This window comes from Copadichromis virginalis, linkage group LG18 (genome assembly GCF_057382275.1).
Source record: "Copadichromis virginalis isolate Kocher_CV1m ecotype Utaka linkage group LG18, C_Virginalis_male_GT1.1, whole genome shotgun sequence".
NCBI lineage: Eukaryota > Metazoa > Chordata > Actinopteri > Cichliformes > Cichlidae > Copadichromis > Copadichromis virginalis.
In genome coordinates this window covers 12657108-12721138 of record NC_140635.1, presented here as the reverse complement: position 1 = coordinate 12721138, position 64031 = coordinate 12657108, and the positions used below count along the sequence as shown (strand labels likewise).

At 39.7% G+C, this 64031-nt stretch overlaps 1 protein-coding gene and 1 pseudogene across 3 annotated transcripts; both read right to left on the bottom strand.

The window, feature by feature from the left end:
• Positions 1 to 37292: 37292 nt before the first annotated feature.
• On the bottom strand, positions 37293 to 46552 carry LOC146687399 (alpha-amylase-like). Of its 2 annotated transcripts, none has more exons than XM_085438912.1 (9): positions 46363 to 46552; positions 45758 to 45904; positions 45278 to 45475; positions 44117 to 44347; positions 42416 to 42549; positions 41399 to 41621; positions 41195 to 41316; positions 40938 to 41063; positions 37293 to 37548 (listed from the first exon to the last, which is right to left on the bottom strand). In XM_085438912.1, the coding sequence occupies exons 1-9, from the start codon at positions 46528 to 46530 to the stop codon at positions 37359 to 37361; spliced, it is 1539 nt and encodes a 512-aa protein (XP_085295038.1). In that variant the 5' UTR covers positions 46531 to 46552; the 3' UTR covers positions 37293 to 37358. The 2 variants fall into 2 exon arrangements, with proteins under 2 accessions (XP_085295038.1, XP_085295037.1); XM_085438911.1 differs by lacking the exon at positions 37293 to 37548 and adding an exon at positions 40156 to 40409.
• Positions 46553 to 53468: 6916 nt separating this feature from the next.
• LOC146687398 (alpha-amylase-like) lies at positions 53469 to 62281 on the bottom strand (annotated as a pseudogene). Its single transcript, XR_014916306.1, has 9 exons — positions 62114 to 62281; positions 61293 to 61439; positions 60787 to 60984; positions 57270 to 57500; positions 56684 to 56817; positions 54526 to 54749; positions 54318 to 54439; positions 54059 to 54184; positions 53469 to 53708 (listed from the first exon to the last, which is right to left on the bottom strand). The product of XR_014916306.1 is annotated as an alpha-amylase-like (transcript).
• Positions 62282 to 64031: the final 1750 nt, after the last annotated feature.

The window sequence follows — 64031 nt, the reverse complement described above, 5'->3', positions numbered from 1 at the left end:
GCAACATTTCAGGTTTGTCTTTCAAAATTTTCAAATTTATAACAACCATTTTTTTAACACTACAATGACTATTTTTATAAATGCATAAAGTGTAAGAAAATCTAATGGTTTTGTTATGTATAATAAATTCATGTTAAACTCTGCAGTGTGCACGTGACTCTCAATAATGCCTGTTGCATGACATTTGGAGGATACTGGGTTTCTTTCCCCACATGGCTCATGGGTTGCTTGTTATGTCTATGTGCACAATTATTGTGCATTGATTTGGAGTAATTTCACTGATTCTCATCATCTGATGGGAGTGCACCTACTAACAGTAGATTTACTTCATCAGCCTCTCTCTCTCTCATGTCATCAACAACCTCCCAGTGTAATTTTTTCCATGTGGCGTCAAAAATAATTCAGAAATAAATTATTTTTGAAATCTGAAACAAGGCCAACTGTCTCACTAAATAGTAAGCTTTAAGAGGCAGCAAGAGCTTAATAAAGGCTCTCTCTGTCTCTATCTTCTCCCTCCCCCTGAAGTCATCCTTGTTCCAGACAGGTTTTTATGACAGATGTATCGCCTGCAAAACTGGTCCGATCTGATCATGTAATAAGCCTCAGTAAAAAGGCTCAGTAAATGATGTATTTTGGCTTTGGTCCGATCAGTTTTATTGCATTTTTTTTTATCATATGAACCCACAGTTTCATTGCAACCCTGTTCTTGGCACTTAAGATAGAGAGTCCATAATAATATAATCCTGTGCATTGCTGACGCTATGTCACGAAATAATGTCACCCTGCATGCCATTAACTTGTGTTATCTCTGTCATAGTGTATTGTTCCTGTTTTGTTATTCTCCTATATTACTGAGGTGGAACCTTTTGGTTGCACCCTCTTTTGCCTTCAGAAATTTCTTAATTCTTAATTCAGCAAGGTGCTGGAAACATTTCTTATTCTTTTCTGGGCACAGTGACATTAATAGCATCCCTCAGTTGCTAAAGAGCTGTAGGTTGCACCTCCTTGATGTGAATATCCCTTTCTACGACATCTCAAAGGTGAATCGAGATCAAAAGCCATTTCAGTATACACTCAGCTTGTCATATTGAAGAAACCAGTTTGAGATTATCTGAGCTTTGTGACATGATGCTAAAGCAGCCATCAGAAGATGAGTACAGTTTGGACATAAACAGGTGGACATGATCAGCAACAGTGCTGGTAGGTAGGCTGTGGAATTTAAATGATGCCCATTTGGGAATCAAAGAGTCCCAAGAAAATGCTTTTGGCACCATTACACCACCAGTGTGAATTATGGATACAGTTAGTAATCTGTTCAAGCCAAATTCTGAGTGGATGTTGTGTATCTAGGCATATTCAGATGACTGTATCTTGCAAAAAAGTATTTGAAAAATGTTTAACTTTATATTACATGTTTACACAAACTGATATTTTTCTGCTTTTGCAAACATTCTTACATACACTGCATACATAACTTTTGGGTAAGTTTGGCCTCATCCTGTCAGTCCAGGAGCTTTTGCTGTGTGTGTCAAAGGAAGGTTTCTGCTGTAGACTTGAGGGATTCGCTAACTAACGCTGAACAGGTGGAGCGAGATGGTGACAGATAGAATGGGAGACAGACAGACGGACAAAACTGAAAAGAATGACAGATACAGAAAAAGAGAGACTGAGAGGCTTGGGAAGAGTGATGCGTACGTGTCTGATATAGAGGGGGTTTAAAGTGCCCCAGGCTAAACCATGTGTAAAGACGGCAGAGCCTGAGAACTCCCTGCTGCTGGGGAAACAAGACAAAACAACAAGCCCAAATGTATAAACTTTAACACCCTGTCCTTCCTTGTAAGTGTATGAGAAAGACCCAAACCCACTCTGACATTTCACTAACTCAGTGTGGGACAGAGCACTTTGAAATGATGGTTCACTTGCAGCTACTGTTGGATTGAGCTGCACTAGGTTAAACTAAAATATCCTTCTGAATTTTTATCGCAGTGATGTCCAAACACTCAAGGTCAGTGGACTCAGAGATTAGATTCACAATATTTATTTTTTTCCTCACTAGCAACCTACAGCTATATGCAGAGGGTTCCCTTTTATAGCTGAATTCGCAATTTGCCAGCAAAAATAAACGTCATTTGTACATGACCAACAGAGATTAGGCTTTTGGCATTTAAAAAACAAAACAAACAAGCAAAACTAATACTTCTTTAAATGCTCCTCTGAATAGTGATTGTCCAGAGTTTAGAAACTGAACCTGTCACTGCTTGCTTTGTATTCCTCAACACATGAAAGCAGTGTGCAGGACACTGCAATAAAAGAAATACTAGGTTTCAAGTGCAGCAGTGAAAATGTCAGTGTTTTTTCGTGTCCGTCTGATGTCCATCTGATGTCCATCTCACACAACAGACTTCCAATCTACTAAATCTGTCAATCCACACTGATTGCTCACCTACACCTGTGAATAACCCGCCCACATAGCACCCACATTTTGTGCGTAAATGTTTCAAGCCTATCCCTTTTTTAACACTATTTATATGTTGTCTAATTTTTAAAAGCTACTATTTGTAATCACTTTCTCTTGACATAACCTGAAATCTCTTTCTTGCATATTTTTTGTCTGATTTATGAACTGTTGCTGTCTAGTGGATTTCTCCTATTTTTCAGCTTCTCTTAGCTCCTCTGTATTGCAGACAGAAAGCTTATTTCAAGGACAAAGCTGGCAAATGGAGCTCGGGGTCATGTGGACTGAATGTGTCAAATACTTCAGCAGAGGTTACCCACAGCTCACATCTTACTTTCAAGAAACAGTTTGTATGAATAGTATACACATCAGCCAAGTCAGACTCCACAGTAGTAAAAAAAGAAAAGAAAAAGAAGATTAAAGTCAATTTTGAACAATAAACTCACCTTCCACCAGTACAGGAGTAGCAAAAATAATTAACTAAAGAGAAAAGTGTTGACCAATGTGCAGTTACTGGAGGTAAGCACACTTTTCTTTTAAGTTACGTAGCTTGTTTAGTTGTGCGCCAATATGAAACTAAATGTAGGTTTTCACCCTCAGCATAAGGGAACCATACACCATATAGCATCAAGGCAATGACAAAACCTCTTCCAAATCTAAGACAGAGCAGCGAGACAAGATACTTTGAAAGTCACAATACTAAGGGCATAGGAAATGACTTTAGCACAATTGTAGTCTGCTCAATGTTCAATTATTGCTGATGAAAGGGACATTTTGTGGAGCGGACATCAGAGAGTGGGATTAGTGAAAGTGATTTCCTTGTCCTGGGTTGTTTGACAAAGTCTGCCTGTAATCCTCTTGAAAACTTTGCCTGTCTTGGCTTTTCCTGACCGCTGGCTTTCCTCTCAGCTGAAGATGGCACACAGAAGAAAAAAGGACAAAAAAAAAAGATGTCTACTTATCAAGCAGGACCTGCAAAAATATTTAGCAGTAGAGTAACCTAAAATCTGAGTGTCATGAAAATAAAGAAAACATATGTTTTATTCCTCTTTGTCTGTATGCTATGCAAATAAAGAGGAATTTCATGGTACAAATGTTAATAAAGCAGTTTAAATACTAAACATGTCACAACTACAAAAAGGACATAAAAGATATTTTACAAATGAAAATTAAAGATTGACCTAAATTTCAAAGCTTTTAAAGAATTATTTCCTGGTTCACTGTTACCCACAACAGTCAGTGTGAAGATTAATCCTATTAAAGGATAAAAGCCTTGATTAATTTAGTGTAAAGGGAGCAAATAGTGCTTAAAAATGGAATAAAAGCATTATTTCCATAGCTGCTCATAACAAGCCCAAAGCCTTTGCTTAGACAGAAGGTGGCTGATTTTATACACAATTTGCAACAATGAGCAACAAGTTTTACCATCTACAATATGTGTGCATGTGCACTTGGTTATTTTCATTAAGGAGGCAGTGAAACAATGGCAGCTCTTCTATTGTACAGATGATCAGTATAATAATAAATTTGAATTTGGAATATGCTAAATATACTCAGTATTTTCCAGGATCATTTATACATTAAAAAATAGCAAGACTTTTCTGTAATTATTCCCATATTCAAATCCAATAAAGATTAAATTTATAATTCAAAAACAAGATTACCTGAAATTAGTTCAGTTCAGATTCAACTCTAGTTTCAATATGGCTGAAAAATTGTATTCAGTTTGTCTTTCTTTGTGACAATTTTTCATACAGTTCCAAGATCCAACCAAGTGGATCTAAAGACATGAGGATTTAATAAAACATACCAAGATTTGGCAGACAGTCACCATTTAAATAAGGCAGGATTATAAAGATGGAGCACGCTGGTAGCGGTGAGATCCTTGCTGCCTGAGGCTGTCATAGAAGAAAGATTTACCCCACAGAGGTCTTTCTGACAGGGAATGAAGAAAATAATACCTCCTTCACATTTCACATGTGCATGTATATTGCAAACCAAGAAATGGGGCATTCACTGGTTGCATGCAACATCTCCTCTCAGTGGAGAAAAAAGAATTTCTCTATATGAGAGTACAGCAGCAGATAAGGGCATGGTTATACTAGATATGTGTTGACTGAAGATAGCAATTGTTTACATGTTTAGCATATTGTATTTCTCCTAGATAGAATTTTCAGCTTTGCATATTTCTGTAAACATGAACATGACAAAAAGGAACAGACATCGTTCTAAATGTTGTAATGAATTAATGTGAATAATGAATCAATTTGTTTTCTTTGCACTCACCTTTTTTCACTCACTATGTGCTTAAACACCACTCTACATTTAATCATTAGTTATTTTTAATCTTTGGCTCTATTCCTATACTACCTCCCATCACCCACAACCTGTCCCACAATATGGCCATCCCCCCCAGCCTGTTTCTGTTGGAGGTTTCTTTCTGTTAAAAGGGAGTTTTTCCTCTCTACTGTTGCCAAATATTTGCTCGTACGGGGTTGTTTAATTATCGATTGGATTACTGTACGGTCTTGACTTTATAATATAAGGTACCTTGAGGCGACTGCTTTTGTGAATGATGCTATATAAAAAAACTGAATTGAATTAAATTTTAAAAAGAAAGAATTTAAAATAGAAACAGACTTTGAATTGCATTATCAGCAAGAACTGATCATTTCTTTTTTAAGTGGGGATCAATCAATTTGCGGTTCCACCAGCCAGCAACCTTACCTGGAGAGGCCAGTAAAAAAATTAATCTGACGGTTCCATTTTTAGGCCAGATCTAAATTGTTAAATTAGATTCTTGTTTGTGAAAAGACTTTGTTTAAATTTGTAAAAAAGGAGGAGTGGAGTTTTATTTTTTTTACACAGGAAGTTGAATGTCACATTGTGAAGGCTTAGTGTCATAGTCGTAGAAAGTTGAGTGTGATAATAGGTCATCAGATAATAGAGCTACATCCGTTATGTTATATATTCGTTTTTGGGTAATAAAGCTACTCTATTAGATTGACTAGATTAATTAAACTGAGCTAATGATTGTGATTTGGGTTCCAATAAACCCCTTTACAAAGTTATCCACACAAGCTTTTTTGGTAGAAAGCTCTCTGGTTTAAAGGAGACAAGGTTCTCTGAGAGAACGCCCTGAAGTCAAAATTCTTCAATGTGCATTAGGGGTACACCTGATCCTCTTGTGGTGTGAAATCAATATTACAGAAACAACCTCTTATTTTAAGCACCTGCATCTTTTTTCTTATCTTTCTCTCATTCTTTTTTTAAAAACTTTTTTTCTATTCATTTCATTCATTCTTACAGCTTCCACAGTCATGAGACCGAAATTTGGTAAAAGCTGCTGTTTTGAATACTCTGTACTAACTACCACAGCAGTGTTGCTTTAAATTAAGATTGTGGCTATGCAAAAGTAGTTATACTAAAAATGTGTTCAGGTTTAATCATTTAGAACACTTTAAATAACAATTTTAAGTGTGTGCTTAAAGAGCTTGTGGCCTTCATCAGGGGTCATCGACCCTGATGAAGGCCACAAGCCGAAACGCGTTGGTTAATTATTAAAGTTGTTCATCTTCCCTTAAGTGTTGCTGGAGTGCCTGCATTGTGAATTCTTTCATCCTCTCCATGCACCTTGGAAGTAGGTGAAGTTGTACCAGAAATTTTTGCCGTGAACACTTTAAATAAAAATGGTTAAGGCTTTTAAATATAAACAAATGCTACAAAGGCTATTACAGGAAAATGTGATGTTTGTAGCCCCGAGTATGTCAGGAACACAGTAAGCTGCACAATCAGCCAACATTTGCTTCTCTCAAAAACATCTTTCCTTGTCAATATTTAGCAGTGATAAAAGGGCCCAAGCAAGAAAAGGTAAGAATGAGCCACACATTTCAATGCCAAAGACCAGTATTAGATATCATGTAATTTGAGTCAAGTAGTAGACACAAGCACAAATGACAAAAAGGTTAAAGACAATGGCAGCACTCAGTGTTAGGAAGTTCAGTAGCTTGCTGTGTCACAAGAATTCTAGCAGAAATATATATTTGAAGTAAAAGCAGAAAGACGGGTCTACGACTTGCCCTCAGGGACTAAAGTTTGTAGGATCAAAGATCCACAATTCTTTACTCTATGACTTTTGTGTCAGCTTTCACTGTAGCTGGGGATTTTTAGATTGAGTTTCTGGGCTTTACCAGCGACACTGTTAGACACATAAGTTTACAGCTTTGATTTAAATTTGTGAATCATTTGCAGATATCTTAAACTTTTCTAGGAATAATATATGCATTGCTGTTAAGAATGCAGTTTGAGCAAATCAAGATTAAACCATTTGATCAGAAATCCAAAAAGGCAAAACCAGTCAAATCAGAAGAATTATTTTAAGGATCTGTCTGGAAAGGAAAGATCTGCACTGTATCTGTCCTTCAGAGGAAATGTATTTTGAGAATATTCATTAAAATGTCCAGATGATGTTTAGATCGCACCTGCAATGGTTAGGATGCGTTGTACAGTATGTGTCAAATTATTTGAGATGAAGGTGGATAACAGCTTTAATCTCCATAGTGGATTAAAATGCCAGGAACAGAGCCTGGGCAAATCCATAGCTCTCTATTCACCGAGGTGTGCTGGCCCCTGTGAATATGTATAATCTGTTTAGTATTCTTAGACAGATCCAGTGCATTTTCTTTAGATGCTCACCCCTTTCTCTCCATTTATTGAATCGTAATAGGATATTTAAATTTAAAGAATCATGTTGAAGAAATAATTCCATGTTGTCCCCATTAATCCACACACAAAAGGGATGAGCCCCGTGCTGAGGTCTACACTATACTGTTATCTGGGGGAAAAAGTAAATAAATAAATATTTGTTTTCTGTATTGCTATATCTGCATTTGATCATTATTGAACAACAGTGATTAACCTTATGAAATATGACATTTAGAGATCGGATAAAATAGACTTAATAACCAATTTTCTATCTATGCAAAAATATTCTTGCAGAAACAATAAAAAACAATCTGGCTGTTTTTATCTGTCTAGGGCATTTTCCTAGAAGATAGATGATTTATCCAGTCATTCAAGGTCGTCTACTTGGGCATGTCCACACGAACTCAATTTCGGTTGCTATTTTATGCTCACTTGCTGGAGTCGCCTTGACCACTTGCACATTACTGTTTCACCAATGGACTTGCACATGTGTCTTCCAAGCTGAACTGAATTTCAGGTGATGAGACCTTGGTCTCTTGCAATGACTGTCCTGTTTACAGTATTTTTCAGTTGCAGGCTCCACACTTAAGGCATAGCATCAGGTAAGGAGTAAAGCCATTCATTCATTCTTTTAACATTCATCAGGATGTGCATTATGTCTTCCCTATAGTTCAGGGCTGGGGAACCTGTCCTGCAGGTTTTAGATATCACCTAAATCCTGCAGATGATGTTTAATCAAATGATTAGTTCTTTACCAGGCCTCTGGAGAACTTCAAGACATGTTGAGGAGGTAATTTAGCTATTTAAATCAGCTGTCTTGGATCAAGGGCACATCTAAAACCTGCAGGACACCAGTTCTTGAGGCCTGGAGTTTCCAACCCCTCCTATAGTGAGACTGCAACTTGTCAACTTGGCTGTATTGTCCCGAGGTCTAAAGAAGAACATTCAGAGGAAATAAGCTGAACTGCTATGCATGCTGTCTTTTGCATGTCAGAGAGCAGTGATAATGTGACATTTTCTTGTCCACATAAATATACTCTTCATTCACCACCTAGAACACTTGTCAACACTTTTTCCACTTCCCAAAAATGAAAATCAAGTTAAAGAATTTCCATTTTGACACACTAGAGGAAAGCCAGTACTCATGGGAGAAGCATAGATGTAAAGGATTTTACAAAAGGATTCTAGAAGAAGAGGCCATTCTGAAAATGGTCCAGAGGCACACGAGCTGATAACACTGAACATGATATTAGGCAAATGATCTTTTCTGAGAACTTTTTCCTCACACCTTCCAAGAACATTTATTTCTGTTGGTCTGTTATCTTAACTCATCATCCTTAATTCTGTTTTTCTTCCAGACATCTGTTCATATGTCTGTGAATTGTTCACTGTTTGGAATTCTTCTTCCTCTCTCTATTACCAGCTGTATGGCTGCCTAACAGTCTAAGTACTGTTTTTCCTGCACCTGTTTTGTCTCCTCATCCTTCCTCAAAGTTTAATACTATGCATGACTTTTAAAAATGGAGCCAGAATGATGAACATAGAGCTGCCAGGTATTGACAGTTAACAATCTAGTAGAAACTATGCTTCAGTTACCTGCTAATGATGGCTAAAATCACATCAATATGCTATACTGTGGTTGATATAAAAACTTCAAGGATATATGAGATTCTTACTTTAAGAATATATTTAAAGAAAACATGTGGCGGTGCTAAGTGGAGTGTGGCTTGGACAAAAGTTGAAAGAGAACCTGGATGTGGGAAGAGTTTCTTAAGGCCATGGAGCAAGATTTTCTGTTGGTCTCTAAGTAGTTTGGAGAAACTGTCTGGTGCCTCAGGAGAGTAAAGCAGCTTCCAGCTCATGTTATATCTGGCTGGATTGGACTCCTGCTGAGTTCAACTAAGGATATAGTTTGACCGTGGAAGGAATTCTTTGAGGATCTGCTAACTCCAGTGACACACCTCCTATAGCAGAAACAGAGTGTGGCGATAAAGGGGATGACCCATTCATTACTTTGTGTGAGGTCACTGAGGTATTTAAACATTGGCCTCTACAACATCAAGTGGAGGTCGGGGCCAATGGGTTGGAAAGTCTGTCCATTAGTTAAACCTCAAAGGAACAAATTTTGACTAATCCTGGTCGTGGAAAAAATTCCTCTTTTCCCTCTAGAGGATATTTGAGGGTTCATGCAAGTTTGCCCAACAGTCTACATGTGTTTTGTATACATGGAAGGCTGCAGGGTGGCCTCTCAGGATGTCCTTTTGGGGGTGCTTTGGGACAATGGGGTATCTGGCACATTGTTGCGGGTTATCCAGTCCCCGACAGTGACAGTGGTCAGCAATACATTAGACTCCCTTTTTAGCATACAACAAGGAGGTCTTTTAAACCAGAAAATTATTTACTGTTTCACCTAGTTTAAAATTAACAGTGTATTTGCCACGTTACTCAGTAGCCTTATCAGTTGAGTCACTGTCAAGATGAAGAGGTCACCAATCTCAGCATGTTGTGCTCCAAATGTGTCATGACCAAAACATCAGGGAGACATCACATCCCTCTCCTTCACAGGAGTCCACAAAACTACAAGGAAGCTTTGTAAATTTATCAGCAAAGTAAGAAACAGAAACAGAATTTTTCACTGGGAGAATACATGATGATAAATGTATAAAAGATAAACTGTCTTTTGTGAAACAATCTAAAATGCTTGTGTGAAAAAAGAGAGTCTGTCTGTCAGCACTCCAACGTTACCCCTGTGTTTACTCTAACATTTGTGAAGAATAAAAAAAAAAAAAAAGAATATATTGAGGAGTAATCTTTGCAGCACAGCAATGCTTTATGTCTGCATCCTATATTGTATGATGCAAAGTAAATGCACATATCTATGTGACAATTATCATTTCCTGTGCCTTTTTTTTAAAATGATGGAAACATTGCAAAATAATATTAGAAACATAATATTTTAATTAGGTTTTGTTTGCAAATTCTAGTGAGCATCACTTGGTCCATATTGCTTGCAGTAAGTCAGACTTTTTTCCGGTTGGTATTGGACTCCAAGGGCTGCCTGAGTTTTGGTGGACAAAATTTCTTGGTGCAGTTAGGTGAGAGTCTGCACTTTGCTGGATTTGTTTCCTTTGCTTTTTGCAAAAGATGTGGTTCTGCTGGATTCATCAAGTGGTGGCCTCCAGTTTGCAGTGACATCGTTTTCTGTTAGTGTGAGAATGGAATGTGGGTATGGAAATTTGCACCTCTTGGTACAAAGCCATGATTCCCACCTTGAAAAGGAGTGAACCGTTCACTCAAAGACAAGGATGAGTTGCTGCCCTGAGTAGAGGAGTTGTTCATGAGTGAGGGTTGACTTAGGCATAACACTGACAGATAGACTGATGTAGGAGCAGCAATGACGTGAATGTTGCACCGATCTATTGTGGTGATGAGAATGCTGTGTGTAAAAGGGACGCTGTGAATGTTCCTACACTCACCAATGGTCATGAGCTTTGGGTAGTGACTGAAAGAATGAGACTGGCTGGGGGCCGAATATCTCTTGGCATGTTTGGAGATGTCTGGGTGTGCCTCTAGATGAGGTGACTGGGAAGAGGGAGGTAGGGCCCAAGTGAAACTTTTCTCAACTTCCAGGCAAGCGATTGAAGCACTTAATACATAATTAATTAATATATAACCTGGTAGTAAATACATTAGTGAGTTACCAAGGCAACCAGAGCTAGAAATGTCTGCAGGCAACCAGCTGTCATCTTCAAAGCAATGTAAAAATTTACTTTTCTTTTTCTTTTTCTAAGGAGTAGATTGGAGAGTGGGTCCGTGGCCTCAGGCTTTCCGTAAAAGTCACGGCATGCCACTGGTTTCATGTATTAAGATGAAACCAGTGGCAATTATTAAAACAATCATTTTAAAACATCAAACTCAATATATCCTTCTTTTAATGTATGTTCTCTTGTCATTAGTCCAACTTTGTTTTAGTGACTTTATTGCTAAAACAAATCTTATAATGACATACTGGTTTGTGATAGACTTCACAGAGAGGTTCAACATTTGGAGCCATATGCATGCATCTTCTGCTCATAATATTTAGCCAGGTTTGAAGGCAAATATGGCAAAATCTTTCTACAGCACTCCAGCTTCCAAACAACAGAAGGTAACTAGAAATGAGAACTGGTGCACTATTTGCAAGACTCTCAAAATCTTAATGGTGATTGACAGCCATAAACACCTACATACATAAAATGGAGTTCAAAGGGGTTCATTTGCATTCACAACAAGATGGTTTTTGACAATTTCCCAGCTGCTCACTGTAGGAAACTTTCTAGAGATAATGATCCTCACTGACAGATTTGGTGCAATCAAACTTGTTTCTACAGTTTCTTTTCATTGTGCACACTCCACCCTAACAAAGGTATTTCCAAAACAGGAAGTAAGAAGGTGTGCAACTAGGAGTTAACTGTTTGTGTCCAAGAGAAAGTTTAAAAAGAGGATAATCCTGGGTGTTCAGTCTGTAAAACTGCTGTATAGCTTCTAGAAAATGATGCATTCTGAAATATTTGGTGCAACTGATAACGCTATAGTATATGTTATTACTACAGCCTAATAAAGGTACCAGATCTGTAGGGTTCAACTTTATAGGATTATTTTTCCTTTAATTTGTCACCCATCTGTAGCTGTCAACAGGAGCTGGTATGTTTGAAGCTGTCCATGGAGAGAGAGAAACCAGGCAGGAAAAACAGAGACAGGCTGACAGATGGAATGAGAGATGCCAGTGATTCATACCATGTCAAAGAGCCTTGTGATGGTGGTGGAGGGGAAGGGGGGTGAGAACTTCAACCTCACCCCAGGAACAGTAGCATTGTTGTTCTCTTGATCATTATTCCGACCACATGTGGTCTGCATGTTGATGCCTTGCAGAGTTAATGTTTGAACTCGTGCACCTAACATCTCAATTTGTAACAACAATTGGTAATTGCATGAATTGCTCTGACTATATCTGATATTATCACAATCTGAAGCAAATACGTTTGAAAAAAGGAACTATACTCATGCTGAGATTATTTTGGCATTGTATTTAGAAATGCATTTAATGAGATTTAATAAATGGTCCAAGTACCATATATAGTATATAGTTATGCATAAAATACACAAACACACATATGTGTGTGTGTGTATGTGTGTATATATGTGTGTGTGTGTGTGTATATATATGTATGCTTTATTAATAATAATAATGGATTGCATTTACATAGCGCTTTACAATTCCACTATTCATTCACACACGCTGGTGGAGGCAAGCTACGGTTGTAGCCACAGCTGCCCTGGGGCAGACTGACAGAGGCGAGGTTGCCATATCGCGCCATTGCCCCCCAGTAGGTGAAGCGTCTTGCCCAAGGATACAATGGCCGAGACTGTCCGAGCCGGGGCTCGAACCGGCAACCTTCCGATTACAAGGCGAATTGCCAACTCTTGAGCCACAATCACCCCGTACAATTACTTACTATTATTTATATAGTAAGTAACTGCAAGCACCATCAAACCAGGTTAGCTGCTAAATCACTATGTGATATATTGTAAAGTTGATTTCATTAACATTGAAAATATGAATTATAATCTTCATACCTCAATTTAATTTTATTTTATTGAAAAAGACACAGATGTGAGGAAACTGTAGTGTTTAGCAAACATTACTCAAATGCCACTGCACAGGCCATTTGTTTTGGACTTTTTCATCCACTGATTAGTATGCATTTGTTGCACCAGTTACTATCTGCAGCAGTCAGACAGCTTACATGGGTCTGACTAAAACTGCAGTGGTCTTGTGCACCATATTGAAAGATCATGTCAACACATTGGTGTGCTGCACTAATGTGTTTTTCATAGTTTTATTGCTGACTTTTCAAAGCAAAGAAGAATACATTTCATCCAGCTTTGCCTTTTTAGTTATTGGTTAGGATTAGTTCATTCCTATTTTTAGTGCAATTTGTAGACAACAAGAAAAATATAGATTATTGCCTGTCTTGCCCTTTAAAAGTTGTGAAACCATAAACAACAGAAATTCAATAAATGTTGTCATTACTAGCACTGAGTAATCTCACAGTTCAGTTTTGTGGCTTAAGCAGAAAAGATCTGGCAACAATGTACTCCGGTAACTGATAACACTTCAAATTCCTTTCAAACTGTAATATTGCTGTGTAATTGCAGAATAAGTAGCTTCACACTCCAATCTAAATGAGTCTTCAGATCACAATCCTTTTCCAAACACAGCCAGGCCAATCGACAGCACAATTGATTTCCTGATTAATGTCCTGGCCCACCTACTAGCACTGCAGCCTAGAGACATAATTTTCTTGTGAGCATGATCAATAGCAGCATCAACATAAATAAATGCAGGAAGAAAAGAAATTTTCCTTAGTTGGGGCATTGAATCCAAAGAGTAATAGCATCTTTGACTGTTTTGCAGCAATCTAGAGCAATCTAAATTACAAATTGATACTTTATTAATGTTTAGCTACAAAGTACTTATTGGTAAAATACAAGAAACATGCAATTATAAGAAGAAAATATAAAGTATTAATTTATTTAACCAAAACAGTAAAAGACTATCAAGATTTGCCTTATAGTATTTTTTCTTAGAAAGCACTGTACTAATTTATAGAAATTCAACTTCACAGTCAGCTGAAAAGCAAAAAGAAGAACTGTAAGGTTGACTTGAGTGTAATAGTTGCCAGTGATGTTAGAACACTGAGGTAGAGGAATTTTCTCAGGACTGGACGGCTGACCTCTCACTAACTTGCTTTTAAATGATGAGCAGAGATAAAATATGTAGTAGGCAGTCATCTAATTTTAGCTTCTAGCTCGTTCATCATCACTTTCTAAGTTTTGTGCTTAAAAAAGGTCTTCTGGACACATCATCATATCCTGACAATATTACATAGCAACAGCTACAGTGTCAGACAGGATATGTGGTTATAGACTTTAAAGGTACATTTAGAAGAGCTGTTCTAGGGGTGGCAATGATATTAAGTGCACACACTCTCTCCAACATAGTGACAGGTCTAAAAATCTGTGTCCATCAGATATTAATGTCATGTTGTGAAACCAAAATAGTTTGACCAGAATTGCTCTAGTCTAACTGGTCAGAATACGGTGCATCTGGAAAGTATTCACAGTGCTTCACTTATTCTACATTTGAAATGTTACAGACTTATTTCAAAATGTATTAAATTCATATTTCAACTCAAAATTCTACACAGAGTTACATACTAACTTTTCTTTTTATTAAAAAATAAAAACAAAACTATAACATTCATATGTAAGTCTTTGGTACTCAAAATTGAGTTCAGTTGGTTCCTGTTTACATTGATCATCTGTTACATTTGATTGGAGTCCACCTGTGGTAAATTCAGTCAACTGGACATGATTTAATAATAATAATGGATTGCACTTATATAGCGCTTCTTCAGACCCTCAAAGCTTTACAATTCCACTATTCATTTACTCTCACATTCACACACTGGTGGAGGCAAGCTACAGACTGACAGAGGGGAGGCCGCTGTATCGTGCCACCAGTAGGCGGAAGGTCTTGCCCAAGGACACAATGCCCAAGACAGACAGAGCTGGGGATCGAACCGGCAACCTTCTGGTTACAAGATGAGCTTTCCAAACCCCTGAACCATGGTCACCCCATTTGGCTGTGGAAAGACACATACCTATCTACAGAAGGTGCCATAGTTGGCAGTGCATGTCCCCATTCAACCTGATGGAGTATAAAAGGTTCTGCAATGAAAAAGGGGAGAAACTGCCCAAAAAACAGGTTTGCCAAACTTGTAGCATCATACTCAAAAAGACTTGAGCTTGTAATTGCTGAAAAAGGTGCTTCAAGAAAGTATCGAGTATTTATTATTTTTTTAATACATTTGCAAGAATTTAAAGCAAAGACTTCTTTCATTTTTTCTTTGAAAGATTTTGTCATATGTTTAGGTTACAGGTAGGTAGCAGTGGCTTTTTATTTAACCTGAAAATATAATAGTGGGATCAATCACTTCATTTAATTAGCTCTTGACAAGAAAAATAATTAAATATATTCCATAAATGTCAAAGTACTCCAATTTTTCCAGCATTAAAATGTACACTAATATTAATCGCCACAATTCCTGGTGCTGCAAAGTGACCCTAAAAAAAACCTGTGAATTATTTGGTACACTGAGGACCAGCATTGGTTCCAGCCACTGATGACTTTGAAAGAATAATTAAAGTGTGGGCTAAGTGTTGCTTGGGGATATTTTACATTCAGTAGAAGGGATGGGACAGGGAAGCGGCCAGAGATATTGATTACTGCTGGGATTACAGCACCATGAGCATCGCTCTCAGTCCAACAATGTAATCATCAGCCTTCTACTTGTAATGCACAAGTCGCCTCTGCCTCACCAGGGGAAGGGAAGGAGAGAGGCAAAGGGAGCCATGCAAGTGGACAGAGAACAGATGGATAATGTTTCATCTGACATTGTCCTTCAACTCATGATGGATTTAAGGCTGAAAGTTTCAGTTTGGGTATTATTTTCAAGGCTTAAAGGAGCCGTCTCCTAGAATTTGCTTTGATTTCAGCACCTAATGTGTATTTACTGTTAAAAATATCTCTACAAAATAATTGTTTTTTATAACACCTGTTCTGCTAAATAAATTAGATCCATTTGGTAGAACAAGGCTGCACTCTTTCCACAGCTTATGTCGAGTTTAAGATTGTTTTCCCCTCTTCAGTGACTGTCACCATGGCTGCTAGCTCTAGATTGGATTCACAGATTGCACTGATGTAAGTTGGCAGATACTTTCCTCCTCTTGAAAGTTTAATCTTTAAATGCATGACAGTGCTGATGCAGCAGTTTCTTTTTGTTACTTTCAAATACTTTTCACTGTTGTCTAACTCAACACTATCTCATATCACATGATTATTTTATAGATAGATAGATAGATAGATAGATAGATAGATAGGGTTACATGGGGATTTCAGCTGAAAACAAGTATAATGCATTTTTTGAATATTTTATTTATTTACTTTTATTTCTGAGCAAGTACTTCTTAAGATTTTAAAACCTAAGCTTTTCTTTATGTACAGCCATAATTACAATAATACATAGATATTTAACATTACTGTGGATACCACACAATCAGCTATGTAATTGCTCTTTGTTTGACTACCTTTACATTGTGAAGTGGAAGTGCTCTTGAGACAGTCAAGGGCATTTCCTAGAGTTCTTTAAGACACCGTAGGCCCTAGGGCGTTCCTTGAAACAACTCCCCATCAGAGGCAGGACATCTAAAAAAAGCGGGCTAGGTGACATCATGCTGTTCCTGTCTTTTCAATGCAAAGTGTCACACTTGCTAACTGTCGGGCAAACTGCAACTTTTTGACATGTATTCTTAAATAAATGTTTAAGAATCTAAAGGTAGAGCTGCAGTGGAAGGCTGAACATGCTTTTTATTATAAATTCTTACCTGTGATTATATGATTTTTTTCTTATTTTTCTTTGCACTGATGAACTTTCTGTATCCCACATGACAGCAGAATCTTTTCATTGTAGCTATGTTAATTATTGTAAATGACAACAGCGTCTTTTTTAATAGGAAAAATAGATGTGTGTTGCATACTGGAAATAGAAAATGCAAATCTATAACTTTTAGTAATTTGTTCATGTTGTTTGAATGAAAGCATCAAGCAATAAGGACATTTAATATAGTATTTAATAATACTTTAATAACACTTAATGCACGTTAAATGGTAAGTTCCACCATATCTGAAGGTAACAACACTAACATAGTTTTTTATTTTTTTTTAATTTAATATACTGATAAGATCTACACAAGGAAGAACCAGTTGGTTAATGATCAACATAAAAAGACAGCAGTCCATACGTCCAGTACTCAACTGAGTCATACCTGATGTTGGTGATAGAGATTTGGATTTGACCCAACACCCCGATGGGGAAAAGAAGAGTTTGCCTCAAGGCAGTAGGGTATTAGGTAGATAAGCGTCCTCTATGTTGCTCACAGCTGAGTAAATGGGATGATCATAGCAAAGGATATTTAATACCAATAAGCTGTCTTTGCTTGAAGACAGATTGAAAAGGTGTTTTGAAGTGCCTGTAAAATGTAATGAATATGCAGAAACTGCTTCTCAAAAGTATGTCTCACTAACTCAAACAAAACATTTTTTGTAAACAAAAACAGAGCAAACAAATGCTTCTCAGTACGCAGCACTTAGTCTAGCTGAGGAAAAGTTGGAATATAAGCACCAGTAACTGTATTGGGTCAGTCCAGTCAGATGCCAGTCAGTGAGATTACAAAACTTGTTCAAATACCGCCTGGTCAAAAGGATAAACTGAAATCAAACGAAACTGAATTGCGACCTCACTTTCCACCCTTTGTGTGTTTGTGCTGGCAGCAGAAAACAAGGACAACTGGCACAGTATTGACAATCATCAAACACAGATGTTCAAACCCATGCAAAGGTATTGCTGCTTATTTGGTTGAGATCCAATGTGCTGAATTAGATAAGGAACAAAAAAACATGGAAACAATGTTTACCAGTCATATGGTCAGAACAACAGAGTGGAGATTTCAGCACGCTTTCAAGGAGTTTTTGGTTTTTCACTTGAAAAGCAGCCCAATGTTGACGATGTATGGAAGTATAATTTGGAATCAGTTATTATGACATATAATGAAATATAAAATGAAATTTTGTTGGTAGTGGTGAAACTGAGCATTTACTTCACCCTTGATATGCATTATGGAACATAGAGGCAGCAGCAGTTTGAATTCCTTTGTTTAGGGAAAAGAGCATCTGCAGTGCTTCTCTGAGGTGGCACTTGTCATTGAAAGAGAAGAGAGAGATAACCAGCGGGCCTGCAGATAAGTGAATCTAAAGACCTCAATAAAGCTCAAGCCAGGAGTGGAGGGCGACACAGACAGGTATTAGTCCATCCATCATTTTCTTCACTTGATCAGAGTACAAAAATATAACACTCTCATCTAATCTGCCTAGCTCTCTATCTTTGTCATTGGTGACTACAGATAGCCAACAGAGGCTAATCTCCAGATTATTGATGACTATAGGTTGTCAGTGATTTGGGTTTATAGCGAAGGTCTTACTCTCTCGTGTAAAAAGAGAAACCTTTTTTTTATTATTGCTATATTTTGTATTAAATATTACTTTATCACCTATTTATTTTACCTGTATTTTTAAGTCAATACTGCTTATTTGAGTTTCATTGCCAGATCTACTTACTGTAAGTTTTGCTTTCTTATTGAGTGTCATACAGGGGTAGTGTAACTGAAGACTTCATAAACTGGGACCCCAGGGTTGCAAGCTGCTGGAGGGGTGCAAGGTGCCCAGCATCCATTAGTGGCCAATCCAATTAAAGTTCAAAAAGTGTTCAAAGGCTCTTACCTTAACAAGCTGGTTGATAAATAAGAGTTTCAACATGTAATGGAGTTGAAAGAATTTTTGGGTGCATTTAACAATGTTTAAATATATTTTACCTAGAATGAGTACTTACAGTCAATATGATTTTCAATCAATGTGGTTTCAGTCACACATTTATGCAAACTAGTAAAATGTAGGACAAAACAAACAAACAAACAAACAAACAAACAAACAAACAAACAAACAAAAAGCATTTAGGCAAGAGATGAGCTACAAAAAAATACAGATTACTTCATAGTTGATAAATTGAAAAAAACAAACATAAAATAACAGCTAAACTCTTATAATGTGGCTAAAACCCATAACAAAATCATTCAAAGACAAAATTCCAGTGAATACATTATTGTAAATTGATGGTGTTAAAACTAGAAACCAGCACGACTTATCTTTACATCATGTGAAAGCATAATGTCACTAATGAGTACCCAGCTTTTGTAAGTCAAAGTGTGGCTGAAAATATTGTAATTATAAATGGAGTGCAAATAAATTAGTGAAAATGTCTGGCAAACATTATTACGATGGTGTTTAATAGCAGGTGAGGCAGACTTTTTCTTTGATCAAAGTTGCAGGGATGAAGGATGTGACAGGCAGGGAGCGCAGATGCTGTGTCAATATTGAAAAATAAATCTGATTTAGTATATTGTGTTATTCTGATAAAACCCTTTCAAAGTATACTGAAACATTTTGCCTTGATCAGGATGTTGTAAATGACAACAAAAACCTTCAGATTTAAACCTCATAGCTACTGACATATTTTCTTTAACTCTTAGATAATAGATGGGGGCAGGTCTCATTAAAATTACACCCAAAGGAAATAAAGCAATTTCATGTTTTGTTTTGTTTTTATTGATAAAAACACAGATGTTTGATACACTGGAAATGGATTTACATAAAGCACTTTTCTAGTCTTACTGACCATTTATTGCTTTAGACTGCATGTCACATTTACCTAAGTCTTCATACAACACTTTGAGATTCTAAACAAGACCTCTATAGATGTGTTTGCAATACTTGATATGCATTTCTGCGTACTTTCCAGTATGTTTCTACATCACTTCTAAGAGTACAAAACAAACCCTCATTTGTATTTGGTCTCTTCATTTAATTATTTCAACATTTAAAACTGTGTATGAAATAAACTGCTTAAATCCTCCAAATACTTTTCCATCCAAAGTGTGAACGTAAATGTTGATTTGCTGTAGACAGATCAATGGCAAGCTGACCTTTGTCATTTAGTGTCTTACTTTAAGGCAATTGCAAAAGATCCTGGTTGCTGCTGCCCTATTTGATTTTTTATTGTTGGCTTTGATGAGGCGTACTAAAACAGGTCATTTGTTTTATGTCCCTTTCTGTCCCATTTGCAGGGGTTTGATGTTGGCTTCACTAAAACTCAAGCCAGAGGTCGACATCAGTGAATTAATTGCAGGGTGCGAGAGATGCTATTCCTGGACAACATATTGATCTTGGTATGCTGAATATGCTAAACATTTGTCTAACAGAGGTGTTTTGAAATTGGTGACGGTAGCTCCCCAGAATACCAGGACTCGATCTGTGGGGGACAGCATTAAATTATACTTGTAATAAAGGATGCAGAATTTTTATAATCAAGCATTTAATCATTTGGTCCTTTACTTTTGTCACAAGCAATTACCATGTTAAATAAGTCCATGATTAAAATTTTTAATTCCCTTATTATTAATGTTTGCTTTTGTACTGAGCAGGTTTTAGAATGGCTTTTCTCCATTTCTCGCTGAGACATGTAATCTCCTCAGAGTGAATATATGTGTACACGCATCCTACACGCGCGCACACACACACACACACACACACACACACACACACACACACACACCATCACATCCTTTTTAAACATGAGATTCTTCTCCTTTTTTCTTTTTTTTTGACCTTGTAGATTTTTAGCAGCATAGAAAACTTTACTTAGCATTTTATGTTTTGTATAGCACATAACTTGTGGGTGAGAGGTATATGTACATAAATCCATCGAGCAAATGTTTGGCTCTTCCAAAAGCACCTGTTCCAGCTGTCAGTCCTGTTGTATCAGCAAAATGTATAAAAACTGACGTTAAAGAGTGTTAAACAGTGAATGGTTCCTTTTTTTTTTACACAACGAGCATTGTATTCTAGCAATATGGACTCTTTTCACTAGTCAGAAGCTCTGCAAGGTAGCTTTTCTACAATTGATGTTAGACTTGTTGCATGTTGATTTCAGTGTTGCCAACTCTGTAGCCAGAGATTTGTCTGAAATCAGAGTGAAAATGTTCCTCAAGATCCAGGAGTGTGAAATCAAATGTCTTTAATATCAATTAAGTTACCTCCAGTTTCATCTGAATCCTTTAAAGAAAGTGCTTCAGATTGGCCAATGTGGCTTTGAGATTAAGGTTAAATCCCCACCAATTTGTTTATCATTCTTTTTACAGCATATTAAAAGTGAATGAAAAGAACAACCAGTTTAAAAATAGACAAACAAATTGCAAAAGAAATTAAATTAACAGATAAAAAATTCAACAGGTAGCAAAACATCTCCTGGATTACAAGCTAGAATTTATGCCATGTCTACACTTTCAATTTTCTATGTGGGACTCTAATCTGGTGCTGTTGCCTCCCAGTGGCTGATATTGCTGTGGCCAGTGTATCAAGGTACAAGCTCCAGAGTGTGCTGTGAGCATAATAGGGAAACACAGAAGGTATCTAACAGTTTTGGCTGGGACTGAGATGACCTTGGGTAGATTTTTACTTCCAAAATTATATAAATAAATAAAAAAATTCACATTTTTGAAATTATTCAAATTCTTATTAAGAATATGCATCTTTATAAGAAATGAACTGGACTTTTAAAGCTTTATTGCCTAATTTTTATGAGCTTTTTTAGTAACATATAAAAGCCAGATAGGCAGGCGGTAGGAAAAACTTTTGTCAGAATCAGAGTTAAGATTAAATGACTATAGCTACTTCTTGAAGGAAGTGCACACCAGAAATGCGAGAAAAGGTTTTGTCATTTACTTTACAGTATTCACAAAGTCACATACATATTTAAGAAAGCCAATGAAAAGGATTTCAGCTTTACCCCTTTTGTAAAGCACAACTAAATATGCAATCAGAAACATATCCTGTTATCAAGAACATAGATGTCCTAACTACTGAGTCATTGTAGGTTATATGTTAGCTGATCGGAGCACTGAGATTAACAAAACATAAACACAACATTAAGCTACCCACTGCAGTATTAACTGTGTTAATGGTGAACAAAAAGAGAGGACAAATTCTACTGAAGAGAACAAAATAATTCAGGTAATCAAGATTTAGCGAATGGACCCTTCAGTCAACTCGATTTTCCTAAATGGGTCAGAATCAAAAATCTGCCAAAAAATGCACACTAACCACCCAGATCAGTGTGGCAGTACTTTGTCTACTAAGCCTTTGAGACGCATTTTTAGCTTTATAACTTTGAACTGTATCCAACTCAGAAATGTGCACAAATCGAGTGGAAATGGAAGCAAATTTGGAATAAATTGTAATGATCCCGTGTCAGTAGAAATATTGATAGGTATACCAAAATATTACTATTTATTTACTCAAATAAAACAATAATTTATTTAATTTGGCGGGACATAGCGGAAGTGCATTCTTCCTTTTTAATTAAAGTTCCAAAATTAAGTTGAATTTCAATGTCTAGAGTGACAGAAATCCATGCAGAATTGTAATTGCAGGATCTCTGTACTTTTATTTCTCTATCCTATCCCCCCCTCTCCTGTTTCATTATTCACTGTGCGTTCCAATGACTACACAATACAAACCGACCCGTCCCTCAACTAACATTATTGTCATGCAGCAGCTCCCAGTTCAGTCATATTCTCTCCTCACATCTCCAAACCAAAACCCCCTCAAAAAGCCTTATAAAAATCTGTGCCCCGGGAGAGAGCAAACTGCAGAATACCAAAGTGTGCCAGGTGCAGCATTTAAAAAAGCGTCACTCTGCTTAAACAGAGATGCATTATTTAAAAGACAACTGAGAGGCATAAATAGAGTAGATGCATGACAAGGCCCTACAATCTGTAGCCCCTAATAGGCCCCCAGTGGTCTTGGTGTGGTCTTCTTGTGTGAGATGAGTTGACTCGGTCCCCCTCTGGCTCAGGATAACATGCTGTTTGTCTTAGTTTGACCTTGAGCAGCTGTTTCTCAGTCAAACCACGATAATTTAGCCCAGTTGGACTGCTATGTGAAATCACAGAGAGTTTTGAATGACAGTAAAAGCTACAGCAGTTTTCTATTGTATTGTATTACTAAATGAGCTGAATGCCATGTTGCAGAGGAACTTTGTTCCTTTCCCTTCAAGACATCAAGGACAAGAAAACACACACACACACACACCTATATATATATATATATATATATATATATAGCAGTGTGTGTGTCTCAGTCTGTCTGTTTTTGTTTGCACCAATTATATGAATTATTCTTTTTTTATCCAACAAACATTCCTTCATTAACATATGCAGAATCGTTTAAACCTCCATTTAAACTGTTCAGCATCTCTTGTACTGTACCTCCCAACAGTTCCTGGCTGCCATCTCTTTATCATGTGACACAGACAATCCAACAGCAGCTATGCCAAGCTGCAAACACATGGCACAAATGAATTGCTCAGATTCTGCCATGTGGTAGGCAAATGCCTAACTAGATGCAACAGAAAAGAAAGCATAGGCTGAGTTACAGACACTGTGCACTGTGAGTCACAATCCACTTTGAACCATATCGAGTTTGGACAGAAAACCAAAATGACCAACAAACACATGCTAATAAATTAGGGGTTATACCTGATTAACTTTTTTTTGTTGTCGTTGTTGTTTATTGTGCAAAAGGGAAAATCTGGAAGTGCTAATTTTCAGGAGTTATGCCTAAATCAATTAGGTTAGTGGATTTGCTATAGTTGATGAAGCCAGTGCTGCATTTTAAGCACTGGAAGGCTTTTCTCTAACACTTAACTAAGGCCTTATACCTCTCTAGGCTCTAGTGAGCAATCTTCACAGATCGCTGGAGTGCAGGTGTGCCACAGAGACTCAAATCTCATTAAAACGTGCATTACCCCCTTCCTGTCTTCTTTTCTCCAATCCTACCCAACCCTGCTGTAACCATATGGACCCCATACTGACTCTCATTATACGACATGAAGTGAATTCATTCCCAGGAAGACAAGGAAGGGGCAGAAGTGTTTGTGTGGTTAGGGTGCCATGTTTATAATCTGATCCACATCTGCGGATGGAAAGGCTGTTATGCTGGCTCATTAATTCACGTCTAAAAAGAGGATGGTATTTCTTATTATAGGGAGGTGGAATGTGTGGAGGCACAGATTACCTTACACTAGAGCCACACAAAGTAACCGTTATTAGGTTATTCTATTGCGTTACAATATTCTGCACTGGGAGTTGTTAATGGTGGAAATTTCAGTACCACTTTCACTGTTGCCATGAATATCATGACTGAAAAAACAACAACATTTTGCTTGTGGTCTCAATTTAAACAAAGGAACTGAAAAAAAAAACTAGACAAAAAAGGACAAAAAACAAGCAAACCCATCAAGCATAAATTGCCTTAAATAATTTGGGAATTCAATTTGATTTTTCCCAGGCAAAATCATGCAAGAGTTCAAACTAATATTATGATCTATCTATCTATCTATCTATCTATCTATCTATCTATCTATCTATCTATCTATCTATCTATCTATCTATCTATCTATCTATCTATCTATCTATCTATCTATCTATCTATCTATCTATCTATCTATCTATCTATCTATCTATCTATCTATCTATCTATCTATCTATCTATCTATCTATAATAGAATCAACAGAATAGGTCCTCATCTTTAACATTTGGTAAATGTCTGGAAACTGAGAAGACAAGTTGCTGGACTTGCAAGAGAAATGTGGTGCTGAAAACAGGCCAAATGATTCTGAAGGTCACATCCATCCTACCTTTGTCAAGATCTTTGGACTTGATCCTTGCACACAGAGATTTCTTCAGATTCACTGAAGCCTTTGATTATGAGATATTTAAAGTCTTTGTATAGCTCCAGTCACTTTACCTTTTCTTGCCCAACTTCTTTGAGACCTCTCACTACTATCAAATTCAAAATGCCACTTTAAACATTTCATATGTTTACTATGTTCCATTGTTAATCAAATATGGGCTTTTGACAATTGCAAATCATTGCATTCTGTTTTACCCATATTTTATACAGCTTTCCAGCTTTTCTAGAACAGTGGTTGTAATCTAACAGTATATTTACATTTTTTACTTACATTCTTAAGTAAAACATATACTTGCAAGATGTGTGTAAACAAATTAAAGAAAGTCACTCGTGGACATATAGCACTCAGTCCACCCTCCTTTTAATCCATTATACACACTCAGAAGGGGTATATCGAAGCACTCTCAACCACCGTCATTAACCCCCTTTCCATCCGCTGACATAACAAAGTGAACAACCCCATAATCAGATGACAAGTGATGGAAAGAAATTAAGCAGGAGGAACAGGGAGGGTGGTGGAGAAGATTTCCTAAGCTTTCCTTAAAAGACAGCATGCAGGAAATTGGGGTGTCAGCTAGCTGTCAGGGTGCATTGGCCTAACAGGCGATGGTGTGCCGGGCAGCTGTCGTTGACATGTCAATCTTTCTCTCAACCAATCAATCTTTGACAGAAAGCAGAATAGTGGGGTAAAGAAGAAACTGCCAAAGCAATCTGCCACTGATCCAATTATGCACGTTTAAAATACTGTCAATTTCTAAAATAAACTTTATTTACATTTACTTTTAAAACACAAAGATAAGGCTTAGCTCTTGACACACAAGTGAAAAAAAAAAGTTGATCCTTTTCCTTCTTTTTTGTCTCACCTACCAACCCCTGTTGTCATCCAAGGTCGAGCAAGTGTTTGGGAATGTCTGTGTTGGTGCATCAGAGGAGAACTGCTGCATGTGTTCAGTGCCAGCTCTGTCTGGGTGACCACCAAGCTGCCCATCTCCCCCTACTGCTTCTGCTTCCCTCTGCCTGGGCATGTCAACTTTCTGGGGCAGAGCAGCCTGGCTCCCCAGGGAGGGGAGACACAGCAGACCAAAGGGGGTGGGGAGGGTGGTGGGAGTTGGTTAGGGCATAAATAAAATAACACTTGTGTTTCACCTTGACGAGGCCAGTTGCCTGTTGTTGTTTTCCGCTATGCAGATTTAAGTCCAAAAAAATGAATATCCAGAGGAAATGTGACACCCTCCCTTGGGCTTACATGTCTTCAAACCATGTTTTGGTCAATGTTTAGAAGTTTTGCATTGTGACTGACAAGTTATTAACTTCTAATTGGTAACATTTTTCACAGTTCACATGGAAGCTTGCTAATTGAATTTTCATGGCAATCACAGAGAGCAAAGGGGCATTCTTAGTGGAAGTGCCTGACTTTAATGTGCGTTTTCAAACTAATCGCCATGCAAATGTTAGCATAAACCTGATAGCATGTTCACTATCAATATGATAATTAGCACTAAACCGAAGTATCGCTGAGTCTAATAGAATGTTACTCTTTGCTGTTAAAGATAATTAAAGTTATTAGAATGAATTAAAATAGAGGCATTAATGTCAGTTCCACACCAATCTGCCAAAACATCTAAATAAAAATAAAAGTGTCAACCTCAGGTTTGTTCTCAATGCCAAAAACAGACTTTAAAGAATTATATATTTACACATAGGGGATCTGTGTGATATGTTGCAATTTGTACAGCAAGCTATAATAAAAAGTGTTATTTGCCTTATTTCCACTTTCAGTATTTGAAAAACACAGATGATTTGCATTCTCTAAATTATCAACATTCTTTGAGCTAGTTTTGACAGATGGCTCATGTTTTTTCAGATCATTAAACTTTTCTTTTTCAGTGAACATATGCGGTGGTGGTGCAGAAGCAGTTGTTGTAAGCTGATCGTTAAGCATGCCGAGTGTTAAATATTGATGTAGAAACTATAGAACTTGATAGAAACAGGTTAATCTTTTCCAAATTATTTTAACAGGAAACCACTTTAGTTTGTGGTTTTATGAATTAAACTGGTAGCACGGTGGCAGATCACTGGGCTGGCAGGGTCACATAACAGATTCTGGCAACTCCTGTCTAAACCAAATCATACAAGTTTAATGTTGTATGTTGCCAAGGGCTACCATGTATAATTAAGCTGTTTCTGTGTGTCCCCCACCCACTCCAAAAATATCCAGTACCTGGTAGACAGATTGGTATTTAGGATGATAGAGTGTTTTTCTGTAAAAGTGGAAATGTGTTCTGATAGGAGGCAAACAATAAAACAAACGTATTGGAATTTATGAAATAAACTAGTTTGTATGTGGTCAGATAACTGATTTTTAACATGTATATAGTGGTATTCAAAGCTTTAGGAATGTCTGCGCTCTTTAAGAAGTCATTGTCCCAGTATTACTCTGTGGTTAGTATGTCAGAGTAGCAGAGGCGACCTTGATGATTCTGCCACTCTGCAAAATCCAGTGATGATGGGGGCCATCCAGCACATCAATTATGTGAAGCATTTGTTGAGGTAATGTGCTGCACGCAAGGCAATGGGCGGGGGTGGACGAGACCTGCTGCACTATTCATGTCACCATCTGCTTCCTTTCACAAAGTCTTGCTCTACAGGTCTGTGGGCTCTAGAATCAGGCTTGGAGCCACTGCACAAACATGTGATTTAGACCAGCCAGTGCTGTTGCCCTCATTGTTTTGGTGTCAGCTATACTACTGCAATACAAACAGTCAGGAAGAACACCCGTGTGTGGGAATCTGCTGGAACAGGGAGAGAAAGGAGTTAACTTATGCAGCAGGAGACTTCCATAGAATTAACTATAAAGAAGGGCCAAAAGGGTCATAATGTAAGTTCCCAAAGCCAACACAAGAAATATGTATAGTACTGAAAAAGACCTGATTTCTTCTTGGAATTAATTGGCAATGACCAAATGTCTATTGTGTTAATTCAGTGTTAAACTTTAATATAAGTCATGTCTTATGGCAACATGACCAAATTTGTTGTGAAGATGATTAAGACCTGGCAATGGCTTAATTGAAAGCCTTAGTTTGCACTTCTCCGAGTATGTTTGTAAAGTAAATCCATGCTCTGATTAAACGTAATATCCACAATGAGTATCTATGAGCCAGAGCTATTTAATCTGATGGAGGCATCTTATCAGTATGCAAATTGAACAGCTCACTTTGCTCATTATATTAAATGAGCCATGACTGAATGAGTTTGTCTCAATTATTTCAAAGTTGTGCTGGGCGCCTGTTTCACGTAGTGGTATTTTAGCTTCATATTAGAGTTTCGGTCTAAAATTCAAGGCTAAATAGGGCTTGTCAGGCTCTACATTTGGGAAGCCTGGGGTACAGACCACACACACACATACACGCACCACACAGACTAAATATTGGCCACCCTGTGGGGTGTCAGCTATAAAAGATGACTTAGCTAGGCAATGATATCATTAAAGACTAAAGCAGAAAATGCATGAGGACACAAAAGGCCAACCTTCACATTGCTCTGTGTGCTGCTGCATAATCTGTTGGTGGGGGGTATGAATAAGCTCACTGCAAGGACGGCAGAGGTTTTGGAAAAGGGTAACTGTGACACACATCCATGTACTAATGGGTATTATAGATTTAAAGCAATAACTGGCAAGTGTTTTTGATTTCTTTGCACACAGAAAAACATTTGATCGATGCGATTTTATATGGTTAAATTATTAATGTATATTTGATGTAAAAACAATATAATATGCATAAATGTATAAATAAAGACCTGTCATATACAAGTACTGCATAGATATATTTAAGCATACTTCTTAAAAATAAGCAAGTTTAACTTTTATTGTAATTGTATGCTGATTACAGTTTTTATCATATGTGAATTATGGGCTAGAACACCTATAAGTCAGCAGTAATGTGTCAGTAATGACAACATGAAGCATTACTAATGAATGTATGCTTATTCAATTCATTTACTTGTTTCTTGATTCAAATTTGCATTTTTTAAGACAAATGTGGTAGACAAAAATCATTTTTGCATTTATAAGATAATAAAACTGTCATATCATTAAAAGGTGGTTTAAAATATATCGACTCGTCTTTCCCAGGAGTAAGACTGATATAAAACATACCTGCTGAGATGTTGAATGAATACAAAAAGGCACACTTGCATATGATAAATGTCGTGGTTTTTACCTATATACTATTGTATTATCAAATAATATGGCAAATTTGAATGTACACATTACCATTGTATGCTGATACTACGCAGAAATATGGAATGTCAGATATTAGCTGACTATAATGATCCAGCAGTGATCAGAATATGGTTGCCGATGATAGAAGTGCTTGAGATCATTAGCTTTCTACAGCTCTTAAACAGAGCGATTAGTGGAAAACACTGGTATTAATGTCACACCAATTCACATAATTGATCTCTTACATGAATTAATACTACAGAAGGAGTTATGCTGTTTTGTGTGTTTTAAGTTTGTATGAACAAATGAGCAATGCCATTATATACCACTCACTTCTTTTACTTGGCCATTGACAGTGTATATAATTCATGTTCAATTTATATGATCCATCATGGATATTTTTTTCCATCTTGAATAATTCTGCACTGAATTTCATGAAATTATGAGATAAATCGCACAGAGAGCAAAATGTCTCCTGGACCTTTTCAATCTTGTTTTGGAAAACTTTGTCTCATAGTTTTTGCTTCAACACTGCCCCCAAGTGATAGGAGACAGAATAGTATTAGGTACCAAACTGCTCAGAGAAGCCTTTGTTTTCTTTTCACAAGTGAAGAGTTTGCTATGGAAATAGAAAATTTCAACTGAGCACCTAAACCTAAGCAAAAGAGTAGAAACAGAGCATGCTATTCAAAATTCAAAATGTAGATTTTGCTTTTACTGATTTTAAAATTTACACTGTTGAAAGTCTGTTTCATTTTCTTTATTAGAGTAAAAGATGGACATCAACTACACTGTATTTAATGTTCTCAGAGAGACCTGCACACTGTAGATCCAAAACTCAGCTGCTTCATCTTTAAGTTGATGACTGCCTTTCTCCTTGGGTGATGTGACAGGCAGGTCTGGTGCACCATATGAAATATAAAACAGGATGGGGACACCGTTGACAGCCATGTCACAAAGTATCAGTGAGGATGACAGCACCAAAGACCCTGGTCTACTATGCTGACAGCTCTGCAGCTAATCGGAAGGTACAGGTCCTCGCAGCTGCCGGACCAAAAGATGGAGAGTGGGTCAATAATTTAACAGGTGCAATATGTTGAGGCTAGTCTACCGCTAAGGTCGCCATATCCTTCTCCTGCACTCACTGTCTCACTGACATTTTGGCACATTTTGTGAACAAAGATTCATCACCTGCCATGTAGAGCTTTACATTAAACAGCATGTCACAGGTTTAGAACTTGATTCTCATCAAGCAATTCTAGTACCCAGGGTCGTACTCCTACCTTAGCCTGTGGTTATGTGGAAATTTTATACGTTATAAAAATATAATTATTTATAACTTTTCTTTAGTACAGTAACCAGAAAATCAATATTAGCATGATTTTACAGGTACATGACAACTATTTGTAAATTTCAGTAAATATTTGATTAAAACAGCCAAATTCAAATAATGATATAGTTAGTGGTTGTTTGTAACAATAACCACTAGTTATTGGAGTTTAGAATCTGTTTATAAGAATATTTATTAAACATGTGGTGTTGCCACTGGAGGTGTACTCAAGATAATCTGATGCGGCTGTGGGGGTACATCAGTCAAAAGGGGATGGGAACTACTCCTTTGTTAGGCTGCAAACAATGTAATACTTTTAGATGTCAGGAAAATTAAGGTACGCAATATAATAATATATATTATAATATTTAACATACAAAATTTAAAAAGTGGTTTCACTGTCTATATATTGTAAAGTCATCACTCGTTTTATTTAAAATCTTCAAGAATTCTGCATTTTCTCTGCTCATGTGCTCTGTTGCCATAGCAACCAAGGTGAACCAAGTTTTCTGGCAGGTATCACTTTTGCTGACATTAAAGTGTCACTGGTTCATATCTTCTGACTGGAACAGTAACTCGACTGGAAAGATGGCAATGGGTTGAAAGTGAGGGGAACAAAAGAGGACATGAGATGGAGAAAATAAGAATGGTGGGCCAACTCACTGGCCCTCTAGGACCTGGAGCTGCCCTAATGAGAGATGCCACCAGTGTTCTGTATATACTTTCTGTCAGTGATTCCCGGAATACCGTTTACATGAGTTAAAATCATAGCTGGCGTAAAAAGGATATTTGGGCCAGGATTTGGAAGTTGTTGGCCTTCTGATAGGAGAGCTTTTGAATGATCACCTAATGTGTCACAAAGGAATCTGCTGTGATGGTAATGATACTGCAGCAACTTATCAGAGATGTGCGAAGTGCTGAAAGAGGAATGTATTTTTACAAATTGTGTTATTAAAGTGTTTATTCATCGTAAGGATTCAGACTGTTCCTGCAGTTTCCCACAAATTTTGTTGGTTTATTCCCTACACTCAGGTTGAGGGGTCATATGATGATGATGATGAAGCTTTGATTGCACAATTCCAAGAGATGATGCATAAAATAGATATCAGCTGTTAATAATTTCCCGATTGCATAGCTGTTGTGAGGGCTGTACTCGTACTTGTGGGGACTGTGAGTGCTGTTTGTATAGTCGCTCATAAAGATCATGCTGAACAGTAATAACTGTTCTCTCCTACCTGTCAGCACATTGTGTTTTTCCACCTATAGCTAAATAAAAAAAATACTTCAAGTAGGACACCTATTATTAACAGCTGATATCTGTCCAGGTGGAGGCTAACCATTGGTGGAAGAGGGAATGAGGCCAGCTACAAATTGGGACCTGACTGGGCCGGCAGCCCCTCCTACTACTTCCTGTTTCCAGTGAGCTGCGCGTTTGGGGCCCTTCGTGGCGTGTGACAGAGCTGGGCTGCAGTAAAAACAGTTTAGAGAGTCGTATCTGGACATGGTAGCTGTAGGGGTGGGAAGCCGTTTCTTTTTCAACCTTTTTCTCCTGTTTCGGGTAGGGAGACAGGTTAGAGGTTTGTATTTTCTTTTGGGGTTGATTCACTATAGGTAAGTTAGGTCTGATTCATTTCCAGTGTGTTTTGTTTGTTGTTTTGGCCATGCCCACCCTGACGCTCGCTACCTGTCAAGTTAATAAAACGACTAGTCATTGTAAAGCTGTGGCTGTGTGATTAACTTCTTTTTATTATTTTTCTTGTGTTGCACTCCAGCCCCCCCCCCCAGGCCGGTGTGTAACAGAGATATACCAGTTGTTGGATTTAGAGTGTCCCTTTCCCCGCACAAATAAACCAGTATATCCCCTTTGCATAAATTGCAAAGGGGATATACTAAGATTTGTGGCAGACAAGTTGAGTAAGAAGCCATGTCATTAGTGCTGTGACTGTTAGTTTATTTGGAACGGCCAGAATTACTAACAGTTTTAAGCACAATGCCAGAGCTTTGTGGTTCACTTCTACAGGAGCATTTTACTGACCTTATTAATCATCTGAAATATAAAGAACAAAGCACCAAATATTTCTGGCAGAATGAATGAATGCACCTCCATTACTGTTATCTATAAGCCAGTTGTTGATCAGGATTCCATCATGGTCCTGTCAGGGATGAGGGGGCGGGAGGATGATGGACAGAACTAGCACACCTAAATGTATAGTGAGGGTGCACTGGGAACCTGTGGCAACTTCCACCTCTGCCAGAGCTTCAACTGCATTCCAAGGGAGGTCCGAGAAATTTAGTCCAAGTGGACCATGTTCTGCACCTCCATCGATGAGACTGTTGCAAGGAGCTGTGGCTGCAAGGTTGTTGGTGCCTGTTGTGGCCAAAAATACAGAACCAGTTGCTAAAGACCAGAGGGAGTTGTCAGGAATCTTATCAGGCTTGGTTAGCCTGTGGGACTCAAGAGGCAGCTGACAGGTAAAGGCAGGGCAAGCACAATGTTGCTCTGGCAGTGGGTGAAGCATAAACACAGGTGTGGGAAGAGACCATGGAACAGGAATTTTGGTCAGCCTGAAAGTGGTTCTACCGAACTGTCAGACAACTTATGAGGGGGAAGAAGTATTCCACACACACTGTCTACAGCTGCGGTGGAACGCTGCTGACCTTGACTGAGGATACAGTAAGACGGTGGAACACTTTGAGGATCTCCTCAGTCCCATACTGAAACGTTCTATCATGGAAGCAAAGCAGAGCATGAGAAGGAAGGGGGATTACTCTCCCATCACTGGTTGCAAAGTCACTAATGTGGTTAAACAACTACACAGTGGCAGGGCCCCTAGGATGGATCAGATTTGCCTTGAGTTCCTGAAAGTTCTTAATCTTGTAGGGCTGTCCTGACTGACATGTCTCTGCAAAGTTGCATTGAGGTCTGGAGCACTGGCAGACTGGGGTGGTGGGGTGGTGGTGGTTTCCTTGTTTAAAAAGATTTAGGAGGAACAAAGCAGTTTTTAAGAGGAACAATGAAGTTTTTAAGAGGAGCAATGGAACACTGGACCAGCTCTTTATCCTCTCAAGGATATTCAAGGGTGCATGGGAGTTTGCCCAGCCAGTCTACATGTGTTTTGTGGACTTGGAGAAGGCATTCGACTGTGTCCCTCGGGGTGTCCTGTGGGAGGTGCTACTGGAGTATGGGGTGTCTGGCCCATTGCTACGGGCCATTCGATCCCTATACAACCGTTGCAAGAGCTTGGTTCGCATTGCCGGCAATAAGTCGGATTCGTTCCCGGTGGGTGATGGGCTCCGCCAGGGCTGCCCTTTGTCACCGATTCTGTTCATAATTTTTATGGACAGGATTTCTAGGCCGGAGGCAGCTGACGGGTATCGACAGGCCAAGCGGAATGCGGCTCGGGCAGTGGCTGAAGCAAAAACTCGGGTGTGGGATGAGTTCGGAGAGGCCATGGAAAAAGACTTTCGGACTGCCTCGGAGAGATTCTGGCAAACCGTCAGGCGTCTCAGGAGGGGAAAGCGGTGCTCTACCTGCACTGTGTATAGTGCTGGCGGAGCGCTGCTGACGTCGACTGAGAAAATTGTCAGGCGGTGGAAGGAATACTTCGAGGACCTCGTTAATCCCACTGACACGTCTTCCGAGGAGGAAGCAGAGTCTGGGGATGAGGGGAACGACCCGCCAATTTCTGGGGGTGAGGTCACTGAGGCAGTTAAACAACTCCTTGGTGGCAGAGCCCCTGGTGTTGATGAGGTCCGCCCCGAGTTCCTGAAGGCTCTGGACGTTGTAGGGTTGTCCTGGTTGACACGCCTCTGCAATGTTGCATGGAGATCAGGGGCAGTACCTGTGGACTGGCAGACCGGGGTGGTGGTCCCCATCTTTAAGAAGGGGGACCGGAGGGTGTGTTCCAACTACAGGGGGATCACATTCCTCAGCCTCCCTGGGAAAGTCTATGCCAGGGTGCTGGAAAGGAGAGTTCGTCCGCTAGTCGAACCTCGGATACAGGAGGAACAATGCGGTTTTCGTCCTGGTCGCGGAACACTGGACCAGCTCTTTATCCTCTCGAGGATACTTGAGGGTGCATGGGAGTTTGCCCAACCAGTCTACATGTGTTTTGTGGACTTGCAGAAGGCATTCGACCGTGTCCCTCGGAGTGTCCTGTGGGAGGTGTTGCGGGAGTATGGGGTGTCTGGCCCATTGCTACGGGCCATTCGATCCCTATACAACCGTTGCAAGAGCTTGGTTCGCATTGCCGGCAATAAGTCGGACTCGTTCCCGGTGGGTGATTGGCTCCGCCAGGGCTGCCCTTTGTCTCTGGTTCTGTTCATAATTTTTATGGACAGGATTTCTAGGCGCAGCCAACTGGCGGAGGGCTTTCGCTTTGGTGGCCTCAGAATCTCATCTCTGATTTTTGCAGATGATGTGGTTCTGTTGGCTTCATCGGGTGAAGGCCTCCAGCTCGCACTGGAACGGTTCGCAGCCGAGTGTGAAGCAGCGGGAATGAGGATCAGCACCTCCAAATCTGAGGCCATGGTTTCTCAGCTGGAAAAGGGTGGAGTGCCCACTCCGGGTCGGGGATGAGTTCCTGCCCCAAGTGGAGGAGTTCAAGTATCTCGGGGTCTTGTTCACGAGTGATGGGAGAAGGGAGCCGGAGATCGACAGACGGATTGGGGCTGCAGCTGCAGTAATGCAGACGCTGCACCGGTCCGTCGTGGTGAAGAGGGAGCTGAGTGTAAAAGCGAAGCTCTCAATTTACCGATCTATGTCCCTACCCTCACCTATGGCCACGAGCTGTGGATAGTGACCGAAAGAACGAGATCGCGGATACAAGCGGCGGAAATGAGCTTCCTCCGAAGGGTGGCTGGCCTCTCCCTTAGAGATAGGGTGAGAAGTTCAGCCATCCGGGAGGGGCTCAGAGTAGAGCCGCTGCTGCTCCACATTGAAAGGAGCCAGCCGAGGTGGTTCGGGCATCTGACAAGGATGCCCCCTGGGCGCCTCCTGGGTGAGGTGTTCCGGGCATGTCCCACCGGGAGGAGGCCCCGGGGCAGACCCAGGACACGCTGGAGAGATTATATCTCTCGGCTGACCTGGGAATGCCTTGGTGTTCCCCCGGATAAGCTGGAGGAGGTGGCTGGGGAGAGGGAGGTCTGGGCCTCTTTGCATAGGCTGCTGCCCCCGCGACCCGGCCTCGGATAAAGTGGATGAAGATGGATGGATGGATTTCTAGGCGGAGCCAAGTGGCAGAGGGCTTTCACTTCAGTGGCCTCAGAATCTCATCTCTGCTTTTCGCGGATGATGTGGTTCTGTTGGCTTCATCGGGTGAAGGCCTCCAGCTCGCACTGGAGTGGTTCGCAGCCGAGTGTGAAGCAGCGGGAATGAGGATTAGCACTTCCAAATCTGAGGCCATGGTTCTCAGCTGGAAAACGGTGGAGTGCCCACTCCGGGTTGGGGATGAGTTCCCGCCACAAGTGGAGGACTTCAAGTATCTCGGGGTCTTGTTCGCGAGTGATGGGAGAAGGGAGCTGCAGATTGACAGATGGATTGGTGTGGCGGCTGCAGTGATACGGACGCTGCACCGGTCCGTCGTGGTGAAGAGGGAGCTGAGTGTAAAAGCGAAGCTCTCAATTTACCAATCTATGTCCCTACCCTCACCTATGGCCACGAGCTGTGGATAGTGACCGAAAGAACGAGATCGCGGATACAAGCGGCGGAAATGAGCTTCCTCCGAAGGGTGGCTGGCCTCTCCCTTAGAGATAGGGTGAGAAGTTCAGCCATCCGGGAGGGGCTCAGAGTAGAGCTGCTGTTCCTCCACATTGAAAGGAGCCAGCTGAGGTGGTTCGAGTATCTGACAAGGATGCCTCCTGGGCGCCTCCTGGGTTGGTGTTCCGGGCATGTCCCACTGGGAGGAGGCCCCGGGGCAGACCCAGGACACGCTGGAGAGATTATATCTCTCGGCTGGCCTGGGAATGCCTTGGTGTTCCCCCGGATAAGCTGGAGGAGGTGGCTGGGGAGAGGGAGGTCTGGGCTTCTCTGCTTTGGCTGCTGCCCCCGCGACCCGGCCCCGGATAAAGCGGATGAAGATGGATGGATGGATGGATGGATGGGTGGCATCATAATGCCATAGTTGATGCCAATAAGATGGTTCCCATAATGAAACTAGCCTAGACTTTAAATTAAAGTCATCTGATCTTATCTTAAACTTATCTACAACAAGGTATAAGACCTGTTGTTGCAAATTCAATGCCAGGCCTGGAATGGGCCTAAAAAAAGTGGCCCTGGTATTGTTGATCCAGGTGACAAACCATGATTGTTGATCCAGGTGACAAACCGTGATTATTTAAAAACCAAACAAACAAACGGACAAAAAAAAGACAAAAATTATATTGACCCATCAGCCCAGATTACCAGTCCAACACTGGTTCATGCATTATCACCGTGGTATTTAAATCAGTTTTCTACTTAGAAAATAGGATGTTCTTATCACCTTATCTAAATAATTAGAACAATCTGACACTTAATTTAGGCACACCAGTAGAAACAACACATACTTGGTGAAAGACATTTTCTCATTGTTCCACTTTCTGAAGACAGTTCCCAGTTTGGGAACTATTCATTCTGATGATATTTCTACATCATTCGGAATGAAGCTGCTGAAAGAGAAGAGATCGTGTCTGAGACTGATTGATGTATCCCCTTTTTTAGGGTTTAACATTGTCTATGCTATTGTACTCAATGGATATAACCCCCCCCCCCCCCAATAATTATGAAATGTGAGTGAAGTACTGCAGCTCATCCCACCCACAAGGGAAAGGAAAAATAAAAATGTATCATTACTTTATCTTAGGACCACCATTATCATGAGATGTATTTATTTAAAACATTGTGACTAAATATTATGAGTGGGTAATGACTATTTATTACAAAAGAACATATTCTGTGTGTAGAGTACATTACACTTTAAGTTGCAAGTATTCAGATGACGTGTGAAGTGTATTTACATGTCAATCTATTATGTAAATATAAACAAAATATTATGTCAAAAATGACAAAGAACATTTTCAGTTTTTAAAATAAGCTTTATTTGAATTTTAAAGATTCATTTGAAGTCATATTTCCGGGATTTACAGCTTAGAGTTTGCATGGATAGCGATGAAGGGGTCCTCATCTTTGCCACTGATCGAGAAGGTGGCACGGCCATCACTACCAACACTGACCTGCTTCCCAGTGCATCTGCTTCCTTCCTTCTGACCAGAAATGACATCACAGTAGGTGCCACCAGGCAAGCCTGTGTTCAGGGTGACATTCAGGTCCCTGAAAGCGAAAATAAAGTCGTAAGAGTGCCATAATTAAACTTCATTGCCTTCTTGTATTTATTCTGCTTTCAAGACAAAAAAATAAAATAAAGCAATATAATACCACCTGGGCAAAGGAAGGCATTACATATCTGGTAAAAAAAAAAAAAAAGAAAGAAAAGAAAACATAAATAAAAAGGGATGCAGTTCATTTTTCTCATTCTCTGTTGAGAGAGTTTTACTGACTCAGCAGTCCAATCTGCTACCAAAATAATACAGTGCTGGTGTGGAGTAACAGCAAAAGTGTACTTTAAAGACATTTCATTTCCAGATGTCTTTTGTGGATAATATGATAATTCTATAGATCCTATAATAATAATTATATAATAACTAAAAATTATATAATAATACTTATTATTAATATTATTATTATTATTATTATTGTAGTAGTAGTGTAGTAGTTGTTGTAGTAGTTTTTATTTATTTTTATATATAATTAATAGTGCTCTTTATGAAACAGAGTTCCATTTCTAATAAAATAAATAAAGGCTTGAAAAACTACAGACATTTTTGAACTAAGCTTTTTTAAATTACACACACACAAACAAAGAGAACATAATCCTTACCAGTTCTCATTGTTAAAAACGATGAAACCATGGTTACCACGCCCAAAGGCAACCTGGTTGCCCTGGTTGTCCCACCAGTTGGAGTGAGGCTGTCCATTGACCACATTACGGAAAGTGACCATGTTACTAAATAGGAGAAAGGACAAATTACAATCATAATACATGATATCTACAGTTTTGATGGTCTAGCTGACAAAGCAGAACAATGTGAATTTGCATAAGGTCAGTGTGCTTTCTCCTGATTTCTGTGGACTTACGTGATCTGACGCCATCTATGCTCACAAACCCATCCATTCCCACAGGTCTGGTCAGAGTTGATAGTAACAGGCTTGGTTGACCCATCACCATTGCTGGGGGGTCCAATCCAGTCATTCTTATCCTATTATACAAGCATTAATGAACGCATTCAACAAAAAAGCATCTAATACACACTAGATATTGCATTATACTTGTGAACATACTTGTCCGTTTACAATGTTGCGGTCCCACCGATAGCTAGACATGACCCTGGTTACACCGTAAGGGTGGGCAAGCATGTAAGCAACAGCCATCTTGTAGAGCCTGGGGTCCCAGAATGTAAGGATGGATGCACCGCCAGCACCATGGCCTCTTTGGTTATCATGGTTGTCAGTGAAGACGAGAGCATTCCCGTTAGCCATGAAACCCCATCCTTCTCCCCAGTTCCTAAACACAGCAAAGAAAAAAAGAAATGTATTTTATTATATATATATTTTTAAATTATAGCTGATCATTACAAAGTCTTTGTTCAGACCAGTACTTAAGATAGAGTTTGCACTGGTTACTCTAACTACACTCCTGTAAAATTCTCATTCTCAAAAAGTCAACATATGATGGATGTGAAATTGACTTTGACAACCAATTTGTCGGACCCTGCACCTTTATAGTAGTTTTTATCTGTTTGTTTTTCCTTTACAAAGAGTATTGTTAACAATGACATATCTCTGTTACACACAAGTGTACACACAAATGTTCACACAGGTGTACAAACAGACACACACTGTCTTGGTTGGGTGCTGCCTCTAAACATATCATGCATTATTAGTTGTGATGCTGCTCAGTAGCATTCAACAACATGCGGTAGTTATAGCGTGTTGGTTGTTTCTGTGATTTCCTTACTGTGTTATTTTCTTCTTAAGCAGGTGGTTAAGCAGATTTCCAGTGTCTTTTCTCTCTTTATCTCTCTACCCCATTTCTCCTATATTTTTACTGTCTTCCCAACTTCTCTTTCTTTCTTCTTTCTCTTTCCCATCCTGCAATCCTGTCCATTTTGATTGTAATAACTAATAAACTACAACAATTAAGTACACCAGTATAGCATAAGGTCCACTCGGGAAAATAAATCTGCTCTTGGCTTTCAAACAACAATTATGAATGCTACAGTGCCGGACAGGACAGGCAAAAAGAAAAAGAAAAAGAAAAAAGATGAGTATTTTTGCTTTTGAACTGCAGAAATATATATGTTGAGCTGTACTGACTATATCTGCAAATGTACCACTAGAATACTAGGAATGTTTAGGTGATTCATGTTTCACTGTACTGTTAGGATACTATTAAGCAGCTAGCTAAGCGCTCTGTTGGTAGTTAACATGGAGCTCAGCATTGTGTCTGAGATTGATTGACTTATCCCCTTTTCAGGGTGTAACATTGTCTATGTTACTGTACTCAATGGATATAATTCCCCCCATAATAAATATGACACGTAAGTGAAGTACTGCAGCTCACCCTTTAATTCTTTTCTGAGCCCATCCCACCCACCAGGGAAAGAAACAATAAAAATGTGTCATTACTTTATTTTAGGACCACCATTACTATGAGATGTATTTTTTTAAATACATTGTGACTAAATATTATGAGTGGGTTTTCATTTCACACCCTGAAGAGTATTTATTATAAATGAACATATTCATGAACATATTTACATGTCAGTCTATTATTTGAATATAAACAAAAGTCAAAAGTCAAAAATGACAAAGAGCATCTTCAGTTTTTAAAATAAGCTTTATTTGAATTTTAAAAATTCATTTGAAGTCATATTTCCGGGATTTACAGCTTAGAATCTGCATGGATAGCGATGAAGGGGTCCTCATCTTGGCCACTGATTGAGAAGGTGGCACGGCCATCACCACCAACACTGACCTGCTTCCCAGTGCATCTGCTTCCTTCCTTCTGACCAGAAATGACATCACAGTAGGTGCCACCAGGCAAGCCTGTGTTCAGGGTGACATTCAGGTCCCTGAAAGCGAAAATAGAGGTCAACCCAGTGTTAAAGTCGTAAGAGTGCCACCATTAAACTCCATTGCTTTCTCATATTTATTCTGCTTTCAAGACAAAAAAACAAATATAAAGCTATATAATACCACTTGGGCAAAGGAAGGCATTACATATCTGGTAAAAAAGAAAAAAAAGAAAACATAAATATGCATAACATATGTGATGCAGCTCATTTTCTCATTCTCTGTTGAGAGAGTTTTACTGACTCAGCAGTCCAAAATAATACAGTGCTGGTTTGGAGTAACAGCAAAAGCAATAGACATTTCATTTCCAGATGTCTTTTGTGGATAATATGATAATTAAATAGATCCTATAATAATAATTATATAATAATTAATAATTATATAATAATACTTATTATTAATATTATTATTATTATTGTAGTAGTAGTGTAGTCTTGAAAAGGCTTGAAGGCTTAAAAACTACAGACATTTTTGAACTAAGCTTTTTTAAATTACACACACACAAACAAAGAGAACATAATCCTTACCAGTTCTCATTGTTAAAAACGATGAAACCACGGTTACCACGCCCAAAGGCAACCTGGTTGCCCTGGTTGTCCCACCAGTTGGAGTGAGGCTGTCCATTGACCACATTACGGAAAGTGACCATGTTACTAAATAGGAGAAAGGACAAATTACAATCATAATACATGATATCTACAGTTTTGATGGTCTAGCTGACAAAGCAGAACAATGTGAATTTGCATAAGGTCAGTGTGCTTTCTCCTGATTTCTGTGGACTTACGTGATCTGACGCCATCTATGCTCACAAACCCATCCATTCCCACAGGTCTGGTCAGAGTTGATAGTAACAGGCTTGGTTGACCCATCACCATTGCTGGGGGGTCCAATCCAGTCATTCTTATCCTATTATACAAGCATTAATGAACGCATTCAACAAAAAAGCATCTAATACACACTAGATATTGCATTATACTTGTGAACATACTTGTCCGTTTACAATGTTGCGGTCCCACCGATAGCTAGACATGACCCTGGTTACACCGTAAGGGTGGGCAAGCATGTAAGCAACAGCCATCTTGTAGAGCCTGGGGTCCCAGAATGTAAGGATGGATGCACCGCCAGCACCATGGCCTCTTTGGTTATCATGGTTGTCAGTGAAGACGAGAGCATTCCCGTTAGCCATGAAACCCCATCCTTCTCCCCAGTTCCTAAATACAGCAAAGAAAAAAGAAATGTATTTTTATTATAGTTGATCTTTACTAAGTCTGTGTTCAGACCAGTACTTAAGATAGAGTTTGCACTGGTTGCTCTAACCACACTTAAGCCTAATTTTTGCAGTGCTATTGCAAAGCAATGTGGTATCTTGATAATTTGCTACATTCGATTAGGAGCAGCCATGGAGGATCAAACAACAAAAGAAGTGAAAAAGACATGCCAAGCATTCTAATCTGATAAGAAGAAAAGAATTCAACTAGGAATTACATAGATCATTGTCCAATGGACTTGTGTACTTCAGAAAGAAAAAGACATGGGGAAAAGTAATCAAGGTAAAGCAAAAAATAAAATAAAAGTGGTGTTGGGGTGAGTGCCAATGATTAATATAACAAGTATTTATTGATATTTATGGCCATGATTCACTACATGACTTCACTGGGTTCATCGGCAAGCCAGCCAGCTGATGGGTTATGGTCTGACATTAACTGAGAGTCCATTAATACTTGAAATGGATGTATCCTGCACATGGTAAAGCAAAATTTCCCTCCTGTAAAATTCTGCTCCTCAAAAAGTCAACATATGATGGATGTGCATTTGACTTTAACTTAACTTAAAATGCAACCAAATTGGCTGGCCCCTGCACATTTATAGTAGTTTCTATGAGTTTGTTTTTCCTTTACAAAGAGCATTGTTAACAATGACATATCTCTGTTATATCTTTAAAGAAATCTTTTTTATTAAATTGTGTAATATTTTCCTTAGCTATACCAGTAGAAGCAACACATACTTAGTGTAGGAAAGCTTCTGGTTGTTCCACTTTCTGAAGACCTCTCCCAGTTTGGCACCATATTTAAACTCAGTCACTCTTCCAAGGCTGACATATTCATTGGATGAAATAGCCTCACCTCCCAGATCAATAACCTAGAGCGAAAAGAAAAAACTGATACTATAGTCTGAAAAGTGAGAAGGGTTTAATAAGTAGTACTAAATTATCTAATGATGTTATTGCAAGAACTGTATATGTTTCAAACCGTCACATATTTTAGTAAAGAAAAAAGAAAGAAAGAACAATGCCAGATGATGGCATCTATTTGTACAGATTCTTATTTTGTGCAGTGCTGCTGCAGTTTAGGCAGACTCACCTGAGTGGCATCCCCAATTACCCCTCACCGGTTTAAAGTGTGGGCTAACTCCTGCATTATTGTTGTAGTTGGTATGTGTTCAGCTGGCAACTGGAAAGCTGCAGCTGTGTGTGTTTGCAACAGCCAGCAGCAACTTGAGTGTTAATATCGAGATGCTGAAAAGCATGTGAACATCATCGGGTCTGCATTGGTTATGTTACAGTGGTGCCAAAACCCAGGACTGGGCCAGCAAGGGAAGAAGCTGCCCAAATGGCAGCCGAGCTGGTGGCCACGCAATGGGGGCAGACGGCGGTGGGAAGAACTGCAGGACCAGGTGTTGGTCCCTGGTCAACACCGCCGCCAGCCCTATCCACGACCCGTGACGGCATGGGAACGGAGGTCCGGACTGTTCCAGCGCCCGTTCAGGCCCCCAGGGTGAGGCCAGCCAGGACACAGCCTGCCTCCGCACCCGTCACCATTCCTTGGGAGAGAGCGGCAGGTGCCTTGCTGTGGCCTGCACCTGTTCCTGCTCCCCGGAAGAGAGCCACCGAGCAACCACCGGCTCACGCACCTGGAGGTGCGCGAGGGTCCTGCTATGCCTGTGATCATCTGTGCTGGCTGGTCCACACCAGAGGCCAGCACACTGGCTGGACCTGTCCTATCTCCACTAGAGGCGAGCGCGTGGTTAGGTCCCGCGTGTATTCCGCCTGTCGAGCTGCCAGTGAGCCTTGGCTCGTAGCTGCCGCCACTTGCCATATGGGTGGTCCCCAGACCATCTCCAGGGCCATCGCTGGACATACGAGCGCAGCCCTCAGACCCACCTTGTCACCTCTCCCACTGAATACGCGGGCGGCCAATTGAATGGACACCTCCCTGTCGCTGGGGCAGGGGCAGCGGTCCAGGCTGATTCCCCCTCCCACTCACAGGGGTCTGCGGTGCCACTGCAGGGGAGGTGGATGCACCTGATCATGCCTTGCTGGCTTAAAGTGTGGGCTAACTCCTGCGTTATTGCTGTTGTTGGTATGTGTTTGGCTGGCAACTGGAAAGCTGCCATCACCAGTGTGAATGGGTGGACGACTGAATGCAGTGTAAAGCGCTTTGGGGTCCATAAGGACTAAGTAAAGCGCTATACAAATACAGGCCATTTACCATGTTACAGTGCTATTCTGGTCTCTGCAAAAACAATAATTACATTAATGTTTCCTGTCCTGCAAGATAAAATATGAACCAAGATCTGTTCTACATTTCAGTCACATATAAAGGACATGTAAACTCTAAGACTTATCAAATCCTACGATTTCATGAAAACTGAAAAACATGCTTAAGTATTTATTTATTTCACCAAAATGTTTTTTTTTTAAACTTACCTCCTGATAGATGAAAGGTCTGGAGCCACTGGGGAACCACTGGGTGTTAAGGTTTTTCAGACGACCATAGACAACGCTCAGATCACCAGGCCACATGTGTTTGCAGGCATCCATTCTGAATCCAGCCACGCCTATGTCAATAAGCTTGTTCATGTACTCGGCCACTTTACCCCTAACGTATTCTTTCTCCAGGGAAAGATCCAGCAAATTATCCAGACGGCAGTCACGTACCTGTAACAGTTAATATTTTATTCAGCATTTGGACCCAAGAAGAAATTTTACCAGTGGAACTTGGTGCACTGGTGGCATCCAATCTTGGTACCACGCTGGATTCACTGAGCTCCAGAATGCAACCATTCTGCATGACTATGTGCCTGATTTTAAATACCTGTGGCCACGGAAGTGATAGGAACATCTGAATTTAATGATTTGGATCCGTGAGTAAATTAAGTAAGAGTTACTTTTGGCAGTATAGTGCATATCATATGTGATGGATGACAAGGAATAAAAGGTGTTTTGTAAAAAAAACAAAAAACAAAACAAAACCTATAGATCTCAGATCACCAGTGTAATCTGTAAAAGAAATAAATGATCTTTTAATAGAAAGAATGACTGGAAATACATTTTGTCACAACAACTGATCTCAAATTATGCAGAAAAAATTATATCACCAAAAAGAATTATATTGTTTGTTGCCAAATAGCTCCTCATATCACTCACCTTGTGGGGTTTTTGAAGACCCCCCAAAAAATAAAAATAAAAATAATAATAAAAACAAAAACAAACAGCAACAAAAGTAGTAAACCATTTTAATATTTATTAAACTACTGACCTAAAAATGTTCCAGTTGTATCGATCTTCACACTACACTTATCATGTACAAAACAAGTAATAATCTAATTCAAAACTGTATTCAGAGGTTGTTTGGAAATAGAAAGAAAAGTTTCTTTGCTTAGTGAAATGTCGTTTTAAAAGCAATGTGTTGAACTCTACACCCTTTCTGTACATTACCACCCCCCACTACCATACCACCGAAAAAATAACAGAAAGAAGTAATGATTAACTCAGACAGTTGGTAAAAGATTAAACTTTTGGATAAGTATTGATGGATATCCTCTACTAAAAAAATGTCTCACATTGTTTCTTGATAACATTTCTTACCTGATATTTGTCACCATAGTTCTCAATATTGCCACTCGAAGTCTTGCATTTTTGGTCATTGAAGTCCAAGGAGGAATAAGGAACACTGGGGAAGTCTCTTTTCCCAGCATCAAACCAGCTTCCACATGAAGAGTGGGTTCCCGTTCCACTGAAGGTTTTACACATGTGGTTGATAAGGGTGTCTACGTAGATGTTAACCTGTTGGGATTTAATAATTGGTGAGGATGCAGTTCACCACATCAAAATTTGTGTCCAATAACTTAGCAGTTTCCTTGACTTTTCTTGCATAATACGTTCAAATACAGTCAGTCTTGTAAATTGTCAATCTTTATTATTTTGTTATTAATTGCCAGTCAGTGTTTTTACAATATTCATTTTCCAACTTGTTGTTTTATATAATCATACACATTTACAATGTGCAATCAAATGCAGATAGGTCTTTCATGCTTATGACTCGGTCACAACTGTAATTTAGTTTACCCCAACTTTGTTGCATCTGGTGATCATGTCTCTCAGTTCTGCCTCACTGCCAGATCTTGAGCAGAGCTTGTAGCTAACTGGCTGGTATCGCTGCCACCAGGGCCTCCATGGATCGCTCACTAGAACGTGCTCATGTGGAGGAGAGATCTGAGCAATAGATCAGCACAAACATAATACAGTCTGAATGATAATTCTATTAATTAATTATGGTGATAGAAGATTGTTACTAAAATTGTCACTAAAGACGTTATACTGATACTAGTATAAGTGGAAAAATCCGTTGATATAACATAAACTGTTACACAACAGAAAAATACATTTGACTTGCCATGTTCAAACAGATTTGATTTTAAGGAACTTAGTAAGTTTAAATTCTACTGGTTGGATAATTCTAGTATGTGGTAGTTATCACTTTGTTCACTGTTTCATTGTCAATTCTTTCATCTTTCGTAATCTTTATAGTTGCATCTGTAGTAATTTTGCAACCATTTCCTGCATCTTGTCCAAAGGGGTGGACTCTTTTGAAAATAAGTTTAAAAATAATAATAATATACATTTTTGAAAATAAAACACCTTTCATTTAGTTATATATCAGCTATACATACCTGAACTCCACCAAAACCTTTGGGACCCAAGAAGCGTTCACACTCTTGAGCAATGTCAGCCCAACGCCACTCAAACAGGTGGACAATGGAAGTCCTTCCATGCTTAAAGTTTGGGTTGTGCTGGGCAAGGCTGAGCCCAAAGAGAGCTACCAGGATGAACAACTTCATGCTTTCAGTGGACAAAAAAAACAAAACAGTGTCACACTGTGTCACAGTGTATTAACTGTATTTATACCCGCCCAGGCCAATGAGAGACTGGTAAATCAACATGGAAACGAAACAGGTGCATTTTTATCACAATTCCCTGGTTCCATTTTAATCAGCTGAATGGAAGAAGATGTGACACAATTCTGTGACTGGAACGACAAAAATATAAGGGGCACATAGTACCCAAAAGGTTATTCAAACAAGGGCCATGAAGATACCTTGATATTCTCACACTGCTTTTGTGTAGCTTGTTTTTGTTTAGTTTTTCTTTAATTGTGTGTTTTTAGTGTGTGACGATGGGAGTTATTTGTTAACTCCCAAGTAAACACACTGAACACCACTTATTTTATTTGAAAATCTAAAATATGGAAACGTAAACATGTAGGTAATTACATAATGGTATGACCGTCCTTGACAGGTGGATAGAGCAGTGTTTCCCAACCTTCCCAGCCATGGCACATATTTCCAATTTGGAGAAATCACCCACAAGATTTCCACACCACAAAAAAAAAAAAAAAAAGTCACGAAAAGCATATTGATAATTTTTTCCTGTGCTCTAGGTATAGCGGAAATAGTTCAGTTTGTCCCCAGTATACGTTTTTTGCTTTCTTCTGACCACTACTCATGCTCGGGCCCTCATCTGGGTCGGAATTTTCTCCAGGACCCAGGTCAGACTATTTCATTTCAAATATTTGTCTATTGCAAATAATCTTTGTCGGCGCAGCTGATCATTTCTCATGGCACACCTATGTGCCGCGGCACAGTGGTTGGGAAACACCGGGCCAGAGAGATATTACAGTAGCTGTACAGCTACTGCAGTGCACTCAAATAACCTAACACATTAATTAGCTACAAAACCTATTAACATAACAGGGTATGCAGCTGTGTCCAAAAGAAAAATAATAGAGACACTCCATTTCCTATGAATTGATTTTGTATGCATTTTTTCAGACTGGAACCACAGAAATATAATGTGCACACAGTATTCCAAAGACTACTCCAAAGAACTTGGGAGTCTCAGACTGCTTATGTGTATCTTGATTTTCTTTTGTTTTTCTTTATTAAGTGTTTCTAGTGTGTGATTATTGCTTTTTGAAAATAAGTGTTTATTTTTTTCTTTTTGAAAAATAAACACACTGAACAGTATTTATTTTAAGCAAAAATGTGCATAATTACATAATAGCATGATAGTCTTTGACAGTTGTGTACAGAACTATTTACGGTTTTTACTATTCAGGCAAACAATTAAATAACATGTTATCCGGTTATTTAGCTGTGTACAGGAAAATATTAGCAACACTCCTTTTTGTATGAATTTATTTCGACAATGTGACAACATTATATTTACATTGGGGGGGTTTTTAATCACACTTTTATACATATTTTTGAATTTGAATTTGTTTGTACTTTACAAATAATTTAGCAGTCCATTTTCCTGCTCTCGTGACATTTAACCTGTCTTTTTGTTCAAAAATGTCTTTTACTCTATTGGTCCCTATGCAATTAATTAAATTATTGGTTTACTAGTGTCTAGTCTAGGGACTTGAGGCACAATTTGCCCAAATGCGATTTGTCCAGCCAAATCGGGCTGGACATGTGCTGCAGCGATTGTGAAGTGGAGACTGCAGCTGCCGAGAGTCCACTACTGCTGAACCTTTGAATGGCCGAAAAAACGGATCTTCCGATGTTTTCAGCTAAACTGCTGGACGTGCTGATAGGCAAGAAGTGAAGCAGCTCATGGCGGTGACCATCAGGTCAATTGCCCATCAGGGGAGAGCAGACACAATCTGACCACTACTGGCACACTTTTTGCACTGTAAGTTAGTGATGTGCGGATTCCTCTGATACCAGTCATTTATGTTCTAGAATCAATTCTCATATTAAAATATCGATATTTTACTAATTTAGGATAAATTTGTAGTTTATCATTAACAGGAACACAGTGGAAAGACACTATATCATTCGGATTGTCTACATTGGAAGGAACTACTTCCTCTTCCGCCTTTCATAGCGATGTGCAAAATACGGCTGTATAAATGTGTGGCATCCCCTGGCGTACGCACTAGTGATGGTAAATTTGATTCTTTTTACTGAATCGAGTTTTAATGAGTCACTCACCAAAGTGAATCGAGTTTTTTGAGTCATTTGATTCACTGAGTCAGTCGACCAGAGAGTGCAAAAAATGTACATTTTCACTCAAACTTAATTTGTTTCTCTTTTCATGTAAATCCTACTGCTAAGATGAATGATTCTAAAAGAAAACAACTATTTTATAGAGCAAAAAAGAGCAAAAACATTTCTAAAATTAAGCAATTTCCTATCAAAATTGCTTAATAAACATTTATTTTATTTTATTTTATTTTATTAGTATTTTCCTTAAATGTGTTAAATATATATTTTCTCATCTAAATGTCCACTGAGCTGTGAGCCAGGGGGCGGTAATGCGCCTTAACATTGGTTGCCAACCAAGAAGAAGAAGCTGTGAGCCAGGAGGGAGGGGGTGAGTGATTCGTTCGCTCTACGATTCAGCACAGGAGGGAGGGGGTTAGTGAGTGAGTGATTCGTTCGCTCTATGATTCAGCACAAGAGGGAGGGGGTGAGCGAGTCCTGAGTGATTCGCTTACGCTTCAGTACAGGAGGGAAGGGGTTAGTAAGTCCTGAGTGATTCGTTCGCTCTATGATTCAGCACAGGAGGTAGGGGGTTAGTGAGTCCTGAGTGATTCACATAGGCTTACGATTCTGCACAGGAAGGAGGGGGTTAGTGAGTGATTCGTTCCTCTATGATTCAGCACAGGAGGGAGGGGGGTGAGCTAGTCCTGAGTGATTCGCTTACGATTTAGCACAGGAAGGAAGGGGGTGAGTAGCAAATGTGCTGTTAGCATGTTAGCAGAGCGATGCTACTGTGAACCGAGGAGCTATTTTCTTGATGTGAGCTTCTACTCAGGGGTTTTTCTTCCAGTTCAGAGCAGAATTTTTTTTTGTTATGATACTGGATGTTGTGTTTTTCTCCACAATTTTAATTATAAGCTAGATACATTGCTGCTAACAGCAACAGGGATGAGTCAGTGAGTCAGTTGGGCTTGTGAATCATGATTCACGAGTCAGTAAAGTGATTCTCGAGTATTGAACGATTCGTTCATGATTTACGCATGACTAGTGCGCACTCAAAACAATGGCTGAGCTCAAGTGGAGTTGTCACTACCCGATCCGTACCGGAAACCCGATCGGTACCCCGCATGCGCGAAAGGTCTCTACTTCCGGTCGTAGCGTTTTACGATAGTTATGGGTCAGAGTATCTGTTAAGATGTTAAGAATAACAAGTATATCTTAAAATGTTTGCAATAATGAAGCATTTCAGTACAATGTAGACAAAAACGAAAAATAAAAAGAAAGTTACGGATCAGGACTCTCCGATCCTTACTGCGCATGTGTAAAGTCTGACCGTACAAATCGGGTCTACCCGATCCGTACCGCGCATGTGCAGATGTTTTTTTTTCTTCTTCTGTTCGTTTAATGGCAGTTTACTCCCCAGTGTACGAGGATACCGCCACCTGCTGACCGAGCGAATAAACCCTATTGTAAACTGAATTAGAGTCATTACAAACGTGTGTTAAATTCGATTTAGCGATAGTCGAGTGTGTTTATGCTTGTCTGTGAGGAGAGGATTGTTGGAATAGTGATGATGATGTGCGCTATCACTGTCAATTGTCAGTAAACACTTCATCTGGCTGATGAATCTACACGTGAGATATTACAAAGTCTGCATTATTAACTCTGTAATTAGGCGCCATTCTTCTTATTTTACGGCGCTGTTGCTCAATCGGGGGACGCTCTCTGTTGAGTAGAAAAGCATGAATTTCTTTGTATACGGATTATCCATTGTTTAAATGTCCCGGGCAGTCGAAAAGGAGGCAGAGCTGTTGAGAAATGCTAGGAGCTAACCGGGCGCTAACCGTATCAGTCAAATATATTGAATGTCGCAATGTTGGCAAAGAGAGGAAGTGACGTAAGATTTGCGCATGCGGGGTACCGATCGGGTTTCCGGTACAGATCGGGTAGTGACAGGAGTCATGTGCGGACGTATTTTACCTCCACAAACAGCCGAAGAGTGGTTTGCAATACATGTGGCAAGAAGGTGAGATTGTTGTGGCAGCTCCACTAACCTCATCAAAAACCTCAGAGTAAATCATATCACAGAATATGACAAGCGTATATTGAGGCGAACTGAAAAGGAGGAGTGGACAGGGATAGGTGCTGCTAGGGTGAGACAGACCCTTTAGTGCTGCAGCTCAGCAAGGTGTTCAAATAGCGCACAACTTCAGTTATTTATTTCTATATGATGAATTCTGCATTATTAAGTGATAAGAACAAGTAATCTGATGTAGGGCTGCCACGATTTGTCGACTAGTCACGATTACGTCGACTATCAAAATCGTCGACGACTGATTTAATAGTCGACGCGTCGTTTGAAGCTTTGTAAGATCCCAAAAGACGCAGGAATAAGTAGCAGGATTTAAGAGTGTAATAACGGACTGAAACAGAAGATGGCAGCACTGCATGTACAAGGATGCCAGCTGCCGTTAAACCCCGAAGAAGAAGTAGTAGCTCCGTCCCAGAATTCATAGCTCAGCTTAGTTTCCAACAATGGCGGCAGCTAGTTAGTTTTAATATTACTCTTATTATTCTTTCTGGGTCACAAAATAAACGTTTAACATATTTTCAGGCGAGAATGTAGCTGTGTAAACCTCAAATATCGGCTCAGTTTATCAGGACACCACATAGCGCTCCGACATTTTCGGAGACGTCTGTTACCCACTAGCTCGATAGCTAGCCGGGGGCTAGGTCACTAGCGCGGTGAGAACACCGGACTCCCGGCAAATTGTTTTCAAACCCACCGCCGTCTTTCGCTACTCAGGTTAAATATATGAGTCACTTAGATAAATTAAAAATGTTGTTGTTGTCACGGTCTGGGGGGCAGACCGTGGGGGATGTTGGAGAAAGGACCCAAACGCTGGACTTAATGAAATGAACAGTGGGTTTATTTACAGTGAGGTAAATGTACACCACACATTGAATCTCCAAAAGTGCTCCCTCGACTCACGTGACGTGTCTTCTCCCAAGTGCTGGTATCCTGTGCTCTCTGCCCCTGTGCCTTCACACACCCCGTGTGTCTTGCAGTCCTGTGTTCCACTCTCCTGAGGAAAAAACACAGACACAGCCGTTATGGCACCAACTCCAGCAGGCATACACTGACCAGCACTACAAACACTGACATGGAGTCTAACTCAACGATCCTGCGCCGGAGGAAGCTCCATCGCTCTGTTAAGTAGCTCCCCCGACGATCCTGATCAGAAGCAGGTGTGTGGTAAGCTAGGCGTGACCAGCAGCTGGCAGGGCCACACCCATCAGGCCTGCAGGTGGCTGTCCTTCATCCTCCAGCCTCACACACATACACACACCAGCATTGAACACAAGAACACAGTGCAGCAAACATACATCCAATACACTAATAACAATAAAGGTCCACACTGTTCACGAACCCCGAGTCCCCGGAACCGGGTCCGTGACAGTTGTTTGGCTTTTTTTTTTTTGTATTTTATTTGTTCCTGAGTAAATCGGTTTGTCTGAGATTAAAGTTATAGTTTTTACACAGCTGAATAAACGTCAAGCAGACAGATGATTATCAGAAGTGTGAGATGCTGGAGAATATACTCCGTTGTCCTGTTATATTTTAGATAGCAAGGAGTTTATTAAACTTCACCGAAACAATCTGCAAATTTCATTAAAATTGAATAAACTATCATCTTGTCTTTATTTTTAGTTAGCACCTTAAAAGCTTAAAGCTGTAAGCTAATGATAGTTATATAAGAGCAGATGCTGCTGGTGCAATAAGCTGTAGTTTTACGTCCAGTGGATGATGATCTGATTAGTCGACTAATCGCATAAATAATCGGTGACTAGTCGACTATCAAAATAATCGTTTGTGGCAGCCCTAATCTGATGTCAGTAATTATTATGATGCTATAATTTGAGATACAATAAAAGATACAATAAATAAAATAAGTTTTTGTACCAAGTATCGGTATCGGATCAGTATCATCAATACCACCCTGAATTTTACTTGGTGTCGGATCGGAAAGGAAATCAGTGGTATCGCACATCACTACTGGAGGTTTTCGTAAAGCTTTTATTTTGGTATTTCCGTTGATCCATACAATAAATTTATATTTTGTTTCCTGTAACACTTAGATTTAACATTTAGATTTAGATTTAAATATAATACTTAGATTTAACATTTAGATTTAATATTTAAAATTTAGATTTAATATTTAACATTTAGATTTAACATTTAAAATTGTGTTTTAAATATGAAAAGTTACAAATATTTTACTAAATGTGAAAAAAAAAAGACTCGAAAAAACATGTTTTCGTAAGGTTTTGAGCTAAATGTGGAAAAATGTTGTCGTTAATTTCAGCATGTTTCACTTTACAAATGGCGCCCCATACTATCTTGTGTCTGTATCGTTCTGTTCTGTTTGGTGTTCCACTGGGTTGTTTTTTTTATCTTGTTTTTTTTTGGGGGGGGGCACTGATTCGTATGCCACCTCAGCACCTCCTGGGTGAAGTGTACTGGGCATGTCGTATCAGAAGGAGGCCCTAGTTTCTCTCTAGTTTATTTATCAGTCAGATAATTTGTCAGTGAATGCAGCTGTGTCGAGCTTCATTACTCGATGTACATTCAAATACACAATGCCACGTTATATATTATGCAAACTTGGTCACACATAAGTTTTTCCAGTATTTGATAATGTATTCAAACTGTTGTGTGTGCTTATTTCATTTAAATAAATATGTTAAAAATGACAAAAAAAACCTCTTCTCTTTCAACAGTATGCTTTATTTGAATTTGAAATATTTATTTGAAAGATGCATTTATTTTATTATGGATTTAAAGTTTAGAATCAGCATGTATAGCAATGAAGGGGTTCTCATCTTTGTTACTGATCGAAAAGTGGGCACGGCCATCACTACCAACAGTAACCTGCTTCCCAGTACATTTGCTTCCTTCCTTTTGACCAGAAATTACATCACAGTAGGTGCCACCAGACATGCCTGTGTTCAGGGTGACATTCAGGTCCCTGAAATGGAAAATAAAGGCCAGCTTAATTTTAAAGCCACAACAGTGCCACAATTAAACTGTAATGCTTGGTTGGGAGTAACACCAAAAATTAAATTTAGTGTAATTTTCTGTATTAATAGTGTAATTTCCTGTACACAACTGATACTGCTCTTTCCAGAACTACAAAAAAAATTGGAAGCTTTTTTGTAGTTCTGGAATACATTTAATGTCAAAATTGTAAATGTTATTGGTGAATGATGTTCATATTAGCTATATTTTGATGTGCTCTCAAATAGTCTGCTTTTTTGTGAAACTGTACAGTTTTAGGAAACAGTCACACACAAAGTCTTTGGAGAAAAACATCCTTACCAGTCCTCATTGTTAAAAACGATGAAACCACGATTACCACGCCCAAAGGCAACCTGGTTGCCCTGGTTGTCCCACCAGTTTGAGTGAGGCTGTCCATTGACCACATTACGGAAAATGACCATGTTACTAGAAAGAAGACAGGACAAAATGTTATCATGTGATGCCTATAGATTGTTATAGTCCAGATGACAAAGAAGAACTGGATTTTGTTTTGCATGATGTCAGATGCTTGCTTTCTCTTAATTTCTGAGTGACTTACGTGATCTGACGCCATCTATGCTCACAAACCCATCCATTCCCACAGGTCTGATCAGGATTGATAAGAACAGGCTTGGTTGATCCATCACCATTGCTGGGGGGTCCAATCCAGTAATTCTGATCCTGTGCCACATGGATGGATATATTCAACAAAAAACGGTCTGATACATACTAAGCATTGCATTTTTTTCCATTAAGAGTGAACATACTTTTCCATTTACAAAGTTGCGGTCCCACCGATAGCTAGACATTGACCCTAGTTACACCGTAAGGGTGGGCAAGCATGAAACCAACAGCCATCTTGTAGAGCCTGGGGTCCCAGAAGGTAAGGATGGATGCACCGCCAGCACCACTACCTCTCTGATTATCATGATTGTCAGTGAAAACGACAGCATTACCGTTAGCCATGAAACCCCATCCTTCTCCCCAGTTCCTAAATATATCAAAACAAATTAGAAATTGATTTCATTATTACAGCAAATTTACAGCGAATGCGCACCTGCGGACCACTTATGTGCAGCCCTGGTTATTTAGCTCGTCATATTGCAGCCACAGAAATTATTTTGTCCATGAAACCATAAAGCTGCACTTTCTTTTTGCCTTATAGTCTGATTTGTCATAACTTCTCCGTTTTGTGGTAAGCTTTTCTTTGGCTGTCACTTCTTCACCCTGACCTGTCTTATTTGGCTCAGCAGAACTAAAATATATATCTGTCTGTGAAGGTTCTCAGTCATCCAGGTCATCGTAGTCAAATATATATCCTGCTGCTTTTACACACGCACTCACATAAGCTCAGCTGTTCTCTGCGCGATCAACCTCTCACATGTTTAGGCTTGCTGCGGGAGATTTCACTTGTCATGTTTGCATAGTAAGCTAACAATTAATAAGACGAAGTCAGAGGAATTGGTGCGCAAATTATCCTCACTCACAGATCAGTGCTGTCCCTCTCTATACACAGTTCGCGCGATTTCAAAGTGAAAGCAAAAAAACAAGCGCAAATTCAAACGCGATTTCAATATGTCACATATTGACAGTGGCTCACCGATGCCAATGACATAATTACCCAGCTACATTTCTGAAAGAATGCAAAAGCATTGACATATATTTTTCCTTCCTACAATAGCCCAACGGGCAGGGCAGAGATAGATTTTGGTAGCCCGACTGAAAAAATCGCTAGCCCCGGGACGTCGGGCTAGTGATATTGCGAGCCCTGTATCTGATTGAGGAATCACTCATCTTTGGAAAAGAGAGTTTATTACAGAGAAATGTCTCTTTCCAAAATAAAAGCTATACTATCCGCTTCTTCTGGGCTATATTCTCAGCAGCATATTAAACATATAAGGAGAATCATGTGCTAACAGCTGTCTAAATGACTCGGCTAAAGTTAGTAGCATGCCTGCTTGTTTTTTTTTTCTGCTTCCACTTGTCTTTGCACTACGATGATGTCGGCGTAAATGTGCAGTCATATTCGTTGTGTTCCCACTAGTGCTTTCAGGTTAATCTCGTTGAAATGACCTTAAAGCCACAACGCAGCAAATCTCCGTTAACGAGCTACCGCCGATCGCCCCGTGCATGGGGCTAGACGGCCAACACGTTAACGAGCTAACTGCGCTAACACACTAGTTCCCACCCATGTAATTGAGCATTGCATGGCACATCCAACATACTGTTTTACTTTAGTCCATGACTCGCTTACCTTCAGGGTCATACGTCACATGAAAACCAAAATAATTCCAAACGCCAGATCTGAATGAGGGTGGGGGAAGTCCATGTTGCAAGGAGAGCTTAACTTCTGTCTCGCTAGCTTGCCCTGCACTCTTCCTTCTGACGATGCTGTCTGTGTTGAGCGCTCAGTGAATCTGCATTCGACTACTCTGCCTAGGCTGCACTGTCGAGCCTAGGCGGAGTAGTCATGACGCGCTTACCTTACCTTCAGGGTCATGCGTCACATGAAAACCAAAATAGTTCCAAAGGCCAGATCTGAATGAGGGTGGGGGAGGTTCAATTTGCCATGTTGCAAGGAGAGCTTAACTTCTGTCTCGCTAGCTTGCCCTGCGCTCAGTGAATCTGCGTTCGACTACTCCGCCTAGGCTGCACTGTCGAGCCCAGATCCACTGAGCGCTCAACACAGACAGCATCGTCAGAAGGAAAGTTGATAAAATAAATTAAAAATGTTGTATTGTTTGATACATATGCGTACTGAACCGAAAGCACTGTATCGAACGGTTCAATATCGATATGAGTATTGTTGCACTCCTAATATATATATATATATATATATATATATATACATATACACACACACACATATACATACACACATGTGTAATACTTCATTTAGTGTCATGAGGGGAAAACGACACATACTTGGTATAACAAAGCTTCTCATTGTTCCACTTTCTAAATATGTTTCCCAGTTTGGCACCATATTTAAACTCAGTCACTCTTCCAAGGCGGACATACTCATTAGCTGTTATAGGCTCACCGCCCAGATCAATAACCTAGAGGGAAAAGAGGAAAATGTATACCATAGAAATCTGATTCAGTTCAAAATTCATATCATTTAAAGTTTTTAACTAGCAACGGTGTAAATAAATGAAATCTCTACACTATTTGTAGCATGAAGTAACATGCATATGCTGTTCAGCTTTTAGTAGGAAAGAAAGACATGATATTTATAGTGTGCATCTGTAACTGCAGCTTACTTTTCAGTTCATCTCAGTTCAATTGAATTATATTTATACAGCACCAAATCGAAACAACAGTTACCTCAAGACATTTTATATTGTTAGGTAACGACCCTACAATAATACAAAGAAAACAAGCTTGAACATTTTATACTATTAACTATTTTTCTTTTTCTTGCTAAATAGTAATGTTCATGTATTTTGCAAGAATGTTTGCCATCCTGTCTGATGGCTGCCCTAGATACAGTTTGTCCAGAAAAACTCACCTCCTGATAGATGAAAGGTCTGGAGCCACCGGGGAACCACTGGGTGTTAAGGTTGTTCAGACGACCATAGACAACGCTCAGATCACCAGGCCACATGTGTTTGCAGCCATCCACTCTGAATCCAGCCACACCCATGTTAATCAGCTTGTTCGTGTACTTGGCCACTTTGCCCCTAACATAGTCTTTCTCCAGGGCAAGATCCAGCATACCCACCAGACGGCAGTCACGTACCTAGAACAGTCAATATTTATTCAGATTGTGGAGCTAAGAAGCAACTATAGTATGCATGGAGATATTATCCACACAAATTTGCACTGCTTTCTATTTCAAGGTGCTAATGAAAATGAAATACTGTTGAAAAGCTGAAGAATAAAATTGTTGACACTGGACTGCATGGAATCTATGTATAATTAGGTTGATAATTTGATAAAAAAAAAGTAAAAGGAATACAAATTACTGAGTGACTATGAGTATGGCTTCAGAGTAAAAAAGATCCATTTCAGCAGCAGTTAGATAAGTTGAAGGAGAAACATGAAAAGCAACGAACAACATGTTATATGCCGTGGTTGATTATAGTAGACTGTGATAAGATAAGATAAGATAGAACTTTATTAATCCCTCGGGTGGGTTCCTCTGGGAAATTCGATTTCCAAAAAAGCACAGCACCGACAGAAGTTACAGTTACAGAATGTTATATATATATATATGCACACACACACATACACACACATATATAAATACAGAGACAAATATAAATAAAATATACAAAGGGGATAAATAGAATAAATAGGAATAAAAAATAAAAATACAAGTGAATTGCACATTTCAAGTATTGAGTCTATTGCACTGTTGACTATTTACAAAAAGTATTGCACAAGGTATTGTACAGTGAGGTGAAGAGGCACTACAGCTTAGTTGTTCCCCCCTCCTTTGTCCTCCTGTTTCCCCTCCCTCTCCCCTCCAGAGAGGAGTTAAACAGTTTGATGGCGTGTGGGACAAAGGAGTTTTTAAGTCTGTTAGTTCTTGTCTTGGGGAGAAGCAACCTGTCACTGAACAGACTCTTCTGGTTGTTTATGGCTGTGTGCAGAGGATGCCCAGCATTGTTCATAATGTCCAGCAGTTTCTTTAATGTCCTTTTCTCTGCCACTGTCACCAGAGTGTCCAGCTTCATGCCGACCACAGAGCTAGCCTTCCTGATCAGTTTCTCCAGCCTGGATGAGTCCTTCTTTGCTGTGCTGCTCCCCCAGCACACCACAGCATAGAAAAGTACTCCAGCAACCACCGACTGGTAAAACATCCTCAGGAGCTTCCTGCAGGTGTTAAAAGACCTCAGCCTCCTGAGGAAGTACAGTCGGCTTTGGGCTTTTTTATACAGGTGCTCTGTGTTGCATGACCAGTCCAGTTTATTGTCCACCCACAGCCCGAGGTACTTGTACTTGTTGACCACCTCCACCTCCTCCCCCTCTATCTGAACCGGCAGTGGACCTTCTCTGGACCTCCCGAAGTCCACAACCAGTTCCTTAGTCTTTGAGGTGTTGAGTTGCAGGTGGTTTGTGTGACTCCATGCGACAAAGTTCCTCACCAGACTTCTTTACTCCTCTTCCTGATCATCCCAGATACACCCCATGATGGCCGTGTCATCTGCAAACTTCTGAATATGGCATAATTCAGAGTTGTAGCAGAAGTCAGAGGTGTACAGGGTGAAGAGAAGAGGGGACAGCACAGTTCCCTGTGGTGCTCCTGTGCTGCTGACCACAGTGTCAGACGTGATGTCCTTCAGCCTGACGTACTGTGGTCTGTCGGTGAGGTAGTCGGAGATCCAAGCCACCAGGCAGGGGTCCACCTCCATCCTGTTCAGTTTTTCCTGAAGCATACAGGGCCGGATGGTATTAAAGGCACTGGAAAAGTCAAGAAACAGGATCCTGACCGTGCCTTTTCCCCCATCCAGGTGTGAGTGGGCTCTGTGTAGGAGGTACAGGATGGCATCCTCCACTCCGACACCCGCCTTGTATGCAAACTGTAGTGGCTCCTGGGCATGTTGTACCTGTGGTCGGAGGAGGTTGAGGAAGAGCCGCTCTAGAGTCTTCATAAGATGTGACGTCAGTGCCACCGGTCGGAAGTCATTCAGCTCATTGGGCCGGTTCCTTTTGGGGACCGGGACGATGCAGGATGTCTTCCATAGGGCGGGCACTCTCCCCAGTCACAGACTGAGGTTGAAGACTCGTTGTAGCGGCTCCCCAAGTTCAGCAGCACATGCCTTTAGCATCCTAGGACACACCTTGTCTGGGCCTGCTGCCTTTCTGGGGCGAAGCTTCCTCAGTTGTCTCCTGACCTGATCCACTGTGACACTGGGAGATGTTTGGGAGGAGGGGAGGGGGGGAGATGTCTTGCTGCTGAGAGAGGGATTGGAGGAGGGGGGTGTCATGGTGTCAGGAAGGGGGGAAGCGAGGGAGGTAGGAGAGTGGGGAGAGGACTCTGTAGTGAAGGTGAGGGTGGGGGGGGGGGGGGTTGTGGGCTGGTCAAACCTGTTGAAGAAGTTGTTGAGTTCGTTTGCCTTCTCCACAGTCCCCCCCACTGTGCTTTTCTTGGTGTTGTGGCCTGTGATGGTTTTCACACCATTCCAGACCTCCCTCATATTGTTCCTCTCCAACTTCTGCTCCACCTTCCTCCTGTAGGTGTCCTTTGCTTCCCTCAGGCAGCGTTTCACCTCCCGCTGTGCTGCTTTCATCTCCTCCTTCACTTTGCTCCTGAAAGCCTTCTTCTTCATGTTGAGGACAGCTTTGACTTCCTGTGTTACCCACGGTTTGTTATTAGGATAACACCGTACCGTCTTAGCAGGGGCGACTGTGTCCACACAAAAGTGTGTCGCCCCCTCTATGTCCTCACCATGTGAGCTCAGGAGCACATCCCAGTCTGTGGTGTCATAGCAGTCTCTCAGAGCATCCTCCTTTTCTGGGGTCCATCTCCGTATTAGAGGGATAAAAATATTTACATTAATGATAAGTACCTACAAAGAAATAAGGAGATCTCTGATTTATGAAAGGTTTCTTATATGGTAGTACAGGATTCAGTGATAGGACCTAAACTGTTAGTATTATTTGTTTTGTTTTTGATTAAATGAATTTATATTTGGGAAAAGAGGTGGTTTCTGAATAGAAGCAAAATGTTAGATTAAAAGAAATTGGTGATATATTTTGGGAAAGTTATAGCCAAACAAAAATTGGAATATTTGGTAACAGACAAATAAAAGATGAAGTCAAAATTGATGAATGATGCTGTAATAGAACGAGAATATAGACATACATGGGCATGATAAGTGACCACAAAATATACACTGTGGATGTCATATCTTAACAACATAAGAAAAAAATATTTAAAGCTATTGCAATATGGTATAAAACCAGTGATAGACAAGAGAAAGGCAGAGATTTTATGTATTATAATAAGATAGTAAGTAAGCTCTTGCCAGTGCTGTCAGAAGCAAAAACATTTTGTTTTGTTGAGTGACATTTCTTACCTGATATATATCACCATAGTTCTCAATTTCACCACTCCCAGTCTTGCATTTATAGTCATTGAAGTCCAAGTAGGAATACGGGACACTGGGGAAGTCTTCATTGCTAGCGTCAAACCAGCTTCCACATGAAGAATGGGTCCCTGTTCCACCACCAGATCCACACATGTGGTTGATGACAGCATCCACATAGATGTTAACCTTTTGGGATATATATATTGTTGAGGGTGCAGTGCACAAAATCAAATTCTGTTTCTAAACCTCATCATTTTCAGTGATTTTTTTTTACATGTTAGGTTCAAATAAAATACATTTGTTAAATTGTTGATATTTATTGTATCACCTAAACTGCCAGGTACTGATTCTATAATGTTCCAAAAAGTGTCATAACAAAAACTGGTAATAACTTTTTGTTATGCAAGTGGTTGCAGATGACCACAATTCTGTAAAATTAAGAAACCTGAAGTCTGCAATGCTTATCATCAAATGACAGCTGTAATTTAGTTTACCCCAACTTTGTTGCATCGGGTGATCATGTCTTTTAGTTCTGCCTCACTGCCAGATCTTGAGCAGAGGTTGTAGCTGACTGGCTGATATCTTTGATACCAGGGCCTCCAGGGAATGCCCAACACAATGTGTTCATTTGGAGGAGAGATCTGTGGAGCATAGAAAAAACAAACAAACAAACAAACAAACAAACAAACAAACAAACAAACAAACAAACAAACAAACAAACAAACAAACAAACAAACAAACAAACCCCACAAGAAACAAAAACCATGTTATAATTGTATTAAATAGAATTATGTAGGTGGAGGCTTGTGTTAAATAGGTTAATCTGATTCTACTGTTGATGGTCAGCACAAAGTTTATCACAAAAATTGGTTTTGATTTTTCTTGTGGCAAAATCATGACCTGGAAAAGCTTTCTAAAGTTTAAAATTATAAACCTGGCCATGCTATTGAAACTGGTGTGGAAGCACCAAATCTGTGTCTAATGATACAAATTTATTTTTTTTTGTCAATCAATACTTTTCTAAAGACATAATGTGTCAATAGTTGTGAGGAAAAACTGAATTGAGTAAAGTGTGTGAAAATAGAATTTTAGATACTAATGAGAACGGAAAATACAAGTTCCGTGAAGTGTTCGCGCTGAACTTCCAACACCTCAAAAGGTAGGCTGTATTGTGTAATCAGTGTGATAATGCATTAATGCATTCATTGTTTCATTCATTCATTCACATTGTTTTCAAGTAGTAAAAGAATGCAGGAAGACAGAAAGGATTGTCCTACCTATCTAGAAGCTACATGTGATATATAGCTATATATACCTGAACTCCGCCAAAGCCTTTGGGACCCAAGAAGCGTTCACACTCTCGAGCAATGTCAGCCCAACGCCATTCAAACAGGTGGACGATGGCAGTCCTTCCATTCTTAAATTGGGGGTTGTGCTGGGCAAGGCCAAGCCCGAACAAAGCCACCAGGATGAACAACTTCATGCCTTCGATCGATGAGAAAACAAAAAACCGTCACACTTAGCCAAAGTGCATTTAAAGTATTTATACTGGCCTTTTCCTTTTCTAGGCCAATGAAAGACTGTCATATATCAATGTGAAAATCAAACAGGTGCGTTTTTATCACACTTTCCTGCATATTTTAAAGCAAGGAAAAAAGGGGGTGGGGTGGGTTAATCCTTGAGGCAAGAATAGAAAGGCAAACACAAGGCGCACATAATATCTGTCCATTTAACACAATTTTCTCTTTCTTATCCAATTCAGGGTCACAGGGTGCTGGAGCCTAGCCAAACTGTCATAGGGCCAGGGGTACGGTGCACACTGGACAGGTCACTAGTTTGTCTTTGGGCTGACTTATACAGACAGACAACCATTCATGCCCACATTCAGGTCCAGGTCAGTACCAATTAACATAACCCTATACATGTCTTTGAGTTATGGGAGGATCCTGGAGGCCCAATACTGGATTTTACTTTTCTTGCTATCAGATTACAGTGCTCCCACACCACCATGGCCCCTACATAATAGGACACTCAGATGCAATGTCAAGTGATTTTTGTAAATGTATGTTACTTTCTAATATTTTCTTTATTCATTTATATTTTTTTATTCTTCTTATTGAAATATAGTGACTCAAAATGTGCTTGACCATTTGGCTGAACAGGCTCTTATAAGGTTAAAACTGTGTGTTGAGTATATTGTCAGTATACTGTCAACCACATACAATTTATTAGTTAGACATTCTTTCAGACTAGTAGCTCCTCAGTGATGCTCACTCCCTCCCATGTTCCACACACACACACACACACACACACACACACACACACACACACACACACACACACACACACACACACACACACACACTCAAACACACCAAGGTCAAACTCTCAGTGTGAGGCCTGTCTTCAGAATCATTGCATAGATATTTTCTTATTTATTATACTGGTTAAACGTACACATACTTTTTTTTATATACCTGATTCTATTCATATCAGTGTTAAGTATAATTAAATATCAGAAAAATCACATATTAAATATGGTTCCTTGTTCAACCTTTATGATATCCAAAATCATGGAATTTGCATACGTTGCTTATCTTTCCACATTCGTATAGGGACACGCTAACCTGCCAAGTTCAAAGCAGGATTAAGTACACAGACAAAATTCAGACATTAGAACAGTCCTTTTTAATATTCAAACTACATTTCTCATTTAACATACTGATCAGAACTATCGATTACGTGTTTAATTGATAAAAATTATCTACTATTAGCAAATAAAGGAAAGCTCTGTTTGTTCACTCTGATCATTTTTAACACATAACGCTGGATGTTAAGACTTTTTATGCCATCTCAGAATGATGACAGGGGAAGCTGGGTTGACTTCAATCGCTCTCTGTCCCACCTCTGTCGACACAATACATACAAGGTCCTGAATAATCAGGCCCAACTAAACATTGGACGTTGAATAGACATGCGGATCATGTCCAATTCTGGTCCAATTTACATGATTAATAAATATAATTTTGGCAGGGCTGTGGTCTATGCCTCTGTTGCAGCAGGCTCAAGGGGCAGTGCCAACGAGGATGATGAGGCAGCTGTAGCTCATCTGTGACACCAGGATCTGGAGAGGTGTGGAGTCAGTGCAAGAGCTGTGTAGACTGGGCCATCGGAGGGAGAAGCGCAGATAATGGCACTGGTGGCACTAGAGCAGTTTAGAGCGACGGGTCCGC

Excerpts from the sequence above, each read along its gene's own strand:
- LOC146687399 (XM_085438912.1), bottom strand. The coding sequence starts at position 46,530 with ATGAAGTTGTTCATCCTGGTAGCTCTCTTTGGGCTCAGCCTTGCCCAG. Across the intron at positions 41,317-41,398 it reads GCAACATTGTAAACGGACAA|GATAAGAATGACTGGATTGG; the intron begins GTATGTTCACAA and ends CTTGTATAATAG. Across the intron at positions 37,549-40,937 it reads GTTTTTAACAATGAGAACTG|GGACCTGAATGTCACCCTGA; the intron begins GTAAGGATTATG and ends TTTCGCTTTCAG.